Genomic DNA, 72,089 nt, shown 5'->3' with positions numbered 1-72,089 from the left:
TGATTTATCCTCCCTTTTGTGGTTAATACAAGTTTCTGTAGCTTGGCAATTTCCCAATGGCTGATTTTCAAAACAATAAATTAATAATTACTGTTTTTCAGCTCACAGTATCATTTGCCTGGTGAATAAAATAGCGGCTCTCTAGCAAAAGATATTTCAATACACACACACACGCAATTTAACAAATTAAGGCAGATTAAATATAATTAACTTAACACATTCAAAGAAATGTTGATTTTTTAAATAAACAACCGTTTGGATTAATTATTATTAGTAAACTTAGGAACCTCAGGTTCGAACTCTAGGTTGGTTAACTTCACATGGGATTAGTCGATAGCTGGCCCGAATATCACGTTAATCTAAAAAAAAATCAGCTAGTCGCAAAATGCCATCAATAAACCATGGTGGATTGTACTGTTATTAAGACATGCTGCTGTAGGATAGTGACCCTCAACTAATTAAATCATTGATGATGAAGAAATTATGCAACAGGCGGATCCTTGAATTTCTTCAGTTTTGATGTGATTCAGACACCTAACCTCATTCACGTGCACTTAAAATTCCTGAAATAGGAGCAGTAATTTTAAGTTATGGACGGTGAGTCCTTTTTCTGTTTATGTTCACACTAGAATCAGTCAACTATGTTTTAGGTACATTCAAACACGGATTAAGGCGAGTATAATAATATAATTACTGACAAAACAAACCAGAGAGCACGGCATGGTAAGATATATGCATAATTAATTTTGGACTCAGGAAACAAATCGACTTACCAGACAAGCAATTCAAAGTAACACGTTTTCCAGCCATTTGAAATTTGATGCAGCATGCAAAGGGTAGTTAATTTTACAACAAGAAACCCCCTGTGGTGAAATTGTCAAATAAATTGTCAAATAACCGGGTGAATTATTAATGTTTGGTAAGATTACAAAAACAGTTTTTTTTTTTTTTTTCCTTTCTGTGGACCCACTTATAACTATGGTGTGCCACAAGTTTTTGAGAACTGCTTCTCGTCTGCAAATTAACACCAGCCACACTGTGTAGAACATTGGTGAACAGTATGTTTTTTTTTTTTAATTTTGAAAAACAGTGCGAGTAAATTAATTCACTCGCACGTGTTTTTTAAAAAACACCTTCACATGTTTTTTTTTTCTGAAAAACCAGCGCAATTAATTGATTTTACTTGCACTATTCATGTGAATGTGAACAATATTTTTTTTTTGTTTGTTAAAAAAAATAGTTTAAGGTTAATTAAATTTACTCGTACTGTAATCTCAATTTTATTCTTGATAATATTTTATCTAATTTTATTACACGCTCAAAAAATCATGAAAATTATAGTTCTTGTCGAAAGAATTTTGTACGTAATGAAATTGTAATTTTTTTAAAAAAAAATTGAGTTTTACTCAAAAAACTAGTATTTAATATTATTTATAACACTGCATAAATTAGAATGATATCGCATGATTGCGTAACATTTGTGAAATTTGATCGCAATTTCAATTATGTTCTTACCGGGTCCAACCCTAGTTAAAAAAATTCAATTTTTATTTTTATTTTAATTTGTGTTTAATTCAAAAAATTAGAAAGAATATTATCGCTTGATGACGTAACAAAAAATTCAGTTTTTGTTGTTACATGCTTAAGAAACCATGAAAAATATAGTCATTGTTGGATAGATTTTGTATGTGATGACATTGCATATAGTTTAATGAAATAATAAAAAATATTTGATATCAATATTATTTATTTCATGATGTAATAATAGTAGTTAAATCTACAATATTTAAATTAAAAATATTTTTTAATTATTTTATAACCTCAATTTGAAAAGCATTTTTTTTAACCAAACACATTAAACTACTTTTTGTTCAACCTCAATTTCAACCACAGTTTTAACCTTACATATATTTTTCCAAACCAACCTCAACTAAAAGTACTTTTTATAAAAAATTAACTTTTTTCAAATCACAATCACAACAGCAACCACAATACCAAACAAAAATTGTCTTTAAACTGTAGGTTTGCGGAAAGCAGCTCTCAACTGCTTTCCACAAACCTGCAGTTTGTATAATCTTAGGTGGGAGACATATAGGCCTAAGAACAGAACCAGTTGTATGGTCTAAAACCAAAACAAGACGGGAATGTGTCATCTTAGATGTGGTTAAGCTATAAATCTCTTGCTATCACGTCAAAAACATGCGCCTAATAGGCAATGGTATTATTGGAAGTCAATGAAACAAAAACATGTTATACAGTGGAGAGTGAAACTCTACTGTTCATGTGAACAGTGAAGAGTGACTGCACTGAATAGTAGAGTCACTCTCCACTATTCCGGTCGGACCAGGTCCGATCTAAAGCAAAATGCATTAAACCAGGTCCGATCTAGTTAAAAAAGAAATTTAATTTTTATTTTTATTTTTAATTGTTTTTATTCAAAAAACTGTATTTCTTGTCGAATGGATTTGTACGTAATGAAATTGTAGATAATTTAATGGAATAATAAAAAATATTTGATATAAGTATTATTTATTTCATGATGTAATAGTAGTAGTTAAATTTACAATATTTAAATTAAAACCCATCAATATATATATACTTTACATCCTCAATTTGAAAAGTATTTTTTTAACCAGACACATTAAACTATTTTTTATTCAACCACAGTTTTAACCAAACATATATAAATACCAAAACCAACCTCAATCAAAAGTACTTTTTGTAAAACAATTTTTTTCAAATCACAACCACAATACCAAACACACTATATATATATATATATATATAGTTGAGATGTTGCTTTTTCATGTATTTTCCCTGCTTGGTGAAATTTACATTTGATTATTACTTTTAGATTTTTTTCTTAAAACCTATTGTTAATCTTAGATAACTTTCATGACATCTAACCCTAATCAAAACCTAGACTTCTTTAGTCAATATATACATACATATAATTAAAATAAATAAACTCTATGTCATCCATTGTTTCCCTTTATAAGGAGTTATATGGGCTATACGACAAACTCTATCCTATGACAATAACTCTAAAGTATTTAATAACATTCTAGTCCAATACTATTTGGATTAGGTTATTTCTTCTTATTATTATTATTATTTGGACTCGGTAGAATATGTTTTGTTTAAGGATACTAAACCAACATTTAAGTAAAGTTTCAATATTGTTCTGGAATAGAAAGTACAGAAACAATCAAAATAGAAATATATTTGATTAAAAAGCTAAAAATAAAGACATATAAATAAATATTTCATTCAAATAATTTTGGAATTGATTTCTATACTTTCAAAACACAACGTATAAGGGTAAGGCCCGAGTCACATGTTAGGAAGGTGAACCCAAGGCAAGGCTCGGGTCATGGATCAAAAAGGTTAATCTGGGTTGACCTGAGTCAATATAAAGATAAAAATTATTATTATTATTATAGTTTTAAAACGCAGCTTAAGATTCGACCTGGGCAAGGCTTGAGTCACAGGTTGAGAGGGTCAACATGGGTTGACTCGAGTCAATATATGAATAAAAGTGGTTATTATCATAATTTTAAAATCTGACTCGAGAGTCGACCTGATTCAAGACTTAAGTCACGGGTCAAGAGGGTCAACCCTACTGACCCAATTTTAGAAAAATAATAATAATCAAAGCAACCCTTTTTTGACCATATATTTTTATAAATAAAAAATTCAAAAAGTTTTTTACCCATATTTTATCTCAAGTTGACTTGTGTTTTTGACCAAATGAGGTCAAGTGACCAGTTCATATCCCGGGTCAACCTGATAAGTTAATCCTGGTTTTATAAATAAGGTTATTATAATATTATTAACTTCAACACTCAATATAAACTAAAGTAAAAATAATATATATCTTATTATTTTTTTAAAATGTAAGTTTGAAAAAAGAATATTAAGGGTGAAATATATTTTTTATATTTTATTTTATCTTGTCCACCATAACCAAACGTAATATGAAAACAATCTCTTTATCTTGTATAGCATTATCAAACACAATCATATCTTTGTTCTCTTTTATGTCTTGTCTTTTTTTTATAACGAGATAGTAACCAAAAACAATTTTAAAGTATATATTTAGCACTTCGTAGATGTTATTAAAAAAATTTAAAACTTAACTTTCATTCATGCTTGTGTTTCAACACGGTGCATGCCACTTTAAAATTTGAAATTAAAAAATGGAAGGTCCACCATTTTTTTATTGGTATTGATGAGGCTACAAAAATCATAGGGAATATTCTGGAAGGAATTATTCCTAGAGACTCTTGTAGATCATTTATAGTGTATTCTACGACCTTCACTTTTAGACGGTATTGGCCTCCTCCTTAATGGATACCTTTAGGGGTTGTAAATCTTGTTTTGAATGAATACCTGCACAAAGTCCCTTAAAGACCCCTAGGGGGTGTTGTTAGGGGACCCTTCAAAGATCAAGTCAGTACAAGGTATTTTATATGATAGAAAGATATTAATGAAGGTATTAATGAGCTTTTATAAAGATAGAGAAGAAGAAGAAGAAGATGTAAAGGTAAGGGAAGAAGAGAGGGAATGTGTTTATGTCTAAGAGCATAAAGTTTCAAACCTTTTTTTCTATGTACTCAAGCTTCCTTTTATATTATATGTCTTGACTTGCTTCATACAATATGTAAGGGTTAGAGATGTAATATTATAATGGTAAAATAATATTATACTATTGCTCATGCCATCACATCTCATTAATATAAATATAGGCTGCTTGTTCAAAATTAATGGGATGTGATGGGTATTATAATCACTAGCCCATACCCAAAGTAGGAGAGGCTTACAATGGGGTTGCTTTTTTAGCTATATGTTGAACCAAAGTGTATTTGGGTTCAATAGTACACCGAACCTAATAGGAATAGGGCTCATTGTTACGCTCAACCTAAAAGGAATTGAGTTCAACTGTATGTTGAGTCCAAGTATAGTTGGGTTCAGTAGTACACCAAAACTAATAGGAATTAAGCTCGACGTTACGCTGAACCCAAGAGGACTTGGGTTCAATAATACATCAAACCCAATAGAGAATTTATTAAATATTAGAATTTTAAATAGGGGTCTGCTCTTAAGCTTAATTAACACTAGCCAATGGCCACATCAATAAATAAACGCCTTGATCTAATCCAAGCACTTGATCAAAACAACTTGAGTGGTTTGTATAATTAAATAGCAAAATTAAAAAAAAATATATATATATATAGTAAAATCATAAACAGGTTTAGAATTTATTAAAGTTTAGAATTTTAAACATTTTCTTATGGATCAGTATATTTTATTTTTACCTAAGCTTTCATATAAAGGAATCAGAGGTGGAGTAATAACCCAGCATCCTTAGACTCAGCCAAGCTTTAAGCCTAAGTATATACGAGTTTGGTGAATTGCCAGAACTAGCATTCTTAGGCTCGGCTAATCGTTGAGCCCAAGCATGTACGAGTCTGGTGACCTACCAGATCTAACATCGTTGGCTTATCTAAATGCTAAACCCAAACATACATAAGTCTGGTGAGCTAATAGTTTAGATGCTCTCGGTAGGATTTATATTAATGCCAATATTATGAGAAAATTCTAAGCAAATTCTTGGGAAGAAAAGGTGACGGCAATCCAGGAAGCTAAGGATTTCACCAAACTTCCATTGAAAGAGCTCATTGGTTCAATAATGACTCATGAAGTCACCATAGAAAAGCAAGAACTAGATAAGAAGTAAAAGAAGATTTTGGCATTCAAAATCATGCACCATGTTAATAGTGGTGGTTATAATGATGATGATGATGAAGTAGAGGAAGACATTGCACTTATAAAAATATAATTCTGAAATTTCCTAAAAAAGAAGTAGGGGAATAAAAAGTTCTTAAACTTCAAAAAGAATGAAAATATGGAAGAATCTAGAAATGAGGCCCTTAGATGCTACAAGTGCAATAAAACGGGACATATTAAGATCAATTTCCCTCTTCTTCAAAACAAAACAAAGAATTGCTATCACTAATAAGCAATGAAAGGAATATGGAGTAATGACTTGGACTCTAGCTCAAGTGATGATGAAGATCAGGTTGCAAACATGTGTTTCATGGCAATTGAAAGTGAAAATGATGTACTTCCTTTGGATGATGAGTTTGACCTTTCTTATGATGAACTACATGATGCCTTTGAATCATTGTATAATGGATTTAAAAAGCTAGGTTATAAATATAGTTCATTGAAAAAAATTTATGCATGTTTACTTGTTGAAAAAAATGCATTAAAAAAGAAGGCATGGATTGTTATTGATAGTGACAAGGTTAACCAACTTGAAGAGAAAAATAAGGCTTTAAAAAAAAAGGTAGATAAGTTGAATACTACACTAGCAAAGTTCAATCAAGGTTTTAAGATTTTTGATATTATTCTTCCCAGTCAAAGATGTGTCTTCAACAAAAGAGGTATAAAGTATCAACCTAAAAAGAACTAAAAAACATATTTTTAAATGTTTTTAGCTTTTGCATGTCATGCTGATTTTATTTTTTTTTTCAAATAGATATCAAAAGCGCATTTTTAAATGGTTTTATCATGGAAGAAGTATATGTTGAACAACCTCAAGGTTTTAAAAACTTTTATTTTTCCAATCATGTTTTCAAACTTAAAAATGCTTTATATGATTTTAAACAAACACCAAAAGCATAGTATGACAGATTAAAGACTTTTCTTATTGAAAATGGTTTCAACATTGGCAAAATTAACACCACCCTCTTCATAAAAAGAAAAGGTAAAGACATCTTGATTGTATAAATATATGTTGATGATATTATATTTGGTGCTACTAATGCATTTATTTATAAGAAATTTGCATTTTCATTGAAGATTAGTTCGAAATGAGCATGATAGGGGAATTAAATTTCTTTCTAGGATTGAAAATATGGCATTTCATCAAAGATTACTAAAATATTTAGGATAGAATTTATCAAGGAAGCTGACACACCCATGGGAGCATCAATAAAGCTTGATATGGATGAAAATAGTAAGAATGTAGACATCACCAAATATCGAGGTATGATCAGTTCACTTTTATATTTAACCACTAGTAGACTTGATATTTATATTTAGTGTTTGTCTATGTGCATTTTTTCAAGTATGTCCAAAAGAATCATATGTTAGTGCCGTAAAACATTTTTTTTATATATTTACATGGTAAAAAGGGTTATTTAGAAAGAATGTTGAATTTAAATTTTTGATTTTAGAAAAGGTACTAGTGAAACATGTCACTTTCTAGGATCATCACTAGTATCCTAGGCTAGCAGGAAATAAAACTTAGTAGCCCTATCAACAATTGAAGTAGGATATATTGCAACAAGCAGTTATTGTTCTTATATTTTATGGATAAAACAAACTTTAGAAGACTTTGGACTTAATTTAAATCATGTCCCTATTATGTGTAATAACACAAATCTTATAAGTTTATCTAAGAACCCTATACAACACTTATATATAAAGCATATTGAAGTGAGACATCACTTCCTAAGAGATCACATGTTGAAAAGTGACATTATACTACAGCTTGCAGATATTTTTACAAAGTTATTGGGTATGGATCAATTTTGTGAAATACAAAAGGAATATAAGTTTTATACATACTAATGATATTTGAGGTTTTATGTTTGTGTGTACACATTAGTGGATATAAGTTAGACATGTTCAAGTGATAAAATGTATCCCTTTTAGCATAAAAAAAAAAAATTGTTTTGCAAAAACAATTCTTTGTTAGTGTAATATAGGATGAACCGGCCACCAAGTTCATCATACAATTTCAACTTACTAACCGATTGAAATAGAGAAATAGAGATTTCATTACTTGATGAATAGTAGCTTTTCAGGTTTAAGTTGAGTTTAGTTTTTGAGACTACAAGTTGGACAAAAAAAAAATTTGTTCTCATAAAACACTTGTTCTAATCAAAACTTGAAATATATAATTTTCATGCGAATCGGTTAACCAAATTATACATTTATGACAACCGGCCAACTACTTGAAATAAAGGACAAAAACCTTCGCCATTGCCCAAATATTAAATAGTTTACCCTCTTATTTCTTTGTGTTTTGGATAACTTTTACACAAAAGGATCATTTCAAAGTGTATAAGAAAGATTAAAAGAGAAATTTAGAAAATTTTAAGGTTTAGGTTAAACTAGTTGATTAATTTAACTAATTAAAGCAACTAGCCAATCAATTGCTCGACAGTTAAAATATTGTTCTTACTATCCAACAAAGAAAAATTTTCCTAAGTGAATTTCTAAAACTCTAACCCAAAACCCTTTCATAAAAACTCTTAAAATTCATCAAAATCAAACCTTTTCAAGTAAATTTATTGAAGTTTAAACATCAATGGCACCAAAGAAACACATAAAAACAAGTGAATCAAGGAGCAAAAGGGTTAATGATCCTCAATCTCCTCCAAATAACAATGTAAAAAGGTACATGACCACTTTCTCAAATAGGTCCATTGTTATTAAAAGAGGTGCAAGTGTTTATTTAAATGTTTTTATGATAGAAATTTATTTAAGGAAATGGGTTGGAGTAGCATATACAATATGAAAAAGGCTACATATCCCTCTCTTGTTAAAATGTCCTTTGCTAATATGAGAATAACCTATGAACCTAGGATCATAAGTAACCTTCAAAACAAGCCCATTGAGTTTAATTGCGAAATGTTGGCTAACATACTAGCTATTTCAAATGATAAGCCTCGTGTATTTGAGATGAAATTTATCCCTACAATTGAAGGACTTACATATGATGAGGCGGTTATTATGCATACTAGGAGAGAAAATTTTACACCAGATGCAAAGATTAAGAGTGAAGACTTGTTGCTACGACCTAGATTGCTTTATAAGGTCATATCACATAATATTTTTCACAAGAAGGGGCACTTTAATAAAGTGAATTTTATGGAATTATGTCTCATAAAATTAGAAGAATACCAATTAATTTTCCATACATTATAATGAAAATTTTGATAATGGAAAATGATCAAAAACAAAAGTTCTCGCCATATAGTCAATGCTTAACAACTATCTTTAAGCATTTCGATGTAGAATTCACATATACAGACTGGATACTATATTTCAAATATTTGGAGATAGATAATAGGACCTAATAAATATGAAATTTGTCTTAAATAAGGATAGTGCATGGTTTCTAAAGACCAAGTTGGCGAGGAAGAGCATGGTAAAAAAGACAAACAACATGTTGGTGATGATAAATTTGATAATGTGTTTGAGACACCACCTCCAGCTTCCTCTCCTGAAGATGTCGATACTAGCTCATGGAGATTTAGGATGGATGTTTGCCTAGCCCATATTGAGACTGATGTGAGTCATCTTTGAGAATCACAAGTGCACATCGTCTCTTACTATCTTACTATCCATCACCCAAGATGATTGTACCATGAACTTCTCATGTTTTTCATGCTTTTCATTTTACTTTCTTTCTTTTTTTGTAATGAAAGGTATATGTTGAACATTATGTTATGTTTCTATAATCTTTTTTACTTTTTAATGATGACAAAGGAGGAGAGAAAATGGGAAAATAAAGATTAGGAATATATATATATATATATAATGCAAAACATAAATATGTTTTTATTCCTTTTACACTATGTTTTTAAATGTATTTTGAGCTTATTTAAGTTTATTGAAAGTTGTTTTTATGAATTTGGCATGCCTAAGAGACTTCGTGAATTAATTTCTAAAAGATAAGAAATTCTGCATTTTATGTTTCGGATGTAGCTTTTTGTGATAGGTTTTTTGACAAGTTATAGTTCCACAGTGAGAACTTGGGCTTAATATAAGTTGAAGTTCACATATGAAGATTTCCATAAATGTATTATGGGCATAAATCCGATCTCAATTGGACCTCTAATCAGACCTGCAAAATCAAGTTAAAATCCTACACGTAGCAAGATCCTCTACTTTCACACTAGATATTAAAACGGATATATCTTGAGCTTTAGATATCGCAATCAAGAGATTTAAAAGCCCAAATTCATCTACACATCCAGGAATACAACTTTTATGAAGGACTCCAAGTCAAGTAAAATCATTTTGAAGGTAAAACTCCAAACACAATCTGAAGGACAAGATTAGTCTCCTGATCTGATGAGAAAACTAATAGAGCCAAGCATCTCATTGCAACAGAGAGTCTAACATAAAAATGATGGGCTTTATGATCCAAGAAAGGTGTAAATCAATCCTATAACATTCCATAAATAAAAGAATAGAGCTGGAATGGTCTGACATTGCAAGAAATCAAGTCAAAAACAAAGTCTAAGTTGCAGCAGAGTCTAAATTACAGCAGAGTTGTGACAACAGCAAAGTTAGTTTTCAATACAAATTCTAAGAGATTTATCCAACCTTAAGGACTAGATTAAAAAAAAAAGAATTAAGTAGTGTAAGAACTTCTAATTAGCCTAAGAATCCTGAAGAAATTTGGCAACCAAGGAAAAGAATAAATAGAGCACAACATAGCTGAAACAGGGTTCGACAACATTCTTTTATGCTCTGTTTTTATCAATTTTCCAGCAACTATGAGCTAATTCCAGATTTCAATTCAAAGGGATGAGACACCATCCCCATTAGTAAGTTGTGAGAAATAACATTATCATTGTGATTCTTTCATATTGAAGTACTTATTTATCCTTATTTCATAATTATGCTATTGATTTATGTTCATGTTTATTGAATTGTTTTGAGATCATAAATATGTGATTTCTAGTTTCTTTCACTTCGTAATTGTTGTTAGGTAGTAGAATAAGAAGTAAATGAGTTAACTTGATTGCTTCAACTATCACTTTAATTTATTAAGGAGGAATAAGTTAAGTTAACTTGCTCAAGCTTTTGAACAATTGCTTAGAATAAATTTTACAGACTTTGCTCTTAAGGCTACTACCAAGTGAATTAAAATTACTTTTCAATATTAAATTGGTTTGATGGTAAGAGATTGATTAGAAAGCTTTATCTAATTAATTTACTCATAATCTTCTCGATTTTTCTTAACTTTAAGTGACATCAAATTTATTTGCTTGAATTGAAAGGATATTTATGTTACTTTAATTATCAATAAATTTATAGGAATGGATGTCTAGACCTTTGAATTAAGTTAACGACATATCGATTTATCATTTTTATTTTTAGAATTTTATTTCTTTAATTATTCAAATCCCCCTTTCTTTTTATTTATTTTAATTTACTGTAGGAAGATTAAACAAAATTTTCTTTGGGTTCGACCTCATTTTCACAATCATACTATGAATTTATTTTTTATGTGATAGTGAAGTCAGAATTATATTTTGAAGGTTCTGACGACCAACCAAATTTTAGCATTGTTGCTAGGGAAGTTTTTGTCTAATTTTCCTTTAATAGTGAACTGATTTATGCCAAGATCTTTCCATGCAAGTGCACTAGTATTTGATCCTAAGATTGAAAGAATAGGTAAGGCAAATAGGAAGACTAAAAGACAAGAAGATAAACCACCAAACTCATCAAATCTGAGTGCAAATTCCAAAAAAAAAACCAGAAGTGGAAGTGCCAAAAACCAAGGACATGGCCAAACAAAGTACATTAAGGGAGCGAGCAACTCCTAACGTGAACCAATAACCTTTATGCATTGAATTTCCTACTTTGATGTAGCTTTTAAATTAAAGTTAGGTTTGATTCACTTATTACCTTTTTTTTTATGGTCTTACAGGTGAGGATCCACATGAATACTGAAAGGAATTCCATATTGTTTGCTCCATAATGAAGTCGCAAAGAGTGACAAAAGAACAAATTAAACTCAGAGCTTTCCCATTTTCGTTGGCAGACAAGTCAAAGGATTGGCTTTATTACCTTTCATCTGGATCTATTACCGCATGAAATAATATGAGAAGTTTTTGGAAAAAATTCTTTCTGGCTTCAAAGGCAGGTACCATCAGAAAAGAAATCAGTGGAATTCGCTAGAATACCGGCGAGACGTTGTATGAATATTGGGTGTTACAATCAATTATGCCTGAGCTACCCTCATCATCAAATTTTTGATTAATTATTACTACAAAATTTTTATGAGGGATTGTTACCTATGTACTATAGCATGATTGACCCAACAAGTGGAGGAGCACTTGTAGAAAAGACTCTCGAAGAAGCACGAGAATTAATCTTGAAAATGGCAGCAAATTGAGTTCGTGTTGATTTATCTAGAAGAGTTAATAAGGTAATACATTCTAATATTAAAACAAAACTTTCAGAATTAACATATCTCGTTGGACAAGTTGCTTTGGGACATGTTAGACAAGCCAAAGTTCGTGGTATCCACTCTTTCCCAGACTAGTCTACTGATAGATGCCCTCAGTTATAAGATGATAACATGCCTCAAGTTAATGACATGGGTGGATTTAATAGCCAACAAAAGAGATATGAACCATATTCAAACCATTAGAACCCCGATTGGAAAGATCACTCAAACCTTAAATACGGTCATTACCTAAACCAACAACCCTTTCAGCCCTATATCCATGGTAAATCAGTTTTTCCTCCTCACCATACATCAAACTCAAGTTTGTCTTTAGAAGCAATTGTGAAATATTTTTTCCATCAATACTCAAATGTTCCAACAGGAAACAAGAGCTAACATCCAGAATTTGGAGACTTAAATTTCACAACTTGCATCATTTGTGAGGAGTATTGAACCTATTAAAGGGAGGTTTTCATCTTAACCTTGAGATTAACAAAAAAAAAAAAACACAAGTGTTATGACTCTTAGATGTGGAAAGGATTTGTTGACCCAAATGTCAGCTTCAATGTTAGATTCTAAAACAGCTATAGTGCAAACTACCATGCTAGCTTCAACGTCAGATTTTAGAATAACTAAGGTGCAGAAAACCTTGTCATATTCAATGTCAAGTTCAATAGCAATCGAGAATAGCAATAATGGAGTAGAACAAACAACCCCTAAAATGATAGATGCATCAGCTAGTGAGGTAAGTAATAAATTCATATTTCCTATTACTAAGAATCTGGTTGCACCTCCATTTCGTGTTAGATTAGTAAAAGCAAGGAAGGAAGAGATAGAGCATGATATTTTTGAAACCTTTCGGAAGGTGGAGGTGAACATTCCATTGTTCAATACAATCAAACAAATTCCACGATATGCCAAGTATCTCAAAGAGTTGTGCACCAATAAAAGAAGGCTGAATATTGATGAGAAAAATAAGGTTTGGAGAGAGCATGTTTGCAGTCATACAAAGGAAATTGCCTAAAAAATAAAAGAACTGAAGTATGTTCACTATATCCTGTGTGATTGGAAATCAAAAGTTAGAAAAGGTTGTACTTGATTTAGGAGCATCAATTAATGTCATGCCACTGTTAATTTATAAGGATTTGAATTTAAGACCTTTAAAAAAAACAAAAATAAAAATTCAATTAACAGATAGGTCTAATTTATACCCTGAAGATGTTGTTAAGGATGTTCTAATTAGAGTAAATGAACTATATTTTTCTATGGATTTTTACATCATTGACATAGATGATGAGTTTGCTCCAAATCCAACTCGTGTATTGTTAGGCTGACCACTTATGAAAATAGTAAGAACTAAGATCGATGTGCATAAGGGTAGTTTATCTTTTGAGTTTGATTGGGAAATAGTAACATTTAATAATTTTTTATGCTATGAAATATCCAGAAGACTCTGAATTTGTTTTTCATGTTGATGTAATTGAACCAATTATGCAAGATGATTTTGAACAAAAAAATTTGTAAGATGAGTTGAACTTTGTATTGCAGCAAAGCAAGACAAATAGAGATGCAAAGCTATAGAATAATGAAGACATAAATGAAGTAATTATGTCTTTGCAATCACTATTTCTAATGCCAAACAGGTTGGTTAACTCTCCTTTACAACTACTGAATTCTCATGAAAGGGTTTTACCTTTTGTTGAACAGGACCTAAGCTGGAATTGAAGTCTTTACTAAAAAATTTGGAGTATGGAAACTTGGAAAAGGATGAAACCCTACCAGTGATTATTGCAAATGATCTAACCAAAGTCTAAGAAGAAAAACTATTGAGAGTTGTTTAGCCAAAGATAATAAAGAAAGGCACTTTTGAGAGGCAACCTTAGCGTGGTGTTACACCATGAACAATAAAGATTTGTTTGTTTAGTTCATTTTATTACTTTCTCTATTTTCAGTATTGTTTAATTTGAATTTTCTCCGCATACTATATTCCCTTAGTTAGAACTACATAGCATACCAAAGGACATATTGCTTTTCAATTGTTGGATCGACCCTCAATGATTTAGTTATACAACATTGCTCAAAACAAAACACATACAGGGTAGTTTTCTTTACTCCCCATCTCTTTAGTACGATCATTGAGGACAATATCCATATTAAGTATGGGGGGATTTAAGGGCTTTCTATATTGGTGGCATTATGCTTTACTTTGGCAATTCTAATATGAATGCATCTTTATATTTTAAAATCATCAATTTAGGGGATGTTTGTTGAAAATGTAATTTTCATATTTGTGGGATTTAAATATTTTTTTGTGGTAGTGCTATTTCAATGTCTTGATTGTTAATATCACTAACGAATTCTCAATTAAGCTCGTAAAAAATCATAACATGATTGAATGATGATTTTGCTTCTCTTTTTTTTAAGGATTATTTTATCAAGCTATTTTATTTAGGACTAGAGTAATTGGACTTAGTAGACATAAGTCTATAAGACTTTGAGCCTTATAACCGACACATCCATATTGGTCTCTATTTTTCTTTAATGTGTGATTTTTTTCCATTGGTTTTGTTTCTCTAAAACTTGCTCTGATTCTAATCAAGACCATACTTTTACATGCATACATGAACATAATTAAGACATTCTTTGTTATATACCTTATATAACTTAGCAACCCACCTTTGGATAAATTTTTCCCTTAAGACCCCTTTTGTGCTAATGGACTTTTTCTTTGATTATAAACCTAAATTACAAGTCATAACCACACAATGTCTCACCCAAGCCATAGAACTAATGGAGCATCATACATCATTATACAAGCATAGGAATACATGAAATAAGTGTGGGGGTGTCTTAAATTTGGAGGGGCTATGTTAGGTGCAGAGGAACAAGTTTCTCTTAAAAAAAATGAAAGCCACATTATATTATGATGACAGATTGAGGAATTTGTTCTATTTTTTATATCTTTGATTCCTCCAAAAACAAATCTAGTGAAGATTTGAAGTTTTAGAAAGGTAAAAAAGATCATCCTTTAGTTTGAACCAAAATCTTGTTTTGTTGAACAATCAATTTTACAATGAAGAAGGATAATGTAGCTTTAATATTTGCCAAGTTCAAAATGGCTAAAGGGAGTGTTAATATTTTATGTTTTATTTTGGGGTATTTTGTTTCATTGGTTTTGATGGTTTTAAGCTACTTTACCAAAAATTTCCTACCTTGAACCAAGCCACAATACAACCCTTTGAAAGACCTTATGATTTGTTAAATGCTTATAATCTAAATGGTAGAGAGTGAGAACATTCGCAAACTTATGGTAGGTCATTTCTATTGGAATAAATTTGAGTGAAATACTAACCTTTCAAACACATGAGAATTGTTATGATGTGAGGTTTACTATTTGGTTATTTTATTCTGAGGTAAAAATGCTTGATAAAAAATTTTAAATTGATTGGAATTTCATTCATGATATGTTATGATGTTTTGAGAGTTTAATTTTTGTTCATTGATGGCATTACATTTTTTACATTGGAAAAGTAAAATTAAAATTTTATCTCAGGACATGTAAAAGCTAAGTGTGAGGGAATTTGATAAGTGTAAAATATACATATGTTTTTATTCCTTTTACACTATGCTTTTTAATGTATTTTGAGCTTATTTGATTTTATTAGAAGTTATTTTTATGAGTTTGGCATGCCTAAAAGACTTTGTGAAATAATTCCTAAAACATAAAAAATTTTGCATTTTATGTTTCGAACCTAAGTTTTTGTGACAAGTTTTTTGACAAGTTAAAGTTCCCGGATGAGAACATGGGCTTAAGCTAAGTCGAAGTACACATATCAAGCTTTTCAAGAAGGTATTATGTATAAAAATCCGATCTCATTTGGACTTTTAATCAGACTTGTAAAATCGGGCTAGAATCCAACTTGCAGCAGGATTCTCTGCTCTCACACTTGATATTCAAATAGATATATCTTGAGCTTTAGATATTGAAATTAGGCTATTCAAAAGCCCAAATTCATCTACCCATTCAGGAATACAACTTTTATGAAGGACTCCAAGTCAGATAAAATTGTTTTGAAGATAAAAATCTAGACACGATTTGAAGAACGAGATTGGTCTCTTGATCTGATGAGGAAACTAATAGTGTCAAGCATCTCACTACAGCTAAGAGTCTGACATAGAAAAGGTGGGTCTTAGGATCCAAGAAAGGTATAAATAAATCCTATAACATTCCATGAATGAAAGAATACAGCTGGAATGGTCAGATATTGCAAGAAACCAAGTCAGAAACAAAGTTTAAGTTACTATAGAGTCTAAATTACATCAGAGTTGAGATAATAGTAGAGTTAGTTTTTAACACAAATTCTAAGAGATTTATCCAACTTTAAGGACTATATTAAAAAAAATAAAGGAATTAAGTAACATAAGGACTTCTAATTAGCCTAAGAATCTTGAAGAAATCGGGCAGCCAAGGGAGAGAATAAATATAGCAGAACATGGGTGAAACAGGGTTTGGTAACATTCTTTTCTTCTCTGTTTTTGTCAATTTTCTAGCAACTATGAGCTAATTCCTAATTTTGGTTCAAAGGGAATAAACCTCATCTCCATTATTATGTTATGCAAGTAACATTATCATTGTAATTCTTTAATTTTGAAGTACTTATTTATCTTTATTTCATAATTATGCTATTGATTTCTATTTATACTTATTGAATTGTTTTGAGATGGCATATATGTGCTTTATAGTTTCTTTCAATCTGTAATTGTTGTTAAGAACTAGAATAAGAAGTAAAGGAGTTAACTTGATTGTTGCAACTATCACTTTACTTTATTAGGAAGGAATAAGCTAAGTTAAATTGCTCAAGCTTTTGAACGGTTGCTTAGAATAAATTTTATAGACTTTACTAGGCTACTGCCGAGTGAATTAAAATTGCTTTTCAATATTAAATTCATTTAATGCTAAGAGATTGATTAAAAAGCTTTATCTAATTAATTTACTCATAATCTCCTCGATTTCCCTTAACTTTAAAGGACATCGAATTTATTTGCTTAAATTGAAAGGATATTTATTTTACTTCAATGATCAACAAATTTGTAGGAATGGATGTCTAGACCTTTAAACTGAGTTAATGACATATCGATTTACCATTTTTATTTTCAAAATCTTGTTTCTTTAATTATTCAAATCCCCTTTTTTTTAATTTATTTTCATTTATTGTAGGAAGATTAAGCAAAATTTTCTTGTGTTCAACCTGGTTTTCACAATCATATTATGAATTTATTTTGTATGTGATAGTAAAGTCATAATTATATTTTGAAGGTTCTGATGACCAACCAATAATTAAAGGGAATAGATATATTTATAGATTACATATTATTGTTTAAATCTTCAAAGGACTATATTGCAAAATATAATAGAAGATACATATCTTTATATCTATAAGTATACATTAATTGTCATCATCAAAAAAAAAAAAGGGAGATTGTTGATCTATAGGTCACATATTAATATTTATAATATCTTTATTTTGATGATAATAATTAAATAAAAATTGAAATAATGATATGCTTGAATGATATTAAGTTTAAACAGGTTTTATATGAAAATCACATCAACAATTATATGGAATTGAATGAAGAAATCCATCATTGTGAGAAATTAAAGCCAAATGGAAATTATAGCTCCCGTTAGACATCATTGTGATGTTTGATAGGATGATGAGGATCCTCTCCAGTAGTCCACCACCTTAAGGTCATCCTCATTAATGCCAAAGATTCCACCAACAACAACCTTTATAGGCTGCCTCTCTTTTTTTATCAGGGTAGGGAAAACAAAAGGAGCTCAGCCAAAAGCGACATTGGAGAAAGCATCCTTGAACTCATCCCGCTCAAGAACAACCCAAGTAGAGGGTCCAACTGTTACAGTCTTTATCAACAAAGCTGGAAGTTGAGGCAAAGGAAATGATGTCATAAGAGCCTTTACACTCGAGACTAAAACATCAAACTCCACAAAGGTGGAGACCTTCATCCTCTTAAAGCAAGTAGGACTACCCACAATCACTTTAAGGGGAGTCTTCCATTAGCTTGACCTAGAGCTAGGGAAGTATAATTGCCCCTAACTTTTTTCTCTATGAGATTTCTGACTCCTGCCACTGCTTCCTTACAAACAGAGCCCTCGGGAATACAAAGGTCATCAACAATGATGGGGTAGTCCTCAATCACTTATTTAGTCATGCCTCCACTCATGGCAAGAGATAAAGACTTCTTTTGAGAACTCTCTTCTACAAACCTTATTGAAGTTTCTCCTTCTCTTTTAATTGTTAGTCATGCAAAAAAAAATATCATCAATAAACTTAATTACATAGAAAACAAATAATAAGAAATTTGTATATTTTGCAATGTGGCCTAGTGATATCTTTTAGCCATTATATTGACTTCATACTCCGTCGAAATCAAGGCCAGCACAGCATATATTCTCTCCTTTCGAGCTCAAATAAGGCTTGTTATTTATATTAAAGGGAGAAACCCTCAAGTAATAGGAACAACATCATAATTGTTGCATTCTACCTATGTGATTGATTAGCATGTTGTACCTTACTATCATCTATCCCCCCTTCCATCTTGACTTGCGTAGGCTTCCAACACAAAGCTCTATTTATGGCTCTTGTTGGCAAAGGTGAAAAATCAATGCACGTCATTGCCACCATCGATTCCAGCAAGCCTATAAAACTTATCAAAGGCAGACCAAGTGATCAACCATTAGGATGCAACTGGTCTAGACCCAGCTGATAATATACACTTTCCTCATGAATCTTAAGAGAGGGGAGGAATACCCCCATTGCATACATGCGAAAATGGGTCGTAATCTTAAAATGATTTTGGGCAGAGCCCATGGTCTCTCAGTTGATACGTTAAGCTTGATTAGGCATCTAAGTTATTTAATCTCTTGGCCAAATATGAGAAACAAACTTTATGTCCTCCGCACATAAAGTGCTAGGAATGTCATCCTCGAGGGTCTAAGTTATCCTCCCTCTCTTTTAAGATTCTCTAGTAATTGAAGGAGAAGTACTTTTACGAATAGGGTTACTTTCCATTCTGCAAAAGGTAGACGTCAGAGTGTCACCCACTCTAGTTTTGTGGCCTAATATGATGGACCCCTACCCCCTACTTTTTCTTCAAGTCTTAGGTTAAAACTTGAACTCCTCTTTAGAGAAAGTGACATCCCTCTGTTTAGAGACAGGTCTGACTCTTTTTAGGTCCATGTTTATATTTAAAGTAGAAAGGGAAAAAAACTAGTGGTGTAGAGAACTTGGAATGAGTTTTTCTCCTTAGATTAGAACAAAAATAATTCAAGGTTTTTAACAGGGTAGTTTTTCAAAAATTATAGAAAGTAAAAGAAAAGATAGAAGCAAGAATGGTTAGGGTTATAAAGGAAACATCTTTATACCCTTATCATTGGATAAATGACTTTTCATGTCATATCAAGTCTCCAAAGATCCACTCAATTAATGCATTAAATGGATGTCACCATTTTGTTTTCCAAGATACACCTCCTTCAATAAAGACAAGTCATCTAGCCTCGAGAATTTCAATAGTTCTATATGGGATAGCCAAATCTTATAGGGAAGGTAAAGGCTCGTATTTTATATTAATAACCTTTCAAAATCTTTGTGTAATGAATTCACAAAGACTTTGGGGTCTACTAATGAATCAGCATGTTTTAGTTTTACATGGGTCCTTATTTAAAGGAGCTAAAGGCAGGGGAATAACCCAACATTATTAGGCTCATCCAAGCACTAAGCCCAAACATATACATGTCTGGTAAACTATCAGACCTAGCATCATTTGGCTCAACTAACCGCTGAACTCAAGCATATGCGAGTCTGGTGACCTGTCATAACATCATTAGGGTCAGTTAAACATTAAGCCCAAGTATATACAGGTATGAAGAATTGTCAGACCTAGCATCCTTGGGGTTAGCTAACCAATAAGCTTAAGTATAAATAGGTTTGGCGAGCTGCCTAACCCAGCATCCTTGGGCTCAACCAAACATTGAGCCAAAGCATACATAAGTTTGGTGAGCTGCCAGACTTGATATTCATGGGATCAGCCAAGTGCTAAGCCCACACACAAATGAGTCTAGTGAGGTGCCACACTCATTACTGTTGAGCTCAACTAAGCATTAAGCCCAAATACATGTGATTTTAGAAATCTTGCCAAGCTCTATTTTAACCACGAGATATTTTCTCTTTAATAAGTTAGAGATAGTTTCTCTCTTTTATATATAAGAGGTTTTTAATGTTATGAGAGGAAGATGACTTTTTAGTCCTCCTGTCCATCAAAAGGTAAAAATGATGGGCTATAAAGACCTATTGGATCCTTGAAAATAAAATGTTCTCAATCTCTATTCACAACTGCATATTTATTGTAAAAACCTCAATTAAAATTTCTTGAATATTAACTCGAAAATAGAATGTGTTAAATTAAATCAATGATATAGAGTTAAATGACAATGGATGAAATTAAAAGAAACAAAAGAACATATGTACCACAAGTTGCTAGAAAAAAAAAAAGATAGGGACAAAAATAAAATAACGAAACTAGTGGAGCTAATGTGTAATTACTTGGAGTTAATACTATAAGAACCCCAAATCTTTCTCTTTTAGAGTCGACTGCATAAAGAAGAAGAAAGGGAGGAAGGTTTCAAATCTTTTCACCAAAAATTAAGAGAAAATGCATCAAAGTTGAAGGGGATTTGAGTAAGATTAGTCTAAATAGTTGGGAAACAACATTAAGGTAAGAATCAAAGAAGAATAAGTGAAAGAATTTGGTTTAGAACTGGCCAAAAGGGAGAAAATAGGGGGTTAGTCTAAGTAGTTGGAAAACAACATCAAGGTAAGAATCAAAGAAGAATAAGTGAAAGAATTTGGAAAATAAAAGGGGTTTAGAACTGGCCAAAAGGGAGAAAAGAGGGGGTTAGTCTAAGTAGTTGGGAAACAACATCAAGGTAAGAATCAAAGAAGAATAAGTGAAAGAATTTGGAAAATAAAAGGGGTTTAGAACTGACCAAATGGGAGAAAAGAGGGAGTTCCAAAACAATTTGACCAGTTAAGGATTGAAACTCAATTTATCACCATGTAAAGGGTTTTAAGCTTGATTTCATAATTTATATTGAATTCAATTTAGAATTGATACTTTAATTAAGAATTCTAAGTTAGGGTTCATGAGAGAAATTAGGAGAAATGAGGAATTTGCCTTGTTTGATGAAATTGGGATGGAAAATGATGGAAAAAACTTAAAAGAATTAGTAATTGAAAAACAAATCCTGGTGTTGTAAAGGTTTTGGTGTCGACCATAAAGAGAGAAAATTGGGAAATGTTTAAAGAAATGCATTAATATTGTTTTGTCATGATTATTATAGCTTGTGTTGAAACATGGAGAATGAATTGAAAAGAAATAGGAAATTTATGTTTAATGGTAATGGAAAGACATAATTCAGCTTGAATTATGAATATTCAAGTTATGGGAATTATGGAATTTAAAAAAAAAAACTCACAATATTATGATGAAGAATTATGAAATCTCGGTAGGAAACATAACTGCATTGAATGGTGAGGAAAATGAAAAAAATAAAAAATAAAATAAAAATACTTTGTTATAAGCTAAAAGAAAGAAAATAGAAAATTGGACAACTTCATTTATCCAACTTCCAGTTGAACTAAGGACTCAATAGTAATTACAAACAAGAATAAGTTTTATATGAAAGTCGAAGTAAGGGATGGTATCTTTGCAATGAAATTGACTTTGCTTAAATCGGAGTTATAAAACTCCAGATATAAATTAAAAATCAAAGGAAGGTCAGACTAAAATTGGTTAAATAGTTTTGATGTTGCCATTAAGAATAGTCTTGGACGTGTAGATGAAAAGAATCGAGTTCCCTCTTTTTTATAGAGTTGTAGTCTGTAACTCAATTTTTGAAAGAAACAAACTTTACATGAAACTAAATTTTAGTCTTAGTTATGTCTTAAGTAAGGATTAGCTTGAAGATATGGAATAGTATTGAATTATATTAAGTCAAGAAATACAATGATGGTATATTGAATTAGAATGTGAAGTAACCAAAAATGGAATAGTAAATGATATTGTTCTTACTGGTACTGGAGAGATTATAGGATCCACTTAACAGCAGGGGATTTGTTCACGTGCCAAGACTTCATAGTGTTGTAATGGGTAGTAGATATTGCATTAGTATTTTGTGTAATCAATGTATATTTTGCTATGTAAGATAATTTTATAACTAAAGAAGTGTATAAATCTAAGTTAACCATGTATGATGCATTTTATTAGTTTCTTTTGAAAACACGTGACTATAATATGTAGACTAAATTCATGTTTGATTTTCATCAACTGAATGTGTTTTGAATTTTGTCGTAATTGTGTTAATTGTTTTATTACTTGAGATATTCTTAGTTAATATAATGATAGATTTTGTTGAGAGAATATGGGAGGGAAAAAAAATTATGTACATAAAATTATGTGTGTGTAAGTCCCGGATGATGGAAATATGAAAATATGGGGAAATTTTATTTGCAAGTTGTGAAATTTGATTGATTCAATATCTTGGTATTGAAAAATAAAAATAAAAAAACTCTTACTGAAATTTTGGTAGAAATAAATATATAAAAAAAATTTATTTCAAATAATAATATAATATATAAATAAATATCATGCATTTGAATTTTTAGGATATTACATTTATTTTTAAATTTTTCTCTCTAAAATATCATTGTTTTTTCTTTTAAAAATATATTTATTTAAACATTAAAGAGTCCTTAAATCCATAAAAAAAATAGTTAGCAAATATCATGTACCAACTCTTAGCACTTTGACTAAGAAAAATTAATTAGACTGTCAGAAATAAAAAATTAAAGGATTATCCAAAACATAAATCTTTCTTTAACTACTTTGATATTTTAGTACATCATCATTTTTATTTTTCACTAATAATTAGTTTTTTTTTTTACAATAAAAATTATTCAAGTGTATCTTAAAAGAGGTAAAGTTTATTTAATTAGCCTAAAGGGAAAAAAAAAAAAAAAACAATTACCATCATCGTTGCACGAAACCATGTCCTCTACACTTATTTGTACATGATTTTTTAGATCTTTGATTAGTTACGTAGTAAATGAAAGTGAATCCATCAATATCCACGGGCTATAGCCACTTTCTTCTGTTATAAAAGTTCCATGAACTTCAAATCAATGGATCACAGCTCGTACATAGCCTTTTGGATTTTTGGTTTCAGTTTCTAACCAGTGGTAACGATCTATCATGATAGGGTTACGTATGATTAATATTTCTGGATAAAAAGGAAATAAATGTATTTAATTGGGAGATAAAAATAAAATATAAAATAATTTTTAAGAAAATTAATTTTGAAGTAAATTTCAAACATTAGAAGAGGAGAAGGGGGAAAATATCCTTTCTATATTCACTTTCTTGGTTAAAAATAAAACATACAAATATTTGTAACCTTCCAAGCATTATTGAATAATTCACACTCTTAAAATTCAGAATACACTAACCCTTATATTTACAAGGAGATCACAATAATCTATTAAGGATTTCAATTAACTAGCATAAATCTTTTTTACCAAGGATTCCTACTCACACTAGGATTATAACTAATATATATCAATCCCCTCTCTTAAATTGATGTGTTTAACAATGAATGATTTTTTTCAATCTTGTCTTGAACGTTCATTTTACACCATTCTTTTGGAAGCTTTGTTAATTCTCATGTATTGTTTTTCTCAATAACATTATCATCCATATTTTTTTGCTATTTTTTATAATATAGTTGGAAGTCACATGATTACAATATAGTTGAATTTTTTTTTAACATGTTGTGATGTTTGGCTATTATATGTGCTTTGATCATATACTAATTATGGCGTGTCTTCCATACACTTCTTCCTTTTCTCATTACTTTCACTCTTTAAATCATTTAGAATATTTTGCATAACAACATCATTACTCCATGTCCAAGAATTTAGTTTCATCACAAAACATCTCTGGAATCATATCTAATTTGGTTCTTTTCTCTTGAAACTTTTGCACATTGAGGGTTATCACATACTAAGATTTCTACATTGAAATCTTTTCATTCACTGTCATTTTTCTCATTCTTGTTCAATTTTGATAAAGAATCATAAAAAATTTTATTTGCACTGTCATATTTAACTCGATCAAAAAGTAGTTATTTTTCCTCATTAACATCACCAAACATGATAAAATTCCTCTAAATCAGAGAAAATTTATTTATCTCAACTCATGTGAATGTTATATTAGGTGTTTAAGTACTATAATTAGTTGTGGTTTTTCTCATTCATATGACAAGCGATAAATAAAAAGGTTTCATCTTTTTTCTCTATAAAATTAGATTATCTATCTTCATTTCTATTCAAATTAACGTTTCGTCTTGCCCTGATATTAATTGTTAAAAACAAGAAACATAAATACTTGAACCTTCCATGATCTTTATTGATTGATTCAACTCTCATTTTATTCATGAAATTTTTAAGTTAACAATTAAGTAATTCAACGTCTTTCTTATGTTGATCCAGTATTGCTTTTTTTTTTATTTTAAGGCTATCTTGCTCATTTTTTAGCAACCTAGAAAGAAATTATATGTCCTCAACTACGCTTTCAGCTTTCTTAACTCTTCTTTTATTTTATTAGTCAACTTCCACTAAGTTTAAAAAGATGTTGACCTTCAAGTTCTTGCCAAGCACAAAGAAATCTTTAGTGGCGCAAGCAAGAGAAGCACAACGCAGAAGAATCTGTACTTGCTCAGAAACAAGAAAACAAAGAAAGGAAGGGTCTGAACAAAGATACAAGCTGTTGTTGAATAGCTGGACGCCCAAACGTATTCAAATTTGAAAAAGGTTTGTTGCTACTACTGCTCTTTTGGCTACTGGACAAAAAACTTTTTGTTCCTGGTTTGCTGCTGCAATTTACTGTCCGCTGCTGCTCGCCGCACTATTTTATGGTATACTGCTGGTTCGTCTGAGCTGCAAGAAAGGGTCACGAAACCTGTTGTCGCGAAGAGCTTTTGTTGACGAAAACGCTGCTGCGTTTTTTCAGCTGTGAAAGGTAGGAAAGGCTGTTGCGTTTTCTCTCCTAATTAACCTAACCTAAGCTCTAAATCCAAGCTCGCTACCAAAAAAAACTAATACTAATTGAAAATATAACACACAGTATTTGTAATTTTTTCAAGTTTTATTGATTAATTCACTCTTAAAATTTAGAATATATTGGCTCATGTATCTATAGAAAATTCATAACTCTAACTATATAATCTAATATGGATTTAACTATTAGTTAAACAATGAATCTAATTAACTAGTGTCTGGCTCTGTAATTGAGTGCTTGCTTGCTTACTCCAGCCAAGTATTCTGTGTCTTTCACAAGTTTTATTCCACGATCCTGCATCCGCCTGAATAGAATGGGCATATACACTTTGCCACCAAAACAAAAAAACCCTCACAGCCCAATCCCCGGGGTAGTTGTTTTCATGATATCATTCCATATTTCTGGATTAGACTCCATGAAACAGCTGATGTGTGAAAAAAGAAAGCAGAAATGATACTGGATCATGTAACGGGGCAACCATAGCATTTCGACAGATTCGCAAATAATAATGAAAATAAATGAGACCTTAAGCTTTCGTTGATTTTGTTTCAATAAATGTTCATACATAAAACAACCATTCAAGGGAATAAATTATTGAAAAAACCACTTCCATTGATACATTGCGCATATTGAGAAAAGCTGAACCAAGAACAATTTATACATAAGAACATGATCTCAAAACCCCTTTGATCACCACTCCAAGATGGAAAATCATATAGACAAAAACTACATGACTTGATTACAAGATTTCCCAACAAAAACTAGTTTCCAGTACTAAATTACACCCTTTAAACATAAGAGGGCTTCAAGCTTGTTCCAAAAGCTCACTGAAAGAAGCACATTCACTCCTGTAGTTCCACACCGGCTTTTGAGAAGTGATGCTTCAGACCAAGATGAACAAACCACCAACCATCCATTTTTTTATAATATTATATTAAAGGATGGTGATGGTTCAGTAGTTACAACTGCAAGTCTAAAACTCCATAAGGTTCCTCTCGAGCTAGGTAGCATCATAGAGCATCTGAAAAAATGGAACGAGCAAAGTTAGAACCTCTGATACTTTATGCCTAGAATTTGAATGGCGTTAAAGAAGCACAAGGGAAATGTTCTAAGTTAGAAACACTAAACTAGCGTATATGGATAAAATTGTCAGGTCATAAGTGAGCAGGGCATGGAATAGATTAGCTCGTGCAAGGCATCCGTACCTTTGCCTGGTTTGAAATTATTCGTTCCTGTCCAGCTCTTGAAAAAACTTATAGCTCTCCGTTCCAAGTTCAAATGCTGTCCAAGACTACTATGCAGGCACCCAACAAGAGGAAGCATAAATAATTCGACCCTTCCAACCCTGTAGCATCCAGTCGTTGTCTTCATCAATTAAAAAATCCTTGTGGTAATAGGTCTTCAACTTACACCTAAACTTTGTCATGAGCTTCTGGTCCAATGGTAGAGTCTTGAACCCTGCCCTCACAGTCCGGGCCTGCCATTGCTTGTATGTCTCAGGCCTCTCGACCCTTTCTCGACCCTCGCATGCGACCACATTCATTGCATCCCGCCCATAAAGTTCTCCCTCAAACATTATCCTCGCTTGATCTTCCCGTGGTAAAGTAGAATCAAACATGTCGAATAGTGAGGAGAAGTGGAATAGTGCCTCCCGAAACCGTGTGAGGAAGAAGGGAGCATTGTATGATCCATTTATAATAGTATGAACAAAAATATCAGGATTCATCTTCCGAATTAAGTTAAGAATAGCATTCTTTGGGCAGTCCTCTTCAACGGTCTCATCAAATAGATTCTCAAACCGACATTGACAATTCACAGCAAGCACCTCATTTCTATTAATCTTGAGGTCCTCAATTGGGATTGTTTCCCAGTTTTGTGCAGCAATAGGATTGTATTCAAATGGAACCTTAAAGCGCTCACAATACTTTGCCAAGCGACGTCCTGTCTCCTCAATTCTTTCTGACGGCCGGAAACCATGTTGGGGCAGCTCTATTCCTGTGAGGCGTAGCTTTGGAGGGCCATTAGGGAGGAGAGAGAGTTGCTGGATAAGGATTGGCCATTGAAAGCCATAGAGGACACCAAAATCTACTATATGGAGAGTAGTTGCTTTCTCAGCAGCGTGCAAAATCATGCTGATTGAAAAGAAAATTGAAAGTTTCTTATAGGGGCAGGCTTGAATATTGGTTTTGTAAGATTTCAGCATGTCAGCAGCTGTTGTCCTCTTTGAAGCAAGATGGGTGAAAAAACTTCGGGTTCCGTCGCCACTGCCGGCCAAGCGTGCCTCAAGACCATTGGCGAAGAAATGAGCCAGCCTCTGTGTCCCATCACCAAATTGTGAAGAGTGCTGCCTAATCTGTTTCAGTAGCTCATTAGCAGTCCTGGAATCATTGGCAGAGACAGCTTGTGCACAGAGGATCAGGAGAGTCCTCAGATCCACGGTTTCCTTCTTTTTGTTCTGCCTTTTAGCACGGGTTTTCCCACCACTGGATCCATTTGATTGTTCATCTGGCTGCGAGTTCTTGCTTGCTACATCCTGAACAGCATCATCGCCACAGCATTTTGGCCCAGTCCAAAGCAATACCTTATCAAACATCTCCGATAGCGCACTCTCTTCCACATTCACCGCAGACTGCTTATTACGCCTTCCTTCTTCTAAATCTGGATCCTCTCGCTCATGATTCTTCCTACCCCTCGACCCATCAGGCGAGCTATCCCTCTCAGAATTCTCCTCCTTCACCGCCACTTTAGGAGCAACTTCCGTTTGCCTTGAGGAAACTGCATTTGTCTCCAAATCAATTACCAGTTGACTGGCAATAGGAAGGAACTTGCTTGCTTCCTCTAACCCTCTCTTGAACTGCAACACAGATTCCGCATCGCTAAACATATTCTGCACCATCTCACCCGCAGAAGAACCCATAAGGCCATCCCCTGTGTCGGTGAAACCATTTGATGGATTCCCTGTAAATTGCACATTGGGCTGAAAATTGGAGTGGAGATGGTAATCATCGGGAAGAGGGGTTCTAGAAAAAGATGGATTCACCCCTCCCACATCACCACCAACCCACTGAGTTTCTTTAGCAGAATCAATAGTACCACTGGTAGTGCCTGTGCTTGTGCTCTTGCTAGTATTATCATCACAATTACTTCCACTTGCCAAAAAAATACTGTCAGGGCTCTCAAGGTTGACATAAGACTGGGGCGAATCGAGTGGGGAAGGATACTGCTCACCGAGTACATCATACAATGACTTCTCAGTGGTGCTTAGAGCGAAGTGATCATGAAACATGTGTGGCTGATCCTCCATGTTCTCTTCCATAAGCATCTGGCTTATGTACTTGAGAAGCGGGTCAGAGGAATCACTATCCTCAGAAGGAGAGGAGGCTTCTGCCTCGGGACTCCAAGCCGATGAGGGATCGAGGGCCTCTCCATCCGGGCTCAAGCTCATCGAGGGGACAAATGACTCTACCCCTGGACTCGAGTTAAAGGATAGACCAAAACTATCAGGATCTGTATCAGGGGGGTCGAAAGGAAGATTCATGAAGCTAAGATCAGGAGAAGGGATATTGAATTCAAGTCCGTACTCGATATTTGGGTATTGTTCTGAATTTGGGAGCATGATCTTTTCATCAAATTTGGAATCGTTTTGGTAATGATCAAAGAATTCTGTGTGATTTTGATCCATGATCACCTATGTAACTATGCCTCAAAATCCTACAAACAAAAAAGAAAAAGTCAAACCTAAGTTCAGCTCTAAACTAAAGTCCTACACAAACTCAAGAAAAGTAATAGCAAATGGAAACTGATGAAGTAGAGCTAAAACACTCGCGAAAAGATATAAAAATCAAATGATTAAAGAAGCTAAAGCACGCAAGAAAGATTATTTCAACTTAGACATCCATAAACATATGTAAGGGAGCAAATTGATAAAAGGAAAGGTAACAGTAGCCACGAGTGGAACCCGCGTAACTAGTAAAAGGAAGAAGCAAGGAAAAGACTTGATTAGAAGTGCATGTACCTTGGAACGAAGAGACCCCTGTGGAAGGAAGGAAGGAAGGAAGAGGAGAAGAGGATTCTCTCGAAATTCAAGTGATCAGGTCGTGGGTTTGTGTTTATATAAGCAGAGAAGCGAGAAGAGAAAGCAAAGGAAATCTTGGTTTATTGCACTCACCGTCGTCAAAGGAACCTTCATGGAAATCGGAAATTTTATAAAGCGAAGAGAGACTGAGGGTTGCCATGTTGTGACGGTTGATATCTATGCTTTACCGGTTATAACCGGTTTGGTCAAAATTGCCTTGCTTTTCTTTCTTTCCTTCGTCAACTCCGTCCAATAGGGAATTGGGACTCGGGACCACGTGCATAAATGTGGGCCCTGTCCAATTATACCCATACTATCTAACGTGGGGTCCGGTTATATAGATGGCTGGTTACCATTGGAGAACTGAGGCATGAGCAATTTTTTTATCCCCTCCGACAACATTAGCTATTTAGCTTCAAACAACTAGTTACGTGGATATGTACTGTTAAGATCATTTTAAGAAAGGATTTAATTTTGATTAAAATGTAAATTAATTTGATAATTTATTACTACTGAAAAAATAAAAGAAATATTTTTTTAATATCATAGATTCAATCTTGCAGTCCACTAAATTGACTATCACTATAAAAATGAGAGGGCGCTTGAACTCCTATGGAAATTCTACATTTTTAAGTTCAGATATATTAAAAAAAAAAAAAAAGCTAGAATTTGTAATCTTTTACAAATATAAAATGTTTATAACTTTTTTTTTACAAAATAATTAGTTGGTTATCAAAGGATATTTAATACAGCTTTTTACTCTCTTTTTTAGATATTTTTTAAGAGTATTTTTGGTTTTGAGAAATATTACCTTAATATTTTTTGATGATTTTAATATACTAATATAAAAAAACATAAAAAATTATTTTAATATATTTTTAAATAAAAAATTATTTTAAAAAATATTTTATACTACAATATAAATCTAAAGGTTTGAATTAGATTTTATTTTTTTTGAATAAAAAGTTAAGCTTATATTGAATAATCGGCTCAATGAAGCCGACATCGAATTGTAAAAACGAGCACGTGGTCAAATGCGTTAGCAGTACAAATATCTCATGAAACTCGTATATGAGAATAATCTCCACTAGTGTGAACGATAATTTAGATTTAATTTGATTAAGGCAATTTGAGATAATAAAAACAAAAAAAGTCTGCATCTAAGGAACAAAGAGTAGCTTGTGGCCCGAGAGTGAATCATGATGGTTCAGGAATGCAGTAACTTTTAATTAATTTATTTTTTTGTATTTTAAGAGTACATTTTTAATATTTTTTTAGTTCTATATCTTAATATTAAAAATAAAATAATTTTTATTACTCTTTTCAAGAAAAAAATATTTTAAAAAAATATCATGCGACTTTTTCCAGTATAATACTGTGGGATTACTATCACTAAATTAAATGGAAATCAAAGACAAATGATATCTTGATGACACTTGCAATAAGAAATTAATTTGGTATCATCTAGATCTGTTTGATTTTCTTCACAAAACAACATTTGATGGGAGACCAGTTCAAGGAAATAGTACTTTCATGAATTCAGCTTTGATGGAGTCGTCGTCTAGCCGGTCAAAACTACCGGTTAACTAAAAAGACACCACCAGCCTTTTAGTTAGCTTGGGGGCCAAGTCCGTATGCTTCTTCCATATTTTACTTCACGGTCAAAGGGATGTTTCTGTCCAAAACTTGACAAGCTAGTCTTTCCAAACCCTTGGTACCAAATTAAATTAATTACCAAAACACTGGCTAGCACTGCTATTAAATTAATCTTATTGCTGCATTTTTATATCAACAATAAAGACAACCCAGCTTTAATTTTAAAAGGACGAGAGAGAGAGAAAAAAAAATTCTCCAACCACAAACCAAACAATCTACTCCAACTTGTGCCGACAGCACAGTGGCGATTACACATTTTCAATGAGCCAAACAGGCTCTTATTTTTGACTCCAAGTGTAAAAAAGCGGTTCTGAACAAAAATAATTATGAAAAGATCTAAAAAAACCTATTAACTTTAACTTTTTTTTTGTTTTTAAAGAGCCTTTTAGTGTTTTTTTAATTTTTATTATTTTTATATTTATACAAAAATAAATTCTTTTTAGTTGATATTATAATAACAAAAAGATTATTGTGCATATACAAAATTATTCTTTAACAATAAGTTTAAATTTATTATTTTTAATAATATTTTGATTATTTTTATCGTACAAATAAGATCGGAAAAGATTTATTTTTTCTTAATCAATTTGATAATGAAAAAAATTCCTAATTAATTTGATAATAATAAAAGAGAATGTGAAAAGACTTTAATGTTTTTAATACCCAATGTTAATTTTATTTTTTTTTATTGAAAAACAAAACTATTATTGCGTTCTTTAAGTAAATAGTGTTTCAGAGAGGTCTTACATCAGCTAGGACCACTTCATGGGCACATCCACAATTGACTAATCGAAAGATTCGGCTCTTGTCTCGGGACTCTTCAATGGTCCCACTTGAACCAGGTGAGTCCCTTTAATCAAGAGTCATGATTATTTGTCTGATACGGCTTTTTAGTTGATTAATTTTAATTCCCAATTAAATTCCAAGCACTAACAATAATTAATTGCCAGTTTCTTCATCATTGCAGCCACGCTCAACTGCACCAGTTCCTGTCTGAGCAATTTTTGCTTTAAACATATACGTGTTAATAGCTTGGGATCCAATAATTTGCTTTTTTATAATTTAGGTTGTTCTGTTAATATTAATAGAGAATTATCTTATTGTTAATTTTAGTACTCTATGAAGAATAGTTTAAATATATCCAAGCTAAGTTCCAAACATTTATATAAATCAAAAAATAAAAAAAATTAACTCTAAACAGATCCGTAGAACTTGCTGGATTAAGAGAGAGGATTGGCTTCGTGAGTCCAGCAAATCGAAAGTCGATCCTGTAAAATGTAAATAAATGTTGTTATGGCCAAAAGCATCGATGCGACTGCTTGGTCCCTGTTCAACCCCGCATTGCCGGTCGTTTAGTCTTCGAAATCTGCAGCTTGTTGAGGGCGACCTCTACCAAGTAAAACCACATCAGTTGGATGGGAACAAAAACATTCAATTAATTAAATAGATTTGTCATCTTTCAAGCATTTTCTTTTACCTTGGAATGTTCAAAGAAGGCAGCAGCTAGCTGATTAAACAATACAAAACCTCATGACAATGCTCTCCACTATTGCTGAAACATTGAATGTAATCCCTGTCTCTCGGTAGGCTTAGCCATCGGTCATGATTCCTCGGACCATTATTGTTTAGAAGTTCTGGATATTTTTATTTTTTTTGACCTAATTAAGTAACGATAAACGATCCATCAGCGTTTACTTGCCATTCAAGCCAGCCAATGTTGTGAATCATTGACCAGAAATAATTTAATGAGCAGTGATTGCTAATTAGGAAAAGCCCTGTCAATAAAACAGCAAACAGAACAGAAAAACAGAATGCTTCCTGGATTTAATGAGCATGTAGCTTGTCAAATAACCTGAGGATTAATAAACTGGGGTCTTAAGGCCCGTGATTCCTGGATTTGGGACAGTAAACACAGCCGACAATCGACATGTTACTGGTATCAAAACTTCTCCAACGACCAGCAACCTTGGTTAAATTAATAAACCGGGGTCTTATGCGACAGCCAGCTCCAATCTTAAGGTAACCATAATAAATTTGTGATGAATGTAACACGCAAAAGAAACAAGGTAGAAGAAAATGCTTATCAAGGCAAGATCACACCAAACTGCAAAAGCTTTGGCTAAATGACAGTTCACCATCTATTGTGTTAGAAAGTACCGGAGAACAGTAAGATAAAGCTACCAGCTGCTAATAAACTCGACAGTTCAGGCTTGAGAGAGGATTATAATATACAAGAAAATCACGTGACACTATGACGTCACTGAGTAGTACAGAAACTTCCCAGACAGTAGGGTTTAGTATGCTGCAAACCTAAATGGCAACCACAATCTGCTACATGAGCCCTCCCTCCCGTTCATTATAAGCCTCGTTGAGCCCAATATTCTCCAGCATATAGAGAAAATGTCAAAGGATTACTTTGGCTCCCCTTTCATCTAGCATGGACTGCATTAACTAACAAAAACCCTTGTCTGCCAACTTTTGGAGGTGAGCTCTCAGAAACAAGCCGTCTCATTCCTATGCAGGAATCCAGGCAGAGGATGCAATGATAATCCGTCCCTTCCATCCCTGCAGCATCCAGTGGCCATCTCCATCGACCTCAAAATCTTCATGGTACCTAACCTCCACATTACACTTCAAATTGTTTATGACATGAGGGTCCAGGGGAAGTTGCTTCAGCCCAGCTCTCATGTTCCGAACCTGCCATTGCTTGTAAGTCTCAGGTCTTTCAACCCTCTCAGAGCCCTCACATGCTATGACATTCATTACCTCCCGACCATAGAACTCTTTTTCAAACTTCAACCTCATCTCATCTTCACGTGGCATATTACTATCCAACATATCAAACAATGCCGAGAAATGGAACAGTGACTCCCTGAACCTTGTGACAAAAAAAGGAGCATTGTACGATCCATTGACAATAGCATGGATAAATATATCTGGTTTTGTCTTGCTGATTAAGTTCAGAACAGCATTCCGGGGACTGTTAACTACAACTGTTTCATCAAGCAGATTTTTAAATTTAAAGAGACAATTTACAGCGAGAACTTCATCTCGATTGATCTTCAGGTCATCAATTTGGATGGTATCCCATTTCTGAGCTATGGGGTTGTACTCAAATGGAACATTATAGCGCTCACAGTACTTTAGCAAGCGACGACCTGTCTCTTGAACTCTCTCTGCTGGCCGGAAACCACTTTGGGGAAGCTCTATTCCTGTGATGCGCAGTATGGGAGGCCCACCTGATCTCCTTGAGAGGCGATAAATGAGGGGAGGCCACTGGAAACCATACAATATACCAAAATCTATTATATGAAGTGTCGATGCCTTCTCGGCTACTTTCAGTATGTTATGGTTTGCAAAGATTATTGTCATCTTCTTGAACGGGCAAGCTGAAACATAAGCTTGATAAGCTTTCAACCTATCCACAGCCGACCATTTTTCAATAGACAGTGCCGTATATATCTGGGTACCAGTTCCAGCCAAACGTGCTTCGAGGCCATTAGCAAAACAATTAGCCAGCCTCTGAGACCCATCACCGAGAGGTGAAGAGTGCTGCCTGATCTGCTTCAGTAGTTCATTAGCGGCTCTGCAATCATTTGAGGAGACTGCTTGTGCACATAGAACTAGAAGAGTCCTCAAATCAACAACTTCCTTGTTATTTCCTTGTCTCTTAGCCCGACTCTTGCTACCACTGGATCCCTTTGTTTGCCCATTCTGCCGCACTGTCTTGCTTGATTCACACTGTTCAGCCTGATCAAGTATACACCCAGGAAGTCGGCATCCTTCCCCAACTCCTACTAGAATATCAAACATCTCTGACAGTTCGCTCTCATCTACATGAGCTGCAGACTGCTTGTTACTTCTTTCTTCCTCAAAATCCTCATCCTCCCGCTCACGATTCTTCTTTCCCGTCAACCATTCGGGGAAAAACTCCCTGTCTTCCTTCTCGTCCTTCACTGCCACCTTCGGGGCATCTCTATTCATCTCTGGAGCCAGTGCACTGGTCTCCATATCAATAATCAGTGGATTGCCCTTAGGAAGGAACTTACTAGCTTCCTCTGCACCTCTCTTGAACTGTAACGCCAAATCACTGTCACTGAACAAATTTGGTGCCACAATGTTACCCGCAGAGGGCTTCGTGGCACTATCACCATTACTTGCTAACCCATTGTGTAATTTGAATGATGATTCTGAACTGAAATTTGCAGCAGAATGAAAAACAAAATTATTAGGAAGAGGCGTTTGCATAAACAACGGTTGGAATCCCACAAATTCACCATTCCCTTGAGGATCTACCGAGCTGACAGAATTAGAAAAGGAACTTTTATTGCTGCTATAATCACTGCAGCTACTCCAAAAACCATCATCCGGGCTATCAACCAAAAACTGGTCACCATACGAAGGAGATTCATGGGGTAAGGATGGCTGGTTCTTCTCACCAAGAATATCATAAAGCGATCTCTCAGCAGCTTGAAGTGCCAACGGGTCATGAAACATACAGGGCTTCTCTTCCATGTCCTCTTCCATAAGCATCTGGTTTATGTACTTGAGGAGATTCTCCGAGTCATTATCATCAGAAGGAGAATCTTCATCGATGGCTGTGATCGACGACAAAGCAGAGTTACCCGGATCTGGGTCAGGCAAAACAAGTGGATTTTCTACACCGTCGAAGTCTAAATCTTCGAACTTGAATCCATTAGTAACATTGTGATACTGATTTGAATCCGGAAACACGATCTCATCCTCAAATTTATTAGAACCAGGGAACTCAGTGAAACGAGAATCGGAACCCATCTATTATCAAGCCCCACATCAAATGAATCAGTATACAGAATTTAGTAGTCTTCTGAGCTCTTTAAACATATAAAATTTCAATCTTTTTCATTAACTAAAACTAACCATAAGTAAAACATAAAAGACAGTGAAGGACAGTAATTTGTAAAGAGTGACAAGCCCCATAAAGAATACAGTTATTACAGGATCCAAAATTTCAGGTAATAAGCCATAATAACAAAGAGTAAAAGCGAGAATATGCCATACCTGAGAAACGGAGTCAACCCTGGTAAGAAAGAAAGGAAGGAAGAATACGATTAAGGGCGGCGCGGACTGAGTGGCAAATGAGTGACGGCGCGTTTTCCTTGATAAAAGGAGGAGGACAACCAATATATAATATCTTCTTTACCTGTTTAGGTCCGGAAAATATGAGTCCCAGGATGTAAAATATACCGGCCATTGCCGGTATGTAGACTTGCCTCCGTGGCCAATCAATCACATCTCCCATGTTGTTGCTTCTGCTTGTTCTTGCAATAACAGGATGAACACAGAAGGGAGTCATTGTCCTTTACACGTGGCTCAATATTAGCCCCGACGGGGCGTTAATGGAGTGATGATGAGTTACTTGTAGCAGCCACTGTACTGATTGACGCGTTTCTCGGGCTTTCACGGACTTCGCGGCAAGGGGTACGTCCGGTTCTGTTGGTAATAATATAATCGCAGTCACGGGACCCAGCCAGGGTTGCAGGTTTCAATCCAAGGGAACCAAACGATGTAGTTTCGTTTTTACAAAACCACAAACTTTGGTTTTTTTCTTTAAATATATATTCCTATCATCTTCGATTTTCTCTCTTATCGAGATGGAGATTTTATGTTGTCGGTTTCGTTACTTACAAACTTAGTTTTAGTGTGGCGGCGACAATTTAAAGATTGATACACGTGACGTGAGTCTCTCACCCTATCTCTAAACTAAATGAGTGGTCTTCTCACAGGATATTATTTATTATTTATTTAGTGTATTTTGTTTTTATTTGGATTAACTGTTTTTTTAATTATTTTTTATTTTATTTTTTAATATTAAATTGATTAATAATTAGATTTTATAATTTATTTTATTTATTTTTTATGTTATTTTGATCTTGTGGCCTAGGAATAATATTTAACGAGTTAACTCAGGTTGTTTTTATATTTTTTTTAATTGATTTCTTTTTTTCGGTTTTTTCATTCAACACTGAGTCGGTTAGAAATTGAATTTCATAATCTATTTTGATTTGCTTTTCATAAAAATATTTTGGTCTCGTGATCAAAATCGTCGGGTTTTGGTCTAGGGGTGTTTCTATCATTTCTATAAGTTCCCCTGTTATTATTAAGTTGGGCTAGGAGATATTCAATATTTTTTAATTTTAAAAATTTATTAAAAAAAAAAAAATAATGGTGCGTGAGCCATTGTCTGATTGCAAAATGCTAGATTCTGCTACAACATTTAAAGCTCTATGACATTCTCTTCCATGTATGGCAACCCGTGTGGTGTTTACAATGATGATTTATCAATGGTTGTCCTTTCCTTTTCTTTTCATATTATCTCTCTCCTCCCCATTAAATTTCATGCTGGTCGTTAAAAAAAAAAATCAATTTTATCCTTTTATTTTAATAAATTTCATATTTGACTCTAAATGTTTTTATTTCTAAGTTTGATTTTTAGCCCTTTTATCATATTTTAATTTGTTTTTAATTTCATCATTAGATCTATAATCTTAATTTTTAATTTCTTCAAGTTTGATCATCATTCTCTTATTTTTTATTTTTTATTTTTGTGAATTTAATTTATCTTTTTAATTTTACTATTCAATTCAAAGTTTGATGATATTTAAGGTTAATCCTTAATGTTTTGATTTCAATGTTTGATTCTTAGTCTTTTTATCAAATTTTAATTTTTTTTCAATCTCATCATTGGATCCATAATCTTGGTTTTTTTTTTTTTTCAAGTTTGGTCCTCATTCAATTAATTTTTATTTTTTTGTTTTGGATTCTTTTGTTAATTTATTTTTTCTTTTTAATTTTACCCTTCAATTCAAAGTTTAATGATATTTAAGATCAAGCCCTCAATGTTTTGATTTATAATTTTGATTCTTAATCATTTTATCAAATTTTAATTTGTTTTCAATATCATCATTGGATCCAAGATCTTCAAATTTGATCTTTATTATCTTGATTTTAATTATTGTTTTGGATTCTTATGTTAATTTGATTTTTCTTTTTAATTTTTTCATTTAATTCAAAATTTTAAATTGTCCTCTCATTTTCTAAGAGTCAATTTAGGAGTCGATCTTGAGCAAATATTGAGTCATGTGTCAGGTGGATTGACCCGAATTAACAAATTTTGATAATTACTCTTAAAATCATTTCATCAATTCTTTTACTATTTTAAATTACAGGATAATATGATATGAAATAATATAATATAATATGTAATGGCCGGAGGATGTCAAATCACCTTTAATTATGGTGAATGGATATTTTTATCTTGTTTTATTTTTTAAAATAATATATTTTATTGAAAAATTATTTTAAAAAATTATTTTTAATATTACAAAATTAAAAATATAATAAAAAAAACTAAAATACGGAATGCAACAATGTGGATGGATATGGAAAAAAAAATTGGCATGCTTCTTTCTTTTCTTTTTATGATATGGTAAACAAAGAGTACTGATTTGGAAAAGCAAAGGATGTAAAAAGATATCAATTAATATTTTTTTAAATTTTTTATCATATTTTAATTTTTTTTAATATTAAAAATAAATTTTCAATAAAATAAATTTTTTAAAAATAAAACAAGACAAAAATATACATCCACTATAATTAAAGGTGATTTGACATCCTCCAACCATTATATATTATATTATATTATATTATATTTAGGAAGATAATTTATGAATTTTGACATGATTTTAACTAGATTTTTCATGATTTGACCAGATCACATGTCAACTTGTGTTTTTAATTGTTTTATACCGAGTCAATTCTCTCTAAATTTCTTTTAAAACTCACCTTGTTCGTCCTAAATCCTAGGTCATCCAAGTCACGAGTGAACCCATTATTTATCTTTCAACTAGATTATCTCACTTACAAGTTTTGGTTATCTCACTAGTTCTTTATTTTTTAAAATTTTTTTTGTTAATTGCTACAAAAAATTTTGTTAATTGCTTTTTTTTCTTCAATTTCATAGTTATATGTTTGTATTGTTGGGGATTGATAATTATAATTTTATTTTACTTTATTTCTTCAATGTTAAAGTCGCTTGGGTATCATTTTTTCAAATTACAAAGAATTCAGTCACACTTGCAACGAAAGACGGGACACCTATATAGCAAGAGTGTATTAATGAAGGTCTGGTTGATCATCTAATTTTGCAACATTTGAAGAAGCCAATACGGGTCAATCCACCCAACACAACCAAAAAATACGAAGAGATAACATTCGTTTACCAAATGATTTGTGTTAGGAAGCTCTTATTCCATTGACCATTTACAAGGGCCAAACTTCCCAAGCAGGAAAAGAATGGCGGCGAGCACAAGAATATTACATAGATTGCTTCAACACTTCTCCCTTGTCATCAACTTTTTACACGATGATCACAAAAATACACATAATAAAGAAAAAAAAATAATTAGAAAGCCTTCTGAATCCACTAGTCTAGGCGTCGTTCAAACATGTTCCGCCAGCTCTCAGAGGAGAAGGCAAGTCTCTGCTTGCTGGTGTTTGAACTGTTGGTTGGCTTGCTGCTGGGACCAGTAAGCATGGGCAGTTAGGACCCTGTCTAAGAGCTCCTGGGGAACAGGCTCTCCCCTCCTTTGCTGGGGGGATATTCTTGCCGTGTGCACCAGTGTTTTCCATTTATCCTGTACCATCAAAAAACACCCGTCAGCAAATGACAGGTAGTACTCCTTAAGCAATCTGCCATTAGAATACAAAGAGCTTCTCGAGTTGACCTTTTCCTTTCCAGGACGATTCAAATGAGCCATCTAAGATGTCGAAAACTTGTGCAACACAAAAGTGGAAACAGTGTACTTATGCAAGGGCATGTTAGCCTCGAGGACAGGAGAGGAGGAGAGGAGAGACAGCAGAAGAAAAGTGTACAAAGAGACATCGTCTAGGATTAGAATTGAGACTCCTCGTGAGACATAAACCTAGGAAAGGTGAAAAGCCCTAACTGATCATTTAACTGTTATACAAGCAACTGTTTGTTGAACATATTAAACTAGCTAAGTGCCATCGTGGGTGGACCCAGGCCATAAAGCCTGACATTTTTGAATTTTGAAGAGCTTACTTGAAATAATGCACTCTAAGAACAATCAAACACCCTCAAAGTAACAACCAAATATCTGACAAGAAATACAATTGAGTAAAGAAACAGAACGTCCAATATGCATGAAGAGTAAATACCTGACCATCGCAAAATGTACTGTAGTAAATTTGTATCAAGGTGAGAAAATAAAACCCACCTTCAAATCCACATATGTCCGATGCTTAGCATTATCAAAGGCTCGCAGTTTAACATCACGCCACCTGCAGGTCAATAAGAACATTAAATTTTTCATTTTATAAGGAATTGTAATGCAAGAGAGAAAACCATGTTCTAAACTGCATGCACATAAAGGTGCTAAGACTGAGACAACATTTTGAGCAAGCTCTGTACCAGGCCAAGTGAAACATTATCAATCCAATCATACCTTCCAGTTCCAAGTTTCTCAACTGCTTGAACCAATGCTTCAACTTCAGCAACGGAGAAAGGTCGACGAATTCGGCGCTGCACAATCTCGGATTGTTTGGATTTCTGGTGTGCTGGAACCACAGCTAGCGCCTCTACTTTCATAGCAGGTACTGCAACTAGTGCTTTTGAATTTGTGCTTTGGTCCATTGAAGTGTCCGTAGGAGAGGATGCTGAATCACGGTCACTTTCAATACAATTCCCTAAATTGTTCACATGGGGCTCTGGAGAACCAGTACAAATGCCCTGACACACCACACCAGCAGTGGGAGGACACCTGGTAAAGAGCAATAAACCATAAGCTGATTAGCAATTGAGTTGATCCCTTTGGATTTGGGTGAAGCTAAGGAGTCCGAATTCAACGACACCATAATCTGCTACACTGTCTCAATCCAAAATTTCAGACCTGTTAGAAACATAAATTATACCAATAATTATCATGCAATGTAAAAACAATATTGCCTTTAACTCTCCTTAGCATTGGACTATTTCTTTACAAATCAGCTTACCTTATGTCAATCTGCTTAAACATCATAAACAAAGCCACCAATTAACACATCTGAAAGTACTACAGAAGTCCACTCTGAGGTCCGTAGGAACATCAATGACAGCAAGTAGCTTTGCATTCTTGACTCTAAGGTAAAAACAGTTTTGGGTGCAAATTGACTAGGGTTTCTCGGTCTTCATTTCTTGTGGTTTATCTCCCAAAAATTAAAGAAAAAGAAATGCTACTTCTGAAAACCTGAAAGGCTGATTTCTAAGTAGGTCAGGGTACTTTCCAATTACCTGCTCATAGGGTCTGGTGCGTCACATTGAAGTAGAAAGGGAGAATCTTCAGGACACAAAGAAGGGGGGGCTTCTGAAGGATTAGGCTCCAAGCAAAAACCCAAAGAATCCAACTGGTTATTGTGAGAAATCCCGGTCTGCAATAAAGTTTTGTTGTCGTCCCTAACCTTCTTTCCTTGAAGAAGTACACCAACACGTAAACCACCACCAAGTATAGCAGTCACAGCCTCCATTACCGTCCTCTACAAAACACATATCATTAGAATACACACTAGAGGTCAATTATCTGATGAAAGAGATCTACAATTCACATAGCAAATTGTTATCACATGACCCATCAGAGGATTGGGTAGTATAGAGCATGAATAAACACATATATAAACATAAAAACAGATGCATGCCAAAAATGTTGCAAGTCTTAACAGCCCACCTGGGCTGTACAGACAATAAAACTTCAGCAGCATGCATATGCAATTTCTTGTCTACATATACCTATATATGCAACTAAGAAGGGCAAGGAAAATGCAATTATCATAATTATTGTAGTCAATGATTGATACCTTCAATAAGCCAACAGTTGAACTTTCTGGAATCTCAACAAGAAGCTCTGGCACCCTGAAAGACTTGATCCTGAGCTTCACTGAGGAAAAGGAAAGACACCTTCTAGTAAGATCCTCACCAATTAAGTCAAAAGAGTACATATCAATCAATCCATTAAAGGTCCTCGTACCGTGACAATCCCTAGGTTGGAATGAAGTGCGTTGACCCATAAATGAAGATGATGCCCCTCCATTAAAGGTTCTCATACCATGAGAATCCCTGGGTTGGAATGAAGTGTGCTGAGCCACAAATGAAGATGATGCCCCAGTCACTGTTTAAGAACCGAGGATTTTTTTAGCAAATGCTAACAAAGGGCAACAAATCCCAGAATCTAATGCAAATATCAGAACACAAATCAAGTAAAGTAACCTCCATGCATCCTTGAACAGGAACCAGAAGCATCTCCATTGCTGCCCTTTCGAGGTGAATCAGATACAAACTCGCAACTTAATCCCCCATCAACATTTGATGGTGAACTATAGGCATAGTGCTTCCTTTTTTTGAAAGGATATAGCCTTTCAGACCTTTGTTGTCTGTAATAGTTCTTCCTCTTGTGGAAAACAGGCTTCAAATCCCCATCTAGACACATCAGAAGATTTGCATTAAAAAACAACAAACAATTTATCTTGGATTGTAATGCAAACAAGAAACATAAATCAGCTGGTACGTAAAACTACTTACCAGAGTTAGAAACTGTAGCATCCTTGAATTTTGGAGCTACTTTCCAGTATTTAGAAGCCAAAATTTTCCTGATTCTTCGATCTCCGATTCGTGGTGCTCGCCTAAAGAACTTTTTTTTGGTGATAGGGTGAGTGCACCCAGAGGAGTTATCGTCATCATCTCTACGAACTACATTTACATCATCCTGATTTGTGGGATAAGAACTATTGGGAATATGGTTCCTACACAGAGGCACCTTGGCACAACTGTCCAAACTGGCCACTGCAGGAGGTTTTGCATCCAGAACCACAGGATCCTCTAAACTGCACATGTTAGCTGCAGTGCTGCTTAGCACCACCCCAGACTTACCAGGCTCGTCTTTCACTGCTCTTTTGGTTTCAACCTCTAATTTACAGTCACCAAATTCTCTGTACTCAGAGGAAACTCCCTCTACTTTGCTGGCAAAAGTACCTATATCATTCTTGCTTTTGTCATTTCTCAACTTCTCAGCATTGGACCTCCCTGCACAGTCTGACTTTGTTAGTGCAGAAGCTAATCTTAAATTGAGGTTATTCCGAGTGACAAGAGATTCTTTGGAACTGCAACCTTGTCCATGAACTTGTGATAGATCAGAAACAAAGAAATTCTTGGCAGCACTTCCCTGATCACAAGCTTCTACTTTCAAAGGTTTTTCTTCATCCTGCCATTCATATTTTACAGCACTATTAACAACTGCACACTGATCTTTGCCCGCTGATGTATTACTAGAACTGGGAGCACTTTCTTTATCAAGCAATAACTTTCCAGCTACAATGGCCAATAAGTCAAATGCACACATCTGATTCTCTTCATGTTTCTTCTTAAAGGAACGCCTCCTCTAAACAAAACAAAAAAAGACTGGGTTTTGGCAACAGAGGGAAAATAAAAGGTAAGGAAAAACATAATTGGAACATCTGGCATCACAAGAAAGTAGAGAGTACGTTACCCTAGCTGATCTGGTAGCTCGGGGAATGTGAGGAACCTGGTAGCCATTGAATCCGTAATCTAATCTCTTCTGCAACACCATACTCAGAGATCATACCAAGGACACATCACGTACAGAGTAACAGCATTTGTGGTTCAAATTTTCAAAAATGCACAATTTGCCCAATCACTCAAGCTTTCAAACCCCAACGATAAAACCCTGGGCAACAAATGAATGAGATCATCAAGAGATGACTTATCCAATGAATAGAATGTAAAACTGACAATTAGGTACAAAGCCAAAAACCCATGGCTACAAACCCAACACCAGAAATTAAACTTTAAAAAGAAGAGGAAAAAAAAAAGCCATGATGAAAAAAGTTCTCTCTACCAGAAAATCGCACGATACACAGTTTAAAATGAAACCTATAAACCAGCATCAAACATAAGATCAACGTGCAAATTCTCAACAAACAAGGGTCACTGCATACAGGTGCTGTTTGCAATAATCAGAATTCTTTGTCCTGGTATGAATAAACACTGGATTTGTGAATTGCAAACTTGCATCAGAATTTTGGCATCTGATCATGATTTTTAGGCTCTTATCCCTTGCAACCCAACTCAATCCATACAGAATCCACCACTCACAAGCACAAAACTTGGAAAAATTACCTAATCATATCCTCATGATCTAACCACAAACAGAAAATACAAAAAAAAAAAAAAAACCCGGATAAACCAGGAAAAAAATTGAGGAAAATTGTTACAAGGAAAAGGCATGACAAATTCTCAGGGATCAATAAACTAAAACCAAGATTTGTACATAAAAACGACAAAAAAAAAAATCGAGACTTGATGTCATATTCGGGACATCAAAATTTTCACTGTTCGATGAGGAATATGATTAATTTTTTTAAAAAATAAAATACACTAAAACCACAACAAAACCCTGATAAAAAGGATCCAAGTAACAAAATCCAGAAAACTGAAATTCAGACACTCAAGAAGGAATTGAAAGCTATTCAGACCAGATGAATCCAGAGGATCTAAGACCTTCAACAAGGATCAACCATTAAGAACCAAAATACTTGTTAAAAAATGAATCTTTACCATCACCTCTCAAGTTAAAAGGAGAAATTCTGTATTTTTGAAAAGCAAAAAAAAAAAACATTTTAGTAACGATAAATCACTCAAGAAATCTCAGATCGAAAATATGTTGAAAACAGAATTGTCGATTGAAACGAAAATCCATGAAAGAACAGGGGGGGGGGATGAATCAGAGCAGGAAAATAAACCCACTTGAAGTTTCAGATTACACAGAGGAAAATGAGAGGAAAAAAAAGTTCAAAACTTGGATGCATGTAGGAGTCATTCTTGCTTCGAGTTTTCCGTCAAAATCCCATTTTACATCAACCAAACAAAACAAAGCACAGTGTCACCGGAAAAAACTCTTCAAAACACCAAACTTTCAGACAATTGGTGAAACAAAATCCACAAAATAATCCACATGGTCACTCACCTCTTATTGAACAGCCAAAATTCTCTTCTTTTTTCGGTTCAAAGTCGACCCCTTTTTTCCCCTTTGCAGGAGGAAGAAGATTCTGAGAGAAAATTTAGAAGAAAATGCAAAGATCAAAGAAAAAGAAGAACACAATCGTCTTGTCCCTTACACGACACTTTCTTTCTCTCATTTTCTATCCCATATCTTCCTTTCACCAACAAAACGTTGATGTTTAAAACGCTACCCAATTTTATTTCTCTCTCTTACTTAAAAGTATTAAAAAAAAACTCCTCTCTTTCTCTCTCTGATTGCAAAACCCTCTAAAAACCACCCGAAGTTTTGCTTAAACCCCAGTTCTTATACCATTGACCCTTGGTCACGGGACCTATCGGTTAGTTCTTCCAAATGACTTGCTATAGCCAGTCATGGAAACTACCTAAAGACCGGTTCTTCATGATTGGTTTACCATTCTTTGGCATTCTATCATCCACACGACTGAGAAAAACATCGGGCTCTCTCCCTCTCTCTCTGCTATTTTTTTTCTTTTTGAATTTGTTTCGTGGTGTTGTTTTTGACCCATCAATTTGAATTCTGTTTACATATATAGGCCATGCTAATTGCTATAGTTGTCACCACGTAAATATCCCTTCAGATGCAGAATTTATATTGATGGAAACTCACTGAAAATATAGCCTCTAATTATGGTAAGTGTAACTAAATCCAAATAATATTAAATCTAAACAATATATCATCAAATGAATCCAGTATGCGTATGGCTCGAATCTTTCAGGTTGATGAATCCTTCAATTAATGGCTGTGTTTTGTTATTGTGGATCAGAAAAGGAAATTCATAGTTCGCAACCAATAATCTAAGTATCTTTACCATGAGATTTGAATACACTTCTGAATTTCATGTTATTTGAGTAGGTACACTCGCAAGATTTTTTTTTCCCACAATTTCTATTAGCATTTGAATCTTAAATAGTAATATAAACACCAAACTCATTTATCAGCTGTTACACAGATAAAGATTGCTTTGATAATATTAAATTCTTTAATCTTGTATTTGACTTTGTAGAAAGAATTGGCTGTTATTTTCTTTCCTTTCACCTGCAAATTTAATTCATTCATCAGAAATAGATACTCAGCAATGTAACCACATCAAGCAGCAGTTTTCTTCCCGTAAAAAGTTGAATAATAGCAACTTGGTGATTCAAATTGATTAAGAATTTCGAGAGCTTATTAAATTTTTGCTTATTTAATTGAAAAACGAACTGGGAAATTTTCGTTGTTATGAATTGTAAGAAATTAACCAACAAATACAAAAAATTTATAGTGCTCTTATAAAAATAAGAGAGGTAATCACGTACTCATATTAAGATCACGTATTCATATTAAGCATTAATAAAAAAAGACATCATAGTTGATTGAGGATATTTGAAAATCTGATGATTATTTTTTAAATTTTTTTATTTGAAAATATATTAAAATATATTTATTTATTTTTAAAAAATATTTTTAACATTAGCATATCAAAACTATTAAAAAAACGATTTAAAATAAAAAAACTTAAAATTTAAAAAAAATATTATTTGAAACCCAATTTCAAATAGCACCTAAATTATAACTATATAAAATGTGGAAATCCAACATTAATATTTTTTTTTCTTCATATTAAAAGTATTTTTCTTTTTTCTTTCTTATTTTTCTTTTTTAGCTATCTATGGTGTATCACGTAGCAAATAATTTTTTTGCAAGTCTTAAATTACAAGTCTATAAACATTAAACACAAAAGAACTTTGTCCAACCAAGGCGTTTTGGTTTTCTAGAAACACGTATAATGTAGCCGGTCTGAAATCTGATAACTTGCATCACTTATTGGATTATTTTTCACGTGTTATTTTTTAGAGTTTTTTTAAATCACGTGTTTTTTTATATTTTTTAGAGTTTTTTTAAACAAATTTGTAGACATAAAAACAATCGTAATCACTTGAAATTAAAGTAATATTATTCTTCATTAATGTAACGATGCATTATTTGAAACAGTCTAATTTTATATATATATATATATATATAAGGGTTCAACAGCGCAGCAACACATAAGAGAAGAAGCTTTGTGTTGGTTTGACAAATATTTTTTACGTACTTCATTAGCCAATCAAATGGCAGGGATCCTCACTCTCGGATCTAAAATGAAGAGGTTTGATGAAGGGCATATTGGTCATTTGGAGAAACGTGGACAATTCGTACGTTCGAGCCGAAGCAGGTGTCCCCACTTATCCTGATAAGCACTTTTTCAGCTCTTCTCTTCTCTTCTCTTCTTTTTTTTTTTCTTGAAAGAAACAGAAACTGGTAGTCTGTTTCTTTTTAGGTTTTTACCACGTAGAGAGTAATGAGTATTAAAAAGAAAGCTTAGCTTCACACGTGGCAAAAGAGGAGGCCCCTATTGGTCTCTTTTTGGTCATTATTATCTGAGACGGAATTAAATATTAAATTAAAATATAAAAATATTTTGAAAGATATTACTGTGGTGGGCTGGGCACCCTCAACAAGTGACGGCTAGGAGGGGAATCTCCGTTATATATAACGTTGACGGAGGGGTTGCGTAGAGCCAAGTAGGTAACGGCGTTGTGTTCGGGGATAAGGGGCGTGGGGTTCATGGTGGGACCGTCGAGGAGGTAGGCCCCGTGCAATGAAAGATTAAAAATAAGTATTTTTGTCCAGAAAAAAATTATAAATTTGACAATTAGCATGTAAAATACAAATAAATGATAAAATGGTATGAAAGTAAAAAAAATAATTAGTTAAATAGTATATTTTTGGATGTTGCAGCTGTTGTGATAAGTAACAAAATTTTGATTGATATTGTGGTTCGTTATATCTATTTAAATTTTAAAACTAACTAATTGATTGATTTGTAAGGAAATAATAAAAATACCAAAATCAATTTTCCGGAATAAAATTTTTAAAATATAAAGATATGACAGTCATAGTAGCAATTCTATTCTACTCTATGAAAAAAAACCTCAAAAAGCTCCTGTAAAAATTTAAACATGATCTAGCAATTAGACTAAAAGTTATGTTATTTTTAAGTTATTATTTTGATATGACGCGAACATACATTTTCATAAGCCTAAATCTGTTCAATTGATCCATAAATATATATGTTAGATCATCCACGTAATTTATCTAGGGTAGATCTCGATCTAATTATAATAAACCTACACATGATTGCTCAGAATCACCCATAAAAATTACTTTGTGAACAATAACATTTTAAGATTTTAATTAGAGTTTGTTTTTTAGTTTACAAATTGGACAAATATGTATATTTTTACTCATAAAACATATTTGAAAAAAAATTTATAAAATTATGGTTTTTATATGAAGCAATCAACCGATTATACAACTATATTTAGCTAGTTGATCGGCTGTTAATTACCACGCTTTAAAAGCCAGTAAGTTTAAATATCAATATTCTAAAAACACAATAACTATCTTATCTTATCGTGTTTATAAATAATGATATTTAATAAATATTATATTTTGAAAGGGTGACAATATAAAAATGTATTATTTTATTAAAAAAATGTCAAATAATGTTATTCTACCGTAACTTTAATTTACTGTGTTATTTTAAAAAATATATATATCCGAAAAAAATGTCAATACTTTGACGGGGAACGGGCACGTGCACGCTAGAAAGACGGATTGCCAAGAGAGAAGATCTATGGTGTTTAGTGTGGGGTTCATGTCTTTGGCTGGGTTTAATTCGCAGTTGATGGTGTTTAATATTGCTGAGAAGAGGGGACTTGAGGATAATTATGACACGTGTAATAGCAGGAATGGATTCACAGTACAAAAGTTTCTATTCCTGTGCCTATTGTTTAGTCAAGAAGGGTAGTTAAGTACACTAGGTGGAGAGGGTTGGTGGCTATGAGAGGGTTGAAATGTACCTTTCTCTCACGTGCCAAAACGTGGAACTAGTGACAATCTTTCTTCTTGTTCTTCTTCTTCTTGATAAGGGGATGTTTTTAAAAGAAAAGGTATTTGTTTTTTTAAAAAAGATTATTTAAAAATATATTAAAATAATATTTTTTATTTTTAAAAAATTATTTTTAATATAATACATCAATTCATTAAAAACATAAAAAAAAATATTTTTTTTCAAAACACTAATTGAAATGACATTCCAAACTACACCTAATGTTATTTGGGTAAATAAAGTTGAAATAATTAATTTAAAAAATTATATCTTTTTAAGATATTTTTGCGTAATTCTCTGTCTATAAATTTTATTCCTTTTAACATTTATACGAACCTTTTGATGCATACAATTTAACAAAAATCATGACATTGTATATGCATTGAGAAAACAAAATTCAGATAAATACATGGAATTTTAAAGGAAATTAGCGGATATTTATAAACTATGATAAAATATGAAAGAATACTTAGATTGTGTTGAAAATTGGAAATTGAATGTGTAATAAAGATGATTGAAGAACTAAGTGTTTAGAATATTTATTAACTATTTAAAAATAATTTGTGTTAACCGGACTTGATGAATTTCAAACCATGTTTTAAATTAAATATAATTGAAAGTATAAATAATATGTATTGATGGAACCCAACTAGCATGCGTAAGAAAGGGAAATAGAAAATTTAATGGTGTGTTTTGACAAATAATAATAATAATAATAAATTGGCACAATTTTTAAACTTTTCCCCTTTAATATCCCCCCTCGTCCCCTGTTAGATTGACAATCAAGGGATCAACCCTTTCAATTTCCCTCCCCTACCTTTTAAAACTACCAAACAAGATGAGGACAGGAGGTTAAATGTTGAATTTAACTTCAAACTAAATACATCCTTAGGTTTAAAACTATACTTGTATCCTGAACTACACCGGTGGCAAGACCAAATTTTATCTATAATAATAATAATAAATACTCATATGATTATAGTGTTGCTAAATAAATGAGAAAAAATTAAGAGATGACTCACTGTCTTGACTGAATCTAACAATATGAGTTAAATTAATGATATAATAAAAAAATATACAACAATAATAGATAAATCAAACAAAAAAAATTGGTTAAAGCCAATTTGAATTAGCTTGCTAAACTCGTAACTCAACACATGAGACCGAGATAACTTTATATAAATTTTTAAAAAAATAAAACTCAATCTCAATATTGAAAGATAAAATTTTAAAAAAAATCTAAAATAAAGACTTAAGACAAGTTGGGCTAACCCTGTCAATGACCCGGGTCATGGACTGGTAGGGTTGAGATTAGTTTATAGAAAGCAAGTTTAAAAAAAATTATAAAATCAAATTCCTGATCAATAAAATATTAAAAGATAAAATTGAAAGTGAAAGTTTCAATAAAAAAGGATCTAAAAAAAACTAGATTTGACATATTAAAAAATCTAAAAATAATGAAATTAAAAACAAACTAATACGTAATATTTGTATAACTTATTTTAAATAAAATAAACATATTAATTTGAAATTAATAAAAAAAAATTAATTTTTAATTTTTTAAAAAATATTTTTTAAAACATAAAATCAATATGTTCCCTAATAATATACACAACACACCGTCGTTGAAGTCATGATCTGTTAAACACCAGTTCACGTGCTCCTGTCAGACAAGCATTGAGAGTTTTATCACCCCCATTAAAAAAAAATTAATATTGTGGACTGTGATATTTGCCCGATTCTATTCATTTATCAATGCGCTATCACTGGTGGGTTGATTAGCTTAGGCATCCCTATACCTTCCTGAAGCCTGATTGGAACCTGAAGCATGGTTGGAAGTGTGTTTTTTTATTTATAAATATATTAAAATAATTTTTTTATTTTTTAAAAATCATTTTTTATATTAGTATATTAAAAAAAAATCTGAAAATACCAATAAATATTAATTTAAAGTAAAAAAAATATTAAATTTTTTAAAAAGTATTTTTTGAAAAAAAAGGAAAAAGATATTAATATTTTAATATGATCTCTTGCCACGTCTGCTGTGAATTATGCCCCTTTGTTTATCTTGTCAAATGCAGACTTGAAATAATCGACGGTTTATATTTTCTTTGTAATTTCAAATAAAAAATACAAAAGGAAAAAGGTATGGAGGAAAACATCTTCTTTGCTTATTACTATACAAAAGCCAACTTTAAAAAATCCTAAATTTTCTTAATTCACCTTTTCTCACTGACTAAATAAAAGAAAATCTAAGAAGAAAATAATAATATATGATGCGGTGGTGATCCAACTGTGGCATCAACAAAGTTATAAGAAGCCATGACCACTAGTAAAATTTTATCTCCTAAAAAATGTCTGAGATCCCTCATTTCACTCTAGGATGTTATGATAGATGCATGCCAGAGTCAAGATCTATATAGACAATTCTTTGTCGGTGAATTTTCACGGCTTGGATTGCTTGATTGTATTAAAAAGATTTTCGAATAGATGAGAGTGAGTTATATTTTTAATGTATGATTTACAGTTCGTTTAGTACTATAGTAGTTATTACTTCTTAAAATATTATATATTTAGAAATATATTAAAATAATATTTTAAAAAAAAAATTATTTTTGACACCTTCACATCAAAACAATCTGGAAAAAAAAATTAAAAAAAATTAATTATTTTTAAAAATACATTGAAGATGTAAAAATAAACGAATTCTTGACATCAAAAGATAAAAAAAAAGGGTTGTTGATAAAAGTTTTGATCCATGTGATTATTTTATATGCGGACCTGTTTTTTTTTGTAGTTTTTTGAATTTTAGTATCTCTTAGTTTTTCATTGACGAGTAATTTGAATTTATAACTTCATTTTAACATTTTAATGCTCCAATTGAATTGGATTTGTTCAAGTTGCCAGTGAACCCAGTGAGAGAAGAGATTGAAATTGGAAGTTATCATTAAAATGGCAAATGTCCTTCTTGTGTTACATCCTAATTATTATTTTCATTTAGGATTTATTTTCTTGTGCTTTTCACGGGATAACTGGGGCTACATTGAGAAAACAAGATTATGAAAAAGGACCGCATTGAAAAACTTAAAAGTAGAGGGATGCTCAATAGTGGCTATTGCGGACCTGTTTGGTAGTGTAGTTACGATTATTTTTAAAAATACTTTTTATTCAGAATGCATTAAAATAATATATATTTTTTATTTTTAAAAAATTATTTTTAACATCAGCACATTAAAATGATCTGAAAACACCAGAAAAATATTAATTTAAAATAAAAAACAAAATAAAATTTTAATTTTTGAAAATACAAAAACAAAGAAATATACATAGTGACTGATGCTGAGTGCAAGGGCAAAGATGGAGTAGCGAATAAGTAGAGGTTTCCTTGATCTGCTGCGTGTTGGAAGCTAGCTGGGCCATGAGGATGCAAGGCTGTAAATCATCCCCCAAGAAAGCTGGAAGTGGGCGGTGTTTTGTTGTGTATTGATAACGATGGCCACCCCAAATAAATGCGTGACTCAACTAAACTGTATGCCAATTCTGATAAAATTGCTGACTTGATCTCCAATTACAGACCCTGCAGATTGAAATTATCTCTTCTTTTATTTTTCTCATCAGATAAGATTTTTACAGTGCATTGAGTGGGCTCCCTCGTTCCTTTACATAGGGAATGATATTTTTGGTCAGATTTTAAAATAATAAATGTCACAAAATATTAATTAGTTTAATATTTGCTCTGTTTTGTTTTGCTATACTGCGTGTATACAGTCTCCATTATTGCCGGTGTTGCGAAACTTCTCTTTCACAAATAACCACGAAAGGAAAAAGACAAGACAATGAATTTAACTCCCATTTGTTTTTTGTTTTTTTCTCTTGAGTGGATATTAAATGGAAAACTTTTAAAGAAGCTTAATTTTTTGGATTGTTAGGTACCCCTTGGGCATTTTTTTAGCCAAAAATTTATGTTGTCAACATTAAAAATGAGAAGGATGCATAAAGAGATGGATGAAAAGAGAAAAAAAAATAAATAAGAAAAAAAACTAAATATATTTTAATATATATAAAGAAGTATTGATTGAAAAACAATTAAGAAAAAAAAAACAAGGTGCTGTTGGCCTGACAAGTAAGGCCAATCCGCCAATCCATTTTGTTAGGGCCCATTCGACTGGGCCCTTATTTTTTATTGCACATGGAGTGGATGATATATCGTCTATCTCAATTATTTTTGAAAAAACATTAGGCGATGAATCACCAATTGAGGCAGATAAAATGTTGTCTAATCTTGCCTAAGTTTTAGTAATAGTGGTGGCTGAAAAATCAAAACCTAATTTTTCTCTTCTAAAAACATGTATTTAAATCTATTTTTATTCAAAAAACCTATAAAACATCTTAAGAACCATGGTAAATCTATTTGTGATCTCTAAAAAACCAACAAAAATCCAAATAATCAAAATCAATTCAAAACAAAAAATCAACCCGAGTTTAAATATGTTTTTTCATAAACTTTAAAGGTAAGAAAATATGTAATATGAACTTTTCTCATCAAAAGAAATCATTTGACACAAATACCATCTATTTTGGTGGTCTAAATTGATTTCAATAGCATGTTTCTTTTTCTCTTGCCGAAACTTGACAACCTCATTTTCTTTCTCCTCTCTTAATTAGGAACTAAAAAATAACAAAAATAAACTTTTAAACCAGAATTGAATTTAAAAAATATTAAGGTATCGAAATTGTATAATCTATGTTATTTTTTAAATTCAAGGATCAAAGCACATCTTTTCAAAACTTATGACACGCCACCCATGTTTGACATTTTTTTTCATTTAGGTCCCTCTTCTTTCAATTCCATCTTTTCATAAAAAAATCAAAATTAATTAATTTTCAATTATGACTAAATTACATAAATGTTTTTGATTAAATTCAAAAAACAAAGAATTTTACACAATCAATCCACGATAAAATATGGGGGTAAGAAAACCGAGATCTTGCGCAAAAAATAAAAAAACACAAGCATTTTAGTTTTATACTTAACATCCCACATCTGCTAACAAAGTTCGACAGTGATTATATGATAGAAAATATACCATGAGCTGCATACTCTGTGTTTTCATATAAATCTGGGTTTTTTCATTAAAGTTATTCATGAATTCTATCTTTTATGCATGCGAGAGAGTACTATAGTACAACTCAATCCTTTAATTATGACATGATATGCTAGTTTTATGTTAGTCAAGGAAATAGATGGATATTATTTATTTATTTTATCTTGACATATATTTCTATTTTACGGTATCTATTTTTTCTTCACCAATCCATCGTTCTCGAATATAAAATCTCACAAGACAATATTCTCAATAAATACACAACATCGGTGAACCATAGTTTTAAAACCCGGCCTGACTCGGCGGGTCAAACCGGGACTCGGCCGACCCGGACATGGGACCGGTCCGGGTGGAGGCCAAAACCCGCTTGGAAATTGGCCCGGCCAGACCCGGCAAGACCCGGCAAGACCCGGTCAACACCCGCCCCAAAACCCGTTGACTTTTTATTTTTTTTTGTTTTTTTTGCTAAAACGACGTCGTTTTGATTTTTTTTAAAAAAATTAAAAAATAAATTTTGACCCGGCGACCCGGTCAAAACCCGGAACCCGAGCTTTGAGCCGGGCGGACCACCGGGCCGGGTCTTAAAACTATGCGCTGAACAACGAGGGAGCAAAAGCTTGGTCCCCCTCTTATACAAGACGGTTGGAGGAGTTTGAAGTTTAAGCAACTCTTGATATTTCTTGACGTAAAAGCAATAACCAGTAACCATTGACTGTCAAGTTTATTTTGGTCAAGGGAGATGGTAGGTGTTCGATGTGAAACTCCTCGGCGGTTTTGCTTTGGTTGCATCTTTCAACTTTCTCTGTTTAACAAACTTAAATAGGAAAAAAAAAAAAAAAAAAAAACATATCCTTGATAATTCTAATGATATTAGAGTGTACCTAGATTGGTACCACCGGCCATATCAAGATATTTTTTAATATAAAAAAAATTTAGACAATGATAACCTTTTTAAATGAGAAATTTTTTTATTCTAGATTTGAGAAATTAATTTGAATGAATTTAATAAATTTAGTTAATTTAACAATATAATTATAAAAAAACTCATCTTGAAACATTACCTTAAAAAAATTTAATTAATAGCATATGTAATAATATATTTTTGACAATTTTGTTTTTGAAATTGAGAGATGCTAATTGCTAATTATGTATTGTCCTCGCCATACTCGCGCAAGGCTAAGAAAATTATTTTTTTGCACCTTTGACTTCCTGACGAAGGCAGAGCTTTCCCTCTCAACTCTCAATAATTGATGCACTGGGGATAGGGATTGCGGCAGTGTGAGAGTATTTTTTTTTATTTTAAAATATTTTAAAATAATATTTATTTTTTTATTCAGTATATTAAAATTATTTAAAAAATTAATTTAAAATAAAAAATTCAAAATAATTTAAAAAGATGTTTTTAAACCCAAAAACATCTTTTTAAAAAAATTCTAATCATAAGTACTTATGACTAAGCTGAACATAAATATTTTTTTAAAAATAAAAAACCTCATGTTGTTAAGCTTTAAATCGTAATTATAATTGTATAAATTAAATTTTGTTTATTTTTATTTTTTAAAAAAATTAAATTTATTTTGATATTTTTAGATTATTTTGATATGCTATATTAAAAATAATTTTTTAAAAATAAAAAAAATATTATTTTAATATATTTTTAAATAAATAAAAAATCATATTAGAAGGTGTTAAATATCTTATAATTTGCTGTTTTGGGTCTCATTCCAATTTGTAGAGCTAGCGGAAAATCCCTAGCTTTATTTGCGGACCAAAAAATAAATAACAAAGAACGTCCCTTTTACCCTGTACTGTGCAGGCCCGGTAGCAAAAGGTCTCACACTGAAGTTGGGTCCAACATATGGGCGGACAATTTTAGCAAGAGAACATTTACAAGATCTAGTTAGTTCATGCATTTAGGCCCTTTATGGTGTAAATTTACAAATGATGGATATATATTTTTGTTTTTTCTATTTAATCTTTTGATATTCTTAATAATTCTTCATAAATATATAAAAATAATAACAAAAAGAAAAATAGGCCAAGAAGGAAAAACCTAATTTTCTTAAATTTCTTTCACTTTATTCAAAACTAAATCAAGTATTGGAGCTGGGATGTTTTATTCATTTTTCATCAATCAAAACCATGTTCCGAGATTTGTTGAGTGGATTGGATTTCAAGGATTTTATTGGATAATTTGGTTCAATGGCTTTACTGTCATATTAAATTTAATAACTGAGTTTAAATCTCACCTAAAGAATTTAATCGTTAGGATAGATAACTCATTCTCAATTTTATATGTAATGATTTTATTATTTACTTACATTTTATATGATTGAGATGGGTGATTCCAACAAAGCAACTACCCTTCCCATCAAAGCTAGGATTACTAGCTAATGGCCGTTAAAAATTTATATGGTCGTTAATTTCAGGACTCGTGAAATTAGTTAAGGTGCGCGTAAGCTGATTCAGACACCTATATTAATAAAAAAAGATAGGACTACTAGCTTAGAGTTACTGGAAGCTTATTAGTTGTTAACTTCAGGACCTGTAAAATTAGTCAAGATATACACAAGCTGATTCGAATACCTAGTTAATAAAAAAAAAAGCTAAGACAATTAGATCTTGCATGGGGCATGATGGCATCATTGACCAACCTAGTGTTCAATTGATGTCGGAATTTTATTTTGGAGTGTTTTGAAGTGTGGTAAAAATAATTTTTAAAGTTTTTTTAATTTAAAAATATATTTATTTTTTTTAAAAAAATTATTTTTAATATTAACACATCAAAATAATATAAAAAATATTTCATAATTTACCTAACCCCGTTTAGAACGCAATACATACCAACTTTCGAGAAAGCTATACGAGGCACTGATGAACTCGAACTTGTATAGAAAACAATTTCTTGGTCGGAGGAATTTATGGAATTCTTTCTCAACCAGTTTGCAACTAGTGGAAGAGTCAGGAAGAACTGGATCATATTGATGGCTATATGCCAGACGTGAGGGTCAACGTTAGAAGTGTTTATTTTCATGGATGAGATTGAGTTTTGCGCGTGAGGTCTTTAAAAAATAACTAGAAAAAATAAAAAAAATTAGTTCCTGTAATTAAATTTTATGTATAATTAGATTGTAACTAACCCCAAGTTTAGTTGTAAAAACAAACACACTCAAATCTGACTTAGTTTGATAGGCCAACAACGTAAAATTTAATAGATGTGCTTCTAGTAAAAAAATAAATTCAAAATTGATTTAATTTGATATAATTAATCTGAAAAGTCACCCACTACCTAGTCATGCATGGGTTAAAACTTGAATAGATTTTTTTAAAAAACATTTATTTGCAAATTGATTTGTTTTGTCTATTTTTTATTTTTTTTTATTAATTTAGTTCCACTCATTGACTCAAGCTTGAGAGTATATTTTACATGTGTTTGTTTTTGTATTTAAAAATTATTTTGAAAAATTTTGAGTTTGTTTTTTAATTTTAAATTTATTTTTCTAATTTTAAATTGTTTTAATATATTAGTATTAAAAATAAAATATAAAAAATATAAAAATATTATTTTAATATATTAGTAAATAAAAAATACATTAAAAAAAATAGCCAAGTACGGTGAAACGGAGAAGCTCTTTAATTTCATTTTATTGGTTAAAAAATAAAGAAAGAAAAAAGAAAAAGAAAAGAAAGAATTGAAATCATAGTGAAAGTGAAAGAGCACGCGTAGTGCGCAAAGACATATATATAGATAGTCTCGATCTCAGACGCCGGCTCCAATCCTTCCCCTTCGTCATCGTAGATCTCTAATTTCTATACCATATTAAATAATATTATAATCAAATCACTCTCTATCTCTATCCTCTAAATCAAAATCCAACCCTAATTAAAGCTTTTCCAGTGCCGCTACTAATAATTCGAATACACAAATCATCATCTTTTGTTGTATCCGACAAAAAAAGTTCGATTCATTAATTGAGGAGAGGAGTAGCAGCAATGAAGGAAGGGAAATCATCTGCTAAATTGAACAACAACAACCATCAACAGCAGCAGCACCAAAATGGTCACTTTTCTCCTTTCAAACTCGCCAAATTGTTGGATCCTGAAGCCTCTTGGGATAAGGTACCCCGCTCTCTCTCAATTCAATCCTTAATATTTCAATGCAACCCATGCACATCTACAGTGCACTCCTATTTAATTTAGCTCAATGTTACTCAAAACCTTATTATTATTATTATTATTATTAATTGATCTATGAATGAATTTGTGAGTAGAAATAAAAAGAATTTAGTTGTTAGGAATAGTTAATTCAATTATACGATGCTGCACTGACTACAGGATCAATTGGGAGATGTGTTGCATTGGATTAGGCAAGTCGTCGCCCTCGTTTGCGGATTACTATGGGGTGCCATCCCTTTGGTCGGCGGTATTTGGATCGCCCTGTGAGTTTTTTTCTTTCTTTCATGTTCGTCATCTTTCAGTTTCTGAATTCTTGCACATATTTCATAACCAAGCTTAAGTGAATATGTTGTGGTAATAATGCTTTCGTTCATGTCTTTTATACCCGGAAATATTATGACTGGCTGATTCATGTATACACGTGCAGGAATTGTCTTGTGTTCTCTTTTTTTTTGTATTCTTGGTATCAATGCTAGAAAAATCGGCATTTTAGTGTTAATTCTTTTGTTGGTTATTACTCGAGTGTTATCTCTGCTACGCTATTTCCTCAGAGCTTAATGGCTGTGAATGCCCTTTTCCTTGTTCTTAAAATAGTAATTGAATACATCCCTAAAAGCCTGTGTAATCGCTTCTAGTCGAAGTACTGATATGACTGCTACCAAAAGTAGTTTGAAAATAGACAGACATTATTAGTGCTGTAGATGAATCCAGCTACTCTAGCTTCATGTTAATCCTGGAATTTGGATAAGTTATCTGTTTTAGTTTGAACATCTTTGAGGCTCTACATGCAAAAATTACTGCAATAAGCATGCATATGAATGCCCCTTTCCTTGTTCTTAACATAGTAATTGAATACATCCCTAAAAGCCTGTGTAATCGCTTCTAGTCGAAGTACTGATATGACTGCTACCAAAAGTAGTTTGAAAATAGACAGACATTATTAGTGCTGTAGATGAATCCAGCTACTCTAGCTTCATGTTAATCCTGGAATTTGGATAAGTTATCTGTTTTAGTTTGAACATCTTTGAGGCTCTACATGCAAAAATTACTGCAATAAGCATGCATATGGAATGTGCAGGACCGTTGTCCTCTAAAGAACAATAGTATTGGTATCGTATTTTAATTAAGGACCATGAATTGCTGGACACTGAAACCTGTGTGAAGTACCTAATTTATTTTTTATTGATCTCAAAGTTGTAGATCTTCTTTCATGATTGCAATTTCCTTTTATTGTTCTGAAGTTACACCTAGGTTGTGCAAAACTAAGCTTGTTAATGTTTAATACTTCAGTATTCTTTGTCGAAAAACTTCATTACTTTCTGTGAAATGATCTATGGAAAAAGCATAGTTTGTGCCAGGGCATGATAATCTTTGCTGTTAATTGTGTAGTTGGAGTTTGACTTTATCATGTTCTATGGGAGCAGCTTTTACACGACTAGTGTGACTAATCAAAGATGCAAAGAAGGATAGGGTGATCAATGGTGTTTTGAGACACACTAGTTGTATGACATTTTCTATGGATGGTTCTTGCAAATAAGAACATGTTCACTGGTGAGAATTAGTAGTTTTGAAGTGAAGGGGCTTTGCTGAACTATTAAAGAGGTGCCTTTATGTGACATGTGGTTCCTTCTGTGTCCTCCCCCCAAACACTTAATTTCTTTTAATACTATTTTTTCATTAAAAAAAGGGAAGTTTAGAGGTACTTTCTCTGTCCATTCTTTTATCTACCGGAACTGAAAAATTGGATGGACAGCATAGCAAGGGACTGGGATTATATGCATTATGATGAGATTTCTTGCTGTTCAGGAGATTTTGTTCTCTTAAAGAAGAAAAAGGTTTATCAACGCAACACAAAGTGTTAGTCTTGTCAACTTTATGTTTGTATATTCTAAATCCAGATTAGAGGTGTTCATATGACAAACTTCCTTCTGATTTAAAATGTGCTGGCATCCTGTTTTTGTTTGTGAGAATTGATGGTATTGATATTGTTTTGATATTTCCAGAGACACTCACAAATAGATATAAGCTGATATTGAACATGCAGAATTTTGTTGTGCTGGTTTCTAATTTTGCAATCTTTTATTTTTCATTGGCTAAATTCTTTGCTAATATTCTTGTGCTGATTTTGGTTGACAGATTTCTGTTGATATCCTCTGGGATTATATATGTTTATTATGGGATGATATTAAAGATCGACGAGGATGATTTTGGTGGTCATGGAACTCTACTCCAAGAGGGGCTCTTTGCTTCTATCACTCTATTTCTGGTACTTCTGCTATTTCCAATTATTTATTTCTTTTGAAAACAGGACCGCCTTCAAGAACAAAAGGTTATAGGAAGGAAACCTTAGTTGGTTTCATGACTAACACACCCAGCATCATTTTTTTCTGTTTTACAGCTATCGTGGATTCTAATGTACAGCTTGGCCCACTTCTGATTGGCTCCATACACCAATCTGGCTGCCACTGTCTCTATATCTTTAAGCAATGTTCTTACTCTCTTAATTACATGCACCAGGCACCATTGCTTATGCCCTGAGAACAATGAGAAAGTTCCTTGCTATTGTCCTGTTATCTTCTTTTTACTGTGCAACTGCAACGTCATTTCTGCGCAGCAGGAATATGCTAGCTTTTGATTCATGGTATTTATTTGAAATTTTCTTCATTAACTTCCCTATAGATGCGATTCAAGATTTGAACACCTGACGATCAAAATTGTGGTGTGGCAAAGACAATAAACTTGCTAGCAAAATTCTGATGGACTGCACTGGATTAGAATTAAACCAAAAATTATTTATTTCCTCCAGGAAAGGGAATTTTAGATACATGTAGAACTAACTCATGTTTTTTGAACCTGACTGCATTTCAAATCCACGGAATGCTTACTGCTCCAAGCGTATTGCATGTTATGAGTGAGTCTATGGAGTTACCTTCGCCCTTTCCACTAGCTGTTTTCCATCCTTGTTATGTTCATTTTTCTGGCATGATATTGGCCCAATGAGGTTTCTCTGAGTAGAATTTTTAGAAGTTTTTAGTCTTGACAGATTATAGTCGAATTCCTCTTTTCTTGTTCTTGCTAGGAAAGAGTCGATCACCATGCAGCAGTTCTGTATGTGACAAGAATGCCTGACGTCTTGCCTTTTTGCATTGCTTTTCTTCTCAATTTTTATTTTTATTTTTTGGCTTTGCAAGTGAAATGTGTAAATGGACAAGGGAACTTACCTCTTGTTTAGAGGCTCTCTATCACCGAAGCTAATTTGCTTTTGCAGAATTATATATTAAGTAGCTGTTCATTCTTCTGAACCCAAGCTGTTTATTTGAGCCAATTTTAATTCATTGTAGGCTCAAGTGTTGTAAAACCTGCGAACCCAGGCAGTTTATTTGAGCCATTCCACCAAGGGGATAACATAACTGAAATAATATAAATTGTCATCTCGGAAAAAAAGAAAAAAGAACAAAAAAGAAAGAGGAACCAATTCCATCTAGCTCAAAGAATCCTAACCCATCCCGTATTCTCTTGGCTAAATTTGTTCCAAGCATAATAGACCTGCTCCGCTTTGGATATAAGCAATATCGAATCGGGTTCAGTGCCGCGTGGATGTTCTTTCTTGCACAGTGTTTTCTTGGATAGCGTCAACGTGATGGTTATAGCAGCTCAAACGCCACCCAGAAGCCAAATTGACCATTAAGAAAGAAAGTGGGTTTTATTATGATCTTGGCTTGACGTAAAACTCAAAAATCCCTGGGGTTCATTCAAGGCTTCTTTGCTTTTCCTTTGAAGCTCTGTTCAACAAGCTTACGACCTTCGGTCATTTCTACATTAGCAAACGGGTTATCTCAGAATTGTTTCAATTTAGCCACAAAAACGAGAAAATATATATAGAGGAAAGGAGAAGAAAGAATCATGATTTGGTGCAAAGTCACTCCAGAAGACATCTATTAGCTATGCTGAGATCTTACTTCCATCTCTGCCGTCTTCGCGATACCAGGTATATGCGCCCATACACCCACTGTCTACCTGCTCTTGAAGTGGTTTGCTGCAAAAGCATAACAACCATGCGAGTCAGATAATTGCTTTGTATAGCAATTTTAGTAAGCGCAGAAATAGAGTGGTGGCTAGTTTATACAGGTTCAATACTGCAAAACCTTGCCGCGATTAAACAAGACTATATAACTTCAAGAAATACCGGGCCATTTTACAGCTATCTTAGGACTATAGTATATGCCAAGTCTCTGAAACACTTCTAACTACCCAAGAATGAAGGTAGTTGTTTGGTGTAAAGCTACAGGTCTTGGTGGAAGCTCAGAACCTGATGCAAAAATTAACAAGGAAAGAATGGTTCCAATCCTCTATCCTAGAGCTCCACATCCAGTGCAACCATATTGGAGCAACAGCCCTCTGGGAGAATGCAAAATGCAGTACCATGTTTTGTCTGTTCTCCTTGTTAGGTCAAGAAACTCTAAAAAATTAAGATAGTCTCACAATCGAGATTTGCATATTTAGCTCCTTGAACAAGAAACACAAGAATACTTTTGGCATTAGAAGATCAATTACCTCAACCTTGGTGCGGAATTCAAGTAAACTTTCACATACATGACAATCTGCTCTATGTGGGGAGTCGTTAGATTGATCTGATTTCACAAAGGCAAATACCTGCACGAAGACACCAGAATCAGTGAGGAGGAGCTTTAGAAATTGATCATGATTTTGTTAGTTGGATACAGCTGAATACATTTCCATAGAATTTTGGAAGAAATATAAAGAGGAAGCTTCCAAACGTTTTCAGATTTAACATAAGACAATATTTTTTTAATACAAACCTCCTCACCACAATTTGGGCATGCTCCCCTGAGTGCCACCAAGTCATTCCTCCAAAGGCCTTGTAGCACCTTGACTGTGAACATGGATGCTTAAGTAAGAAACCATATTTTGAATAAAGTAAGAGAATCAACATATTTTTCCAAATAAAGATCTATCTTCTCCAATTTAGGTTTGTAATGTTCAAGGTTTAACTGACAAATCCAGTGAAAATTATAAAGCCTCAAGGCTTTTAAACACACAGATAGGCACGTATGAATATATGCCGTAGTATTTCCTTATCATGTTGCCTGTTTCACTTGTCCAGAATACGGTTGAGAATTTGTTCCATGCACCTTAAGAATGGGAATGAAACAGTAAATAATAGTACAGGCAGCTCAGCAGGCCACTCAAAATTTCACCTTCAAGATTGATCCCTGACAGGGCAAAGTTTCAAGATTTGAGTATCCTTTTGAAGATTCATCTGACATCATCAAGGATCCCATAAAATGGGGGTAAGGGCTGGAAGGTGACAAATTGAAAAGGGCCCTCATTAGAAGGGGTAAAGTGTCCTTATCCTTGGCAAATATCCTAAAAGCTCAATATTTCACAAAATTTCTTGATTACTGAGTTGCAATTGGATCAGTTGAGTTAAAAGTTGTTACCTGAAGCCGATGCAATTGGATAGCCGATCAAAGAACCCACTGCCATAAAGAGAATACCATTAACTGTAGCAAGAAACCCAATGATAGGTGCCTGGCTGCCATGGGCTATCCCTGAGCCAAATGCATTTTGGTAAGCTAGGCCAATTGTGTAGATTATGGGAAAAGCGCACGCTGAACTGCCAATTGTAAGAAAGAGGATCCAAATGCTTGCTAGTGCAAATGCCTGTGATATATCTTCCTGCCCTACAGCCATGTCAATCAATCTTCAAGTGGGGGAAAAAATGGCCAAGCTGCATCTCACCAACTAAAATGAATAAATAACATCTAGACAGAGATGGAAAGATCCTTCAGAATTATCCTTTCTGGAGGGCATAATCATGCCAATCAGCAGAGCGCTTCCCTTGCTTAATGGGCTATTTATATGCATTATTATAGTAAACAAAACGATTCAATAGCTAATTACCTCAGCATCAGAGTAAGTGGACTGTCGTCTAAGACTGCAGCGAGGGTACTTGACAACAGATTTGGAACCATACCACCGCAATTTTAACTGCTTCAAACAATTGTTGGGGTAAGGAATTCGAGTGTTGTCGAAACCCAAAGTTCGATTCACAAATGTATGTGATCAAAGTTATTACCTCAACTCTATCAAACATGTCATCTACTATCAAAGGTTTACCACTGTAATATGCATCCCGTGCCTAAAACAAACATCAATTCAATATATTACCCAGTCAGCCCATTTCTTCTCCACACAAACTTTCAGTTGTAAAAATCAATTTCCAAAATGAAGAAATGTTACTTACTTGACAATAGAGAGCTTCAAGGGTTTCTTGGCTTGCAGTCTCGATTGGGCCAACGAATATGCAAGACGGTCCTTCCGGTGAAAGTGCAACCTCGCGTGTACTAGACACTCCATTGCTATTCATCGCAGAGATGCGAGCCCAACAAAAGGAAGCACCCCCACCTCCACCCCAAGTTCTGCTAGCTCTGTTGTTCGATGATAGTTCGATCACGTGACGAGAGATGAATGTGCACGTGCCTGCCATGCTACTCTTCTCTGACTGCTGTTGCAGAGAGTGTTAATAACACGAGGTTCTGCTTTGGTGAAATGGTTTGTGGCTACGGAAGGAACTGGGCTTTTAAATAGCTGATATTTTTTCTTATGACGAGAATGCCCCCTTTTTGTGGCTCTGGTTCGTTGGTTTATTTGTGACGTCTTAAATATCTGCCTAGTTCGTCGAAGATCCACTATTGTCCGTATTAATTGACAGCTTCTGAATAATTTTTTATTTATTTTGATATTATAATTATTATAAGAAATTCTTTCCACTGTAGCAATTGTTTTTACCATTTAATTCTTAAACTTTGTTTCTCTTCAATTACATCCTTTTGTGCCCAAACTCATTATACAATTGAAACAAAAGGGACCAAAGTATGAAACAAGGAGGAAGTGGATGGTGGTTTAAAAAATAGGTTGAAAAATTCACTTTGGTTCTCTTACTATTTAAACAATAACATTTTGGCCTCTTAATATTTCAAAAACTCAATTACGATACAAAATTTGATTTTTTTTTAAGTTTTCAACTCATGATGTAAGAAAGAAAGTGGTTGGAATATAGTGCATGAAAACAAGTCTTAGTTAATATTGATTTTAGCTAAAACATATTGATTTTGGTATCAACGAGTTTCATTTTATGATTATAGTTCCACTTAAATGTTCTTTTTTTACTTTTCCATTACCTGACGTGGTAGATCTGAGCTCAATAGTGTTTTTTGGTTGATTTTGAACTTTTATGCTATTTTTAGGCCATTAATGGCTTTGGTAAAGTGAATATGGTGTCTTCTAGGTATTTTTTTTTTTAAAAAGTTGGAAATCAAGTTTCTAGCAAAAAACTAATAGCCAATAGCTATAATTTCTAGCAACCCTCGGGTTGTCTGAAACTGGCCAACACGTCTGAAACTGGCCAACACATGAAGCATCACTTGCTCTTTTTTTCTTCCAAAAATTAAAGGGTAGATGATAGATCATTTGCCCCTTGAAAAAAGAAAAAGAAATCCATCCTGGGCACATTAGCCTATGGTGAAAGCCCACGCGACTCAGTTTTTTGAAGACTAGACATGCTAGGCCATTTAGGATAGGCAAGTGCATCTAGGCCTTTTTTGTGTCCATTTATTTATTTTTCATTTTATTTTTTCCTTCCAATTTAATCATTTAAGGTTGAGTTTTTTTTAAATTATTATTATTTTTTTATTTTTTATTGCTTGCCTTTTTTCTTTTTACAAATTTTAATAAGATTTTAACAAGTTTTAATGAATTTTTTTTAATCAAATATCATTTTATTTTTTACTTAGTTATGAATAAAATTTCAATATTTTTTCCTTATGTTATGTGACATTCTTTCTGTATAGCTCTACTTAATTTTTTTTCTTTAAATTTTATTCAATCTCTTTTCTATGCTTGTATTTTTATTTAATTATTATTTTATCAAATAAACATTGGTTCTAGAAAATAAAATTATTTATCATATAATCAAATCTATGACCCGTATTTTAAAAATCAAATATGTAACACCCTCACATACTTACTATGTGGATACATAAGATAATCAATATCATATCACATAAAAATCATGAAGATTTTTTTTTTTCAACCTTAGACGACTCATGTTCACCTAAGACTTTATTCATAAATGTTTATAATATGTTTTGACCAAATAACATAAATATATCTTTGATATATTGCCACATGATGAGGAGCATGAATGTAAAGAAGTAAAACATCAAAATTTTCATCCCATACTTAGAATAAAAATGCAAACCACAAGTTCTTACATTAATTGTATAAAGTTGATGTCATTATCATTTTCACAATTTTTACAACACTAAAAATAACATTAAACCATCAAATAGTTATAATAAATTTATTTGTTTACAAGCTTTCAAGGTTAACGAAATAACATAAACATATAAAAAATCATACAACTAAATGAAAACATTTTGAAGTTCAACTAAACAAAACTAATAAAATCCTACAACTAAAATTAGTGATCATGCCAATCTAGTTTTGAGAAGCATACAAACAACCTGTCAAAAATAAACATGCTAACAATTTAGAATAAAAATTACAGCATCACATCATGACATTAATAGATCATAAATAAATTTAAATTTCATTTCACAAATTTTACACATACTTTATTATTAAATCTTTCACCATAATCATATTCCCTACCATTCATTAGTGGCACTAATTTTACCAATCAAAATCCTTTTACTTCCAAACAATTAACGTATAAGCCCCAACTTTTAGGCTAATTTTTTTTTCCGTATAGCATTAAACTTTAATGTTGTTTTTCCACACAAGAATACCAAATATATAAAGGATTATCATGACCAACCTTTCATAAACCTCATTCAGAGGCTTGTTAATATAAACAACACCTCACCTTGAATTTCACTTGGCTTCCATACCTAAGGTGTATATCCAACACCTTCCCAGACTTCTAGCTCCACGTGGTTGACTATAAATTATCCATTACCCCATATTTATGGTCGGTACATCAATTTTAGGATAAAAATCGTTATTTTCTCATGACAGACTTGAAGTTAACAATTTTAAGGCTCCATTTCTTAGTGGTCAACTCTCAATACATAAAATGCATCCCTCTGCGCTCTCTAAGAGGATTTTGACCTTAGCCCTACACAAAATGGCTGACTATTATACACACAATCCATATGCACTTGTATCTGTAATTCAAATTTATTCAGCTAAACCTCACTTATAGGGTTGACTATTCATTCAACCACCCAAGTATGTTATAAGTAATAATTTACCAACCTAAGTCCCATTCATATGGCCGACTTATGCTCGCAACACTTATCTAAGCAAATCTCTACATTGAGATTTCATGAGCTTTTAAATTATTCCACGACACAAATATTGTACAAATTAACAATCATAAAATATTGAAAACACAACTTATAATAAATTTCTATAAATTAAAAAGGTTGAGGTGCCAAGCATCTACCCTTTCCTCTCGCTAGTCCTGTTCCACTTATTTGGGGTCACACAGTCGATGCCTTGCCTGTATCATTCCAAGTCTTACATCACATTATTTCCTTAAAAATATTAATAATGCACATCTCTAAATCTTTTAACACTCCAAGTATTTATTACTCATGGATACAAGAACTTTACTCTTTCACACATAATTCTTTGTCTCTTAACGTTTCAACTATGAAATGTCATCAAGAGAATATAATTTCATGCATGCACATGCATTAATGTTTTCTTTTCCACATAATAATCACCCATATCCTTTAAATAACCTTAAAAGATTCAAATAAAAACTAAAGAAAAAGACCAAAACACAAAAATCAAGCTACCCCAAAATAATAGCTAAAATGGTCGTGTTGTTTTGAGAAACGGTTTAACCATTTCTCAAAATCGTTCTAGTTGTTTCATAAAATAGCTCCCATTTTCGCTACTACCGAAAAATTCCCCTCTTTTTTTTTTTTTTTGGCAATCAATTTGGGTTTTACCTTTAAGATCAAATCCCTAAATCATACAAAGTTACATACGTGACAACACCAAAATATGAATTTTTAACATAAACAACACTTAATTTCCACAATTTCTAACATTCAAGAACTCATTTTTCCTTCTAGTTTTTTTCACGCAAAACTCAATTTCATCACATTCATAGTGTTATACAATCATAATCATGCATAAGATCACACCTAGAAATTTCCTCCTAATTAACTGATTTTAGTTAGGGTTTTCACCATTGAATTTCTCTTCAATTTGTTATTTAATTCTCCTAATTACTTCTTATTATATCATTATTTCAAGGAATCTCTACAAAATATAAATAAATTTTCTTCAATTACATGAGCTCTAAATTCTACAAAACGAAAAATCAGGGTTTTTCCCTTCCTTTTTAGAATTGAGTAAAGTAGAAGAGTAAAAATGTTAATGTATCTTACCAAATAGTTTTTAATTCACAAGATTACTTCTTAAATACTTTACTAATTGATTTCCCCTTTTTCTTCTTTCAACTTTTCTTTAATTTCCTTGAATTCCCTATTATTTTCTTGATTCTTATGTACTTAATTCTTTTACTCCTAAATTTCTCTTTGTTTTCTCTCAATTTCTTTGTTCTGGCGTGTTCTATCTCAAAATTTTGGTCACAAAAAGAGTTCTCCTCTCTTATTCTCCTTTTATTTTTAGAGTGACGGTTACTCTTTTTTTCAAGAGATTATTATTATTATTATTATTATTAATTATTATTTTTGGCTTATTATATTTTTAACCCTTGAGTTTCCTACTTCACAATTGGGGTCCTCCCCTTAGGTTAAATCCTAGTGTTCTGCCATAATCCATTTTCTTTATAAAAATTTGATTCTCTCCTTTTTTTTCGAGGAATTTTTATAAAATATTTATATTTCAAGGTTGAAAAATAAAAATAAAAATAAAATTAAATATTTATACCATAGTGGATTATTTAAAAATATAATTTTTGATTTATTTAATAAAATGAATGCATGAGTTTTTCAATTTATGATATAAAGAAACAAGTTTACAAAGCTTGAATTGATAAAAAGAAAAATAAAAAGTTAGACAATGATAAAAGCAAAAAAAGTTGAGAGAAATAATTGTGAATAAAAAGCCTGATTTTGACTTGAAAGTTGATAAATCATAAATTCATCAGGTGAATTTTTTTTTTTTTTTGCCAAAAATAAAATGGTAAAGCTTGTTCATATATTTGATCTGATTCCTTCATTAATTTCATGTAGAATAGTTTGAATAATGGTTAGAAAAATGACACATACTTTTGTTCAATTTCATATTTTTGGAGAATGAAAAAAATTATAATTACTAAACTTTTTTTTTTTTTACCAACGTGGGTGTCTGGGTCAATTTGCGTGTACCTCGACTAATCCCACAGATTCTGAAATTAATAATTATATAAGTTTTCAATGACCATTATATAAGTAATTACATAGCTTTAAACTTGAGACTAAAAAAAAAAAAATTAACTTTTTTAATTTCAAGCTTTTACAAGTGCCGCCTCTTAATTATAATTACTAACTTAATTTCAAGGGAGGTGGTTCTTCTCTCCTCATCAACACCTCTCTCTTAAAGATTTTTATTTAAACTATTCCTTTCTCCATTTGACTTTGCTTTAGTACTTAAATATCTTTAAGAGATGTAACCAAAACGATAAAGGGGTTTTGTACAAACTATAGCCTAAATATCTTTTATTTGGGGATTGCCATTTTTGGACAAATCAACTTAAAATTAAAATTTGAATTGTTATTGCGTCTGCCGGGAGTCGAACCCGGGTCTATTGCTTGGAAGGCAATTATCCTGACCGTTGGACTACAAACGCTTGGTATTCCCTTTTATTTTAGGGAAATTTATAATCAGTTTAAAACGTTTAGCAAGTCTCATGAGCTGTATCGGCATGAGAACCACCAAATTCTCCGGTGAGGTGTGTGTGTTTTTTTTTAATGAATTCCAGTGAGTTGTTCATAGTCATATAGGAGAACGAGATTGACAAAAAGAAGTTATTTTCAATTAAAATACTTTTTTTAAATTTAAATTTATTTTTAATTCCAGCACATTAAAACCATTCAATTTTTTTTTAAATACTAATATAATAATTTTTGCAGACAAAAAGCAATTTAAAATAGGTTAAATGCAAAATCAAACACTTAATTTCAGACCACAAAAGCTTCTCAAGAGATGAATTCGAGAGTGTTTGAAAGTGTGTGACAGTGTAATTACGGTTACTTTTTAGAGTGTTTTTTTTTAAAAATATATTAAAATAATATATATTTTTTATTTTTTAAAAATAATTTTGATATCAACACATCAAAAACGATCTAAAATATAATTTAAAATAAAAAATTAAAAATTTTTAACAACAAGGTTGGACCACATTCAGCAAACTAAAAAATTCTTATTCTTGCATCTAAGAGTGAAGTATCAAGATGAATCTTGTTTAATAAGAAGCCATTTTTGGGCCTTGCAATGCTGTGAGGACTAGCGCTGTACCCACTGCGCTGAGCCGGGAAATATAAGTTCTCCCACAGAGGACTTGCACGACAGATTCTGTCCCCGGTGACCAATTGCAATGTTCTTGCCAAGCCCTGGAGGCCAAACTTGGTGGCAAAATAAGCTGCAACAACATGAACCGCCCACCTAAAAACAACCCTGCGTTTGTTTGAACCAATACTCTACCATTCTAGCAATCGGCGTTTTCTCCTTGCAGCCTGGCACTGGTCAATAATGTCACGACGGATAGAATCTGGGAGGTCGGGTCTCCGCCCACCTGCGGAGGAAAACAAGCTAGAACCGCCTTTTCAGTCTTCTCCTCCTCTTTTGCCTTTGAAACAGTGTCGCTTGACGGGTGGAATTATGCGGGATAGGGTATTGCACAATTATTAAGTAAATATATAACCTTTGATGAAAGACTGAAATACAATCTTGATATCCATACAAATCATATATAAGAATTATACTTAAATTAAAAATATTTAAAAACCCTTACCTAATAAAGCTATTAAAATATTATAAATATGAAATTCTTGTTGTTAGGATAAATCTTTTGTTTTAAAGTTTTATTACTTGTGCAAAAAGCTTTCTTGAATTTCAAAAATAATAGATATTGATTTGCAGTCTGTTAATTAATTTTCTTTTGTTACCAGTTTAGTGATCAGTTAAAACAGACTGTACATTACAGTTTTTAGGAACATGTCTTAATCCACCATATGTCTTTTTTTATCCACTTTGATTTTTTTTTTTTTTGCTAAAATTTAAATGTTTGTTGCTGGACCAATATTTATTCCAAAAAAATTATGCAGCTGGCCTTGATTTGATTTAAAAAGTGTTTGAGAGTATATTAGTAATTATTTTTTAAAATATTTTTTACTTGAAAATATATTAAAATAATATTTTTTATTTTTTAAACATTATTTTAAATATTAGAATATCAAAATGACATGAAAACAGAATAATAATACTTTGATGTATAAAAAAATTAATTAATCTTAAATTTTTTTTAAAATATTTTAAAAAATAAACTATTAAAATCATACATAAGATATTTTGT

The 72,089-nt window shown here is 32.5% G+C and overlaps 4 protein-coding genes and 1 non-coding gene across 8 annotated transcripts; 1 reads left to right on the top strand and 4 right to left on the bottom strand.

Annotated features, from left to right (window-relative positions):
• Positions 1-26,047: 26,047 nt before the first annotated feature.
• On the bottom strand, positions 26,048-36,638 carry LOC118028028 (uncharacterized). The gene is made up of 4 exons (XM_035031539.2): positions 36,228-36,638; positions 33,708-35,981; positions 26,662-29,144; positions 26,048-26,477 (listed from the first exon to the last, which is right to left on the bottom strand). The coding sequence occupies exons 2-3, from the start codon at positions 35,979-35,981 to the stop codon at positions 26,751-26,753; spliced, it is 4,668 nt and encodes a 1,555-aa protein (XP_034887430.2). The 5' UTR covers positions 36,228-36,638; the 3' UTR covers positions 26,048-26,477; positions 26,662-26,750.
• Positions 36,639-39,443: 2,805 nt separating this feature from the next.
• On the bottom strand, positions 39,444-45,810 carry LOC118028026 (telomere repeat-binding protein 5). Of its 3 annotated transcripts, none has more exons than XM_035031533.2 (10): positions 45,260-45,805; positions 43,763-43,960; positions 42,799-43,654; positions 42,487-42,696; positions 42,248-42,388; positions 42,078-42,157; positions 41,518-41,759; positions 40,694-41,008; positions 40,466-40,529; positions 39,444-39,862 (listed from the first exon to the last, which is right to left on the bottom strand). In XM_035031533.2, the coding sequence occupies exons 2-10, from the start codon at positions 43,841-43,843 to the stop codon at positions 39,689-39,691; spliced, it is 2,163 nt and encodes a 720-aa protein (XP_034887424.1). In that variant the 5' UTR covers positions 43,844-43,960; positions 45,260-45,805; the 3' UTR covers positions 39,444-39,688. The 3 variants fall into 3 exon arrangements, with proteins under 3 accessions (XP_034887424.1, XP_034887425.1, XP_034887426.1); XM_035031535.2 differs by having other exon boundaries at positions 39,725-39,862; positions 40,407-40,529; positions 45,260-45,810; XM_035031534.2 differs by lacking the exon at positions 45,260-45,805 and having other exon boundaries at positions 42,799-43,674; positions 43,763-43,907.
• A 12,234-nt stretch (positions 45,811-58,044) lies between these two features.
• LOC118028025 (uncharacterized) lies at positions 58,045-61,175 on the top strand. Its single transcript, XM_035031532.2, has 4 exons — positions 58,045-58,450; positions 58,667-58,770; positions 60,644-60,773; positions 60,906-61,175. The coding sequence occupies exons 1-4, from the start codon at positions 58,325-58,327 to the stop codon at positions 60,942-60,944; spliced, it is 399 nt and encodes a 132-aa protein (XP_034887423.1). The 5' UTR covers positions 58,045-58,324; the 3' UTR covers positions 60,945-61,175.
• A 680-nt stretch (positions 61,176-61,855) lies between these two features.
• LOC118028024 (uncharacterized) lies at positions 61,856-65,086 on the bottom strand. 2 transcript variants are annotated; one of them, XM_035031531.2, is made up of 8 exons: positions 64,776-65,086; positions 64,608-64,670; positions 64,433-64,519; positions 63,970-64,207; positions 63,328-63,401; positions 63,062-63,160; positions 62,467-62,543; positions 61,856-62,321 (listed from the first exon to the last, which is right to left on the bottom strand). In XM_035031531.2, the coding sequence occupies exons 1-8, from the start codon at positions 65,016-65,018 to the stop codon at positions 62,303-62,305; spliced, it is 900 nt and encodes a 299-aa protein (XP_034887422.1). In that variant the 5' UTR covers positions 65,019-65,086; the 3' UTR covers positions 61,856-62,302. The 2 variants fall into 2 exon arrangements, 1 of the variants encoding a protein (XP_034887422.1); XR_004683944.2 differs by lacking the exon at positions 61,856-62,321 and having other exon boundaries at positions 63,336-63,401.
• A 5,206-nt stretch (positions 65,087-70,292) lies between these two features.
• TRNAG-UCC (transfer RNA glycine (anticodon UCC)) lies at positions 70,293-70,364 on the bottom strand. The gene has a single exon. It is a non-coding gene; the product is annotated as a tRNA-Gly (tRNA).
• Positions 70,365-72,089: the final 1,725 nt, after the last annotated feature.

The sequence above is a fragment of the Populus alba genome, chromosome 1, assembly GCF_005239225.2.
Source record: "Populus alba chromosome 1, ASM523922v2, whole genome shotgun sequence".
Taxonomy (NCBI): domain Eukaryota; kingdom Viridiplantae; phylum Streptophyta; class Magnoliopsida; order Malpighiales; family Salicaceae; genus Populus; species Populus alba.
Note: the sequence above shows the minus strand (reverse complement) of the source record. Positions and strands in the feature narration are given on the sequence as shown.

Excerpts from the sequence above, each read along its gene's own strand:
- LOC118028026 (XM_035031533.2), bottom strand. The coding sequence starts at position 43,843 with ATGGTGTTGCAGAAGAGATTAGATTACGGATTCAATGGCTACCAGGTT. Across the intron at positions 41,760-42,077 it reads CAACTGTTGGCTTATTGAAG|AGGACGGTAATGGAGGCTGT; the intron begins GTATCAATCATT and ends TGTGTTTTGTAG. Across the intron at positions 40,530-40,693 it reads GAGAAACTTGGAACTGGAAG|GTGGCGTGATGTTAAACTGC; the intron begins GTATGATTGGAT and ends ATTGACCTGCAG.
- LOC118028025 (XM_035031532.2), top strand. The coding sequence starts at position 58,325 with ATGAAGGAAGGGAAATCATCTGCTAAATTGAACAACAACAACCATCAA. Across the intron at positions 58,771-60,643 it reads GGCGGTATTTGGATCGCCCT|ATTTCTGTTGATATCCTCTG; the intron begins GTGAGTTTTTTT and ends TTTGGTTGACAG. Across the intron at positions 60,774-60,905 it reads CTTCTATCACTCTATTTCTG|CTATCGTGGATTCTAATGTA; the intron begins GTACTTCTGCTA and ends TCTGTTTTACAG.
- LOC118028024 (XM_035031531.2), bottom strand. The coding sequence starts at position 65,018 with ATGGCAGGCACGTGCACATTCATCTCTCGTCACGTGATCGAACTATCA. Across the intron at positions 63,402-63,969 it reads TCCAATTGCATCGGCTTCAG|TCAAGGTGCTACAAGGCCTT; the intron begins GTAACAACTTTT and ends CCATGTTCACAG. Across the intron at positions 63,161-63,327 it reads GCCCAAATTGTGGTGAGGAG|GTATTTGCCTTTGTGAAATC; the intron begins GTTTGTATTAAA and ends GTCTTCGTGCAG.
- LOC118028028 (XM_035031539.2), bottom strand. The coding sequence starts at position 35,981 with ATGGGTTCCGATTCTCGTTTCACTGAGTTCCCTGGTTCTAATAAATTT. Across the intron at positions 29,145-33,707 it reads CATCCTCTGCCTGGATTCCT|GTGATCATGGATCAAAATCA; the intron begins GCATAGGAATGA and ends ATAGTTACATAG.